The sequence below is a fragment of the Melanostigma gelatinosum genome (genome assembly GCF_949748355.1).
Source record: "Melanostigma gelatinosum genome assembly, chromosome: 4".
NCBI lineage: Eukaryota > Metazoa > Chordata > Actinopteri > Perciformes > Zoarcidae > Melanostigma > Melanostigma gelatinosum.
Window position 1 is genome coordinate 17736784 of NC_136637.1, and position 71635 is coordinate 17808418.

General features: G+C 41.2%; 5 protein-coding genes across 5 annotated transcripts in view; 2 read left to right on the forward strand and 3 right to left on the reverse strand.

The window, feature by feature from the left end:
• Positions 1-2951, forward strand: part of glrx2 (glutaredoxin 2) — a 3585-nt gene extending 634 nt beyond the window's left edge. Inside the window, exons 2-4 of the mRNA XM_079267712.1 lie at positions 524-584; positions 904-1080; positions 2146-2951. Of these exons, the coding sequence (XP_079123838.1) occupies positions 524-584; positions 904-1080; positions 2146-2310 (403 nt within the window). The 3' untranslated portion in view covers positions 2311-2951. The remainder of the gene's footprint in view (positions 1-523; positions 585-903; positions 1081-2145) is intronic.
• A 298-nt stretch (positions 2952-3249) lies between these two features.
• On the forward strand, positions 3250-8500 carry uchl5 (ubiquitin carboxyl-terminal hydrolase L5). The gene is made up of 11 exons (XM_079267002.1): positions 3250-3438; positions 3919-3982; positions 4064-4169; positions 4451-4576; positions 5250-5311; positions 5737-5867; positions 6084-6147; positions 6493-6595; positions 7368-7481; positions 7700-7798; positions 8150-8500. The coding sequence occupies exons 1-11, from the start codon at positions 3363-3365 to the stop codon at positions 8192-8194; spliced, it is 990 nt and encodes a 329-aa protein (XP_079123128.1). The 5' UTR covers positions 3250-3362; the 3' UTR covers positions 8195-8500.
• Positions 8501-17900: 9400 nt separating this feature from the next.
• On the reverse strand, positions 17901-20030 carry rgs2 (regulator of G protein signaling 2). The gene is made up of 5 exons (XM_079267076.1): positions 19934-20030; positions 19735-19824; positions 19190-19251; positions 18818-18984; positions 17901-18686 (listed from the first exon to the last, which is right to left on the reverse strand). Exons 1-5 carry the CDS (start codon positions 20026-20028, stop codon positions 18498-18500), a joined length of 603 nt encoding a protein of 200 aa, XP_079123202.1. The 5' UTR covers positions 20029-20030; the 3' UTR covers positions 17901-18497.
• Positions 20031-29648: 9618 nt separating this feature from the next.
• On the reverse strand, positions 29649-37193 carry LOC306776092 (uncharacterized protein; the record flags this gene model as incomplete). Its single annotated transcript, XM_079266677.1, has 11 exons — positions 37035-37193; positions 36858-36932; positions 36714-36769; positions 36402-36568; positions 35098-35282; positions 31336-31419; positions 31119-31190; positions 30685-30744; positions 30306-30370; positions 30015-30181; positions 29649-29837 (listed from the first exon to the last, which is right to left on the reverse strand). Exons 1-11 carry the CDS (start codon positions 37109-37111, stop codon positions 29649-29651), a joined length of 1197 nt encoding a protein of 398 aa, XP_079122803.1. The 5' UTR covers positions 37112-37193.
• Positions 37194-49052: 11859 nt separating this feature from the next.
• Positions 49053-55823, reverse strand: LOC306776855 (regulator of G-protein signaling 13-like). Its single transcript, XM_079267720.1, has 4 exons — positions 55744-55823; positions 53341-53402; positions 51181-51347; positions 49053-49567 (listed from the first exon to the last, which is right to left on the reverse strand). Exons 1-4 carry the CDS (start codon positions 55746-55748, stop codon positions 49400-49402), a joined length of 402 nt encoding a protein of 133 aa, XP_079123846.1. The 5' UTR covers positions 55749-55823; the 3' UTR covers positions 49053-49399.
• Between the last annotated feature and the right edge of the window lie 15812 nt (positions 55824-71635).

Genomic DNA, 71635 nt, shown 5'->3' on the forward strand with positions numbered 1-71635 from the left:
AGATTAAACTGAAACAAGTACTGGGGGGCGAACCAAGTGTAAACAAAAGTACAGTTAGGTGGTCACGTTTCATCACGTGTTAGGACGTTATTCTCTTTCACAGTGGCGTGTAGTCTTGTTATTGCTCGACTTGTAATGGGGTTTGGCAAGACTCATGTAAACATCCAATCTGAGTTAATTACGAGCATGTGCACTCCTAATCCTGGATTAGCACACAAACCTGACTATGCCAGGCGTCCTACGGAGTGAAACGGCTACATCCGAGACGTGGTTAAATCAGAAACTGTATCGACGACTATAACAATGGAAATGGGTCTTTTCAGACCAGCAGTTATCCTCCAAATCATTGCGATGCTAACTATTAGCCTTCAGTTTGCCCCTTCCTGTGAAATCTTCACGTTTCAGAGGTTACTGTGCAAACCCACCTCGGTAGTGTCAATCCTGTAGAGTATATCAGATTTTAGTCGATTCAGATGTACACCAAATGCCTTGATATACTGCAACTGTGTTTTGTCTTTTTCAGAATGGGGAACTTTACATCCTCCCCATCTCTGTCCAGCACATCCTGTGTACAGCATGTTAAGGTAAGTGGATGCTCACAGGTCTGTTACCTTGTGCTGTGAATCTCTCTGCAACCTATTTTTAATTGTCTGCTACATTTTGCATTAATATATGTAACCACCAGCATGCCATAGCATTGTAGTCAGCTGTGTTTCTTCTGTCAAATCTGTTATGAAGTGGCACTACAGTTTTCTCACTCATTACACATGAATAATGGGACTATTTAATAATTCAGCTTTGCTTCAGCAACTCCTTTGAGGCCCGGTACGTTCAGTCTATTTCTGTGTTCTACTGATATTTAATAAAATCTATTTTTTTTTGTTTTGTTGCGTGACCTTTCAGGAGATGGTGTCGCAGAACTGTGTTGTGATATTTTCCAAGACCACGTGTCCTTATTGCAAAATGGCCAAGAAGGTGTTCAATGAAATTGGTGCGACCTACAAAGTGATCGAACTGGATGAGCACAACGACGGGAGGAGAATGCAAGAGGCCTTAGCTCAGATGACCGGTGCCAGAACGGTAAGAGCCTCCTGTTGGGTTTTGGGTTTTGTGTATTTAATTTCAGCATCTACGTAAACACGAATCAAAACATGCAGCTTGTTTGTTCTGGCAGCTCTGCATTGAAGTTACTTTTAGATTACTTGATTCGTGTTTTTTTTGGACAGCAGCGAAGGCTCCGGAATTTTATCCTGACTCAAAATAGCTGAATCTGTAATGATAATTTGAACATTTTCTATAAGGCTTAAAATATATAGGTACAATTCTATGTTAAGTGAAATGTCACCGGTACATTACGTCTGTATAATATACACTGATGACACTAAACATGGTTTGAAAGTTGCAATATGTAGATTGTTTTAAGATCAAAATGAGTCTTAAATTTACGCGGGCAGTATGTATCACAATCATGCAAGACCCCGAAACACATTTCATATTTAGCTTTTATTTTATTTAAGTGCTGATTCGCTGTGTTCGTCCTCTTCTACCTCGACGGCTGTGGAAGTTGTTAATAAGTTGAAATAGGCACAGCTTAACTCTTGATTCTAGGTTTCTTTTGAATATGTTGCATAGTTCTAAAACACATGATTTGTCGTTAAGTAAAATAATTAAGTGATGAGTAAAACGGATCAAAATAACAACTCTTTGTATTGCACTTCTCACAAACGTAAGTTGCAAATTCCACAGCCAAAATGCAGCACAAACACAGGACTGCAAAACATAAAGAAAGGTATTTGAATCTGGGGATGTCCCGATCAAGTTTTTGTGGGCCTCGATCCAATTCAGAGTCCAAACTGATACTTCCGTTTACCTAAATGTTGATTAATGTCTGACACATTGAAATAACAGTTGTAGACCACTAAATCTAACACGCCTTATTGTTCACGAGCTACTTGATCCAAATACGTAGATTAAGGAGAGGTGGACAAAACGAGGGAGAGTTCGGTCCAGAAAAGGTTTTCGTCTGCTTTGTTTTAGTTGATACTGATCCGTTAACATATGCTTATGACAAGAAAGTATGTATAACTGCACTGAAACTCATCTCTTTTCTAACAACTGATGTTATGACCTGATTTGTGTGTTCAGGTGCCGAGAGTCTTCATTAATGGAAACTGCATCGGGGGTGGCTCTGACACCAAACAACTCCATCAGCAGGGAAAGCTGCTGCCCCTGATCCAACAGTGTGCTCCCTGCTGTGCTGCCGGCAGCTCCGACGGCTCGGGCAGCGGGCAGTTCGAGGCGGTTAAATGACTAACCGTTCTTGTAGCGTTATTCAATCCTGTATTTACTAAATGTTCGCTTGATCTCGTCCTACAAGTTGAACATTGCTTGAGCATGTTATTTATTTATCAAAGTGCTTTTGATACTTGATGTTAGGCTACATACATTTTCATGCAGGGATGTACAGTATTCTTATTAAAGTTGTCATCTTTTAAAGAAAACCTGTGGAACTACTTCTCATCTGCATGGTTGTTTTATTGAACAATATTACAATCATAAAAAGAAAAACATGATCTCGCTCAGCGTCAAGCATCAGCGTCAAGCATCATCAAACTGTGAACATCGTTGGGTTGTGAAGCCTGTGCCTGTGACTCAATACTCATTATTTGAGGTAATTTTTTTTGTTGTAAGATTTAAAAAACTGCGGATATCCGTTTTGAACATTACACAAAATTGTGAGAAATGTTCATTTGTTTTTAATTTGTCTTCGAAGGAATTTCAATGTCATTTTAGCAAAAGCTATACTGTCTTCATTAGGTGAATAGTAATAACTTAACAAGTCTTGATGCTGGTCAGTGTTATGAATGTACAGATTCATGGGGTGTGTACAACAACAACTCGAAAATGTTTTCTTAATACCAAGAATGTTTTTTATTAATAAATATGAATGAAACCACCGTCAGCCTCCCATGGTTTTGCGTTTTTAACTAAGAGTCCTGAATTTGTCATCCCCGTCGTCTTAGGCGGGCGGGTATTGTGTCTAGTTCATACGAGGGCAATGTTTAGTTTACAATAGGTCATTCGTTTTTATTTTTCTCTTTGCAAATGTTGGTACGTGTATTTTCTTTAAATGCTGCTCGTTGCCAATGTTTTGAAGTAAATATGTAAAATATATGTGTTACACGCTACACGGTATACGCTGTGCAATAAAACACGTGCACCCGCATTGCTCACATTTGCACGGCATCACGTTGAGGTCACTCCAGTGCTTCATTGAAATTAGCTTGACTAGCGGGCACTGCTAAGCTAGGATATTAGCATCTCGTATATGTGCACCGTAGGTTGAATATACATTGTAAATAATGACTGGCAGCGCAGGAGAGTGGTGTCTGATGGAGAGCGACCCCGGCGTGTTCACAGAACTGATTAAGGGTTTCGGTGAGTGACTGGTACCTCAACGTTAGCTAGCTCTGCTCATTCAGTGCACCGTTTGCTATCAGACATCGCTAGCTAGATAGCTTCTTTAAAGCTAACGGCAACTTCTAAATTAGCTACTGTTGATTTTCCTACGCTTAAATCAATAAAATGCCATGCAGATTGAACCGAAATACTCGAGAGGCGGTCTATTCCAAACAGCCACCCAAAACGCTGCATATTGTAAACAGTTGCATGTAATAATTGGGCAGCCATAGCTAACGTTAACTCAATTAGACAAGCTAACTAGCTAGCATTACTCAGCGTTCAAAACAACGGCGCGTGGAAACAAATCCCTCGTGAATGACATTTGTTGTGGTTTGCTCTGCAGACTACCCGCCAGTGGGAAAATCAGCTCACTTAATTGACGTTCGGGAAGACCTTACTTCAACATTTGCTGTAAAAGTGTGAATAAATATGTGGTGCTTTACTCGTCCTTGTCAGGTTACAAAGGCGCCCAGGTTGAAGAAATATGGAGCATGGAGCCAGAGAACTTCGACAACTTGAAGTATGTTAATACCTGCAGCCTCGTTACATTGCACGCTCCCTTCTCAAGACAGGCCTTTTAAATGCATCTGCTCTGTTACAGACCAGTTCATGGGTTGATTTTCCTCTTCAAGTGGCAGCCAGGCGAGGAGCCAGCAGGGTCGATCGTTCAGGACTCTAGGCTCGACCAGATCTTCTTTGCAAAACAGGTAGAGTTACCTCTGTCGTTAAATACATCATATTTTAATATTAGCAAGACAGTGTTATTTTGCAGCTCTAGTGTAAATAACATTCTGCCAACTAACTTTGGAATCATCATACGGTAACTGTAATGATTCATGCATTTGCTATCCGTTGCACCTTTTTACAGTTTGATTGTTCAAATTTCTATGGGGGTGTGATGTGGGCTCTTTTGAAAAATATTTGCATGAATAAGGGGGTATTCTATCTATCCAATTCACTGTTGTGTATGCTATCTGTGTGTTTTCAGGTCATTAACAACGCCTGTGCCACCCAGGCAATAGTCAGCGTTCTGCTCAACTGCTCCCATTCTGACATGCTGCTTGGAGACACACTGACGGAGTTCAGAGAGTTTTCACAGAGCTTCGACGCCGCTGTACGTTCATGGTATTTTTCTCTTGAATCCAAAAAACACATTAAATATATATTTTATCGAAAACTACGAACCTCCCTTTTTGAACTTAAGTGACGCCAGTAACTCAAATAATAAGCAGTAAATCATTCATGCAGTGAACAGAGCTTTCCCACTGGAGCAGTGATGTATTACACAACTCGCTGTTATTTCCCCTTCCACTTGCAACCTTGACAGTTTCATCCTCTTACCTTGATGACTCAGTTGTCTGTCCCACAAATGTTGAAAAGATCCCGGCTGAAAGTGATTTTTGATGCTCAACTTCTCCTTTGATGTGGAAAAGTTCCAAGGAGAGACACTTTTTCTGCCTCGACGAAGATGCTGTGTATCGTTTTTATTTGAGTCTAAACCAGTTTATAAATGGCAACAATTAATTAAGCAGGAAAACTAGCGGGAGTGGAATCACCGCTTCGAACAATCTGTATATTTCTAGGCAAGATGTAGAAGCAACAAAACAGTAATTTATTCAAATGAGTACATTTTTTAAATATTAGACAAACTCATTGAAAAATAATTGGATGCATGTCATGTTACGAGACACAGGAATGTATAACGTGTTCCTTCATGATGCTGCTGCATCTTTGAGGCTAGGGTCGTACAGTCAGCATTATAATCCTGCTCCTCCCGCTCTCCTCAGATGAAAGGTTTGGCTCTTAGCAACTCCGAAGTGATCCGACAAGTTCACAACAGCTTTGCCAGGTAAGCTCCCGCTCATATCATAGTCAGCTGGAGAGACAGTCTGTTTGATTGGCTTACTGCTATTTCTAGCTCCTCATTCTAACTCTGTAGAAAGCGATTGGCCAATTTGTTGCTCATGCATCTGGCTGGGTCAGATGTTGGTCACCCCGAAACTTTGTCAGTGCCGGTTCTCTTATGTAAGAAATGGAAAATACAAACATTTTTGGTTTTGTCACGGCGTAGCACTTTCTCCACCTGATAACATTTTTATTGGAACATTCTGTACATCACGTTGATTTGTTGATTGGGAGTTAGTTTTGTTGGAGCAGAGTGCGTTTCTAAATCCCTACGTGTCACAAAACAACAGCTTCTACAGATGTATGTGTGATTCATGACGATTATCTTCGATGTCGGTCTCACTATTGTGCGCTGTCTCGTATTTACAGGCAGCAAATGTTTGAATTTGATGCAAAGTCGTCAGCGAAGGACGAGGACGCGTTTCACTTTGTGAGCTATGTTCCTGTAAACGGTCGACTATACGAGCTGGACGGACTCCGAGAGGGACCAATTGACCTGGGTGAGCAGAATAATTGCTATTTCTCTATTATTGCTTTACGCTTTCAGCGCCAACACGGGCAGTTATGTCCCTCGGTGTGCGGCCCTCCAATGCACAGTTTCTATCTGGTTGGCCATGGCCCATTTCCCCTAAAACTGTCTCTTTTTAAGGATGATGTACTGGGCAGTTACTGTATATACGGACACCTATTATTCGTCCCTGTCTGTTTTTCACCAGGTACATGCAACCAGGATGACTGGATCAGCGCGGTTCGTCCTGTGATCGAGAAAAGAATACAGAAGTGAATGTCTTTAGTCTTCACATACATTTTAGATGAATGTTAGGTCAACCAGATGCTTCCTGTCACAGTTGATGTGGTTTTAATGACTCTTTTAAGCCAATGAGTAGTGAGACAATTAATAGAGATAATTCATGTAAAGCTCTGGTGCAGAAATTACGAGTTTTTTTCATCCATCTTATTTGATTTATTTGCATTTTTTTTAATAGTTTGTATTCTTATGAAGCAATGATCGTATTTTCTCTGTATATACAGACATGAGATATATGTATAATACTGTACTGCCTTGACTTTCTTGAGTTCATCCTTCTATACTTAGTAAAACTGTATTATTGTTTCCCTCTTCAGGTACAGTGAAGGAGAGATCCGATTCAACCTCATGGCCATTGTGTCGGACAGAAAGATGATATACGAGAGAAAGATCGCAGAGCTCCAGACCCAGCTTACTGAGGTGAGCAGAAGAGCTCAACCAGTGCACACATGACAGAGTAATATGTCTGTTCACGTCTCCATGTGAGGCTGCATGGGAAATGCATCACATGTCAGATTTCATAAATTGGAGGACAAAACCATGTTGTGCTCAAGAAGAAGATGAAAAGAGCTGTCTCCAGTATTCTTTGTCACGTCGTATTTGTCCACCACACACGTGTCTGATACGACTACTCCGTTTTTAATACAATCTAGTGCAATGATGCAATCTATAACAATCTCAGAACATTATGAAAAGAAGTATTCGGGACAAGGAAGTCAGGGAATCGGGTGGATTTCTAATCAGAACTTGCCTTTATGGAATATATAAACATTCTCCCTTTAGAGAAGGGTCAAAGTGTATTCCCCCCCCCCCCCCCCCCCAAGCTGAAACGTCTTGTTTCACTGACCTGCTTCTGGCTGAAACGTGTAGTCTAGTTACACCTGATGCCACACCCAGCGTCATTATTGAGTTTATTATTGCTGTCGGAAATGTGCTCCGTTGCACCTGTAACGGTGATGTCAAAGTATACCGATCACAGGTCAGCATGACTGCAGCAAGGTGAAGCATTCAACCACTGGAGGTCAGCAAACACAAGGTTTAACTTCATACATCAGGAAACCTCATGCAAACACGTTAAAGGAGTGGAGTATTTTTGCTGCTTCATATTCACTGTCTCCTTCAGTTATTACTAATGAAACTATGTATATATATATATATATATTTTTGTTTTTTTCCCCCCTTGTGTTCCCAGGATGAACCGATGGACACAGACCAGAGCAGCACGTTTCTTAGCTCCATCCAGTCTGAGATTGCCAAGTACCAGCTCCTTATTGAAGAGGAAAATCAGAAACTTAAAAGATATAAGGTGGGTTTCTCAAACACCACATTCCCGACTACTACTACATGCGACATTCACTGTGATATAAATGCAGAAGAAATGGCCCATAAGGCCACAGTGTGTCTTTCCTGTGGAAAAATACCTCTGGAATAACCAAGAGCACATTATGAATGTAGAGGCTGTGTTTACTGTAGTCGCCTCAGAATGTAAGAGGGCTTTCTAGTCACTTGTGTGTTTTCTCACAGATTGAAAACATTCGGCGAAAGCACAACTACCTTCCATTCATCATGGAGCTGCTGAAGACACTGGCAGAGTACCAACAGTTAATACCTTTGGTGGAGAAGGTATTTGCTTTTCTTCAACATGACTTGCCTCCTATGCATGCGTGTCAGACTCCAGACATCGTTGGGTATTCCTATTCGTTATTTTTAATGGGATATCTTGTAGTTCTAAGGGACTCTCGTCAATGTCGACGGTCTCGGGGAGGAAAAAATAATCAACAAAGAAGATGAAATTGCCAAAGCCTTTCAGCTTCAGTGTTTATTCTAACCACTAGAGGGCATAAGTGAATGTCTCACAAGCGTGCCATGCCCAGTTCATGAATAAGACAATTGTTTCTACAATTCTTTGTGTGTTTTAATCAACTACAGCAATTAAAATTAAATGCAAATCTTTGTTTGTTTTTTTGTCACTAGGCGAAGGAGAAGCAGAGTGCCAAAAAAGCCCAGGACGCCAAGTGAACAACAACAACAACAACACACTTCCAATAGAGAAGCCTCTAATCACACACATCCAGAGCGACAGTCCCCCTTTCATCACTGAGCCACATGCAGATACTGTTCATCATCGTGTCACTGACCGCGGACGGTCTGCAGCACTTCCTCACCGTGGTGAACCATTAACTGCACTGCACGTGAAGCAGAGAGACTGTACGGCCAAACACTCTCTCCGTGTGTGTCCATCGGCTCTAATGCATGTAGAAGGAATGATGTGCTCAAATTATGTTCAGTCTTATTTTCATAATAAAATGTCTAGATGTTTGTGAATTTGTGTTTTTAATATCCTGAATTCCAAAACAGCGTTTCAGTTCTTAACTCATTTGCAGATTTCTTTATTTATTTCCCTAAATGCTCCCCACAGATGAATTCATTCTGCAATCAGACTTCGTGGTACAGCTTTGTCGCCACCTACTGGTAAAAATAAGGCTTACATTTACAGTACATTACAAAAAGCCATCTGCCAAAATGAATATCAAACATTTTAAAAACAATGTAGCAATGGAATCTGCCACAGAGGGTTGGGCAGTAAAAACGACATTAGACAAATGCATTGTCTGTTTGGTGTCTTTGTAAGATTTGTTGACAATAAGAAAATCAGAGGAGAACACCAGCCTTATCCTCTGAATTCAGTGGTTCTAACTGTTTATGAATAAGTGGACATAGTTGAATTATTTCCAGTCAGGAACATTCTTTTTCTGCAGTTGTACACCTTATTGCAATAAGTAGAGGTCTCAGATGTATCAGTAAAGGTGGATGACTCATGAAAAATATGAATGGCATGTTCTAAATCTGTCAATCATGGCTTTGTCCCATTTGAAAAAGCCACTTTTTCTTGGTTTATCTTTCTCTGAAAGATTCGCATGAATAATTTGATCTTGAAATAATCAGAATTTGAGGATTTCGAATGCAAACTGGGACAGAACTCGGCAGCTGAAGAAATATAGGACAGCATTCACTGCTGAGGAATGCAACGAGACAGACCTATACATGTGAATACCTGTCACCTTTACCCCGAACAAAAGTAGCTGAACATAATAGCAGGTCATTCGGGAGGTGCACCGTTAGCTGGGGAAGGAGGCAATGGCTGATTGGAAAGATTTTACCGCTCAGCTTCACCTGGTTTCTCTTTACAGTCGTTTCAGAGCTGTTGGGTGGAAGACGCAGGTACAAGTTAAGCATGAACGTGAGAGTCAGGACTCCCCCGTTACCTCCCCAGAGTGGCTCTCCGGTATCCAAATGGGACACATTTGCCACAAAGAAAATCGCATGAAACAAAACGTTTATAGAGTCACAAGAAAGTATTCATAATTCAGGCTGTGAAGTTTCAGTCTTTTGGATTTGTTCAACTTGTCTCATACTGGTGTTTTTTTAAACAATACTAAGTATTTAAACATGCAAGACGTGACTCAAGTTTGTTCTTTTCTGTTGCCATTATTGAAATATAGTTCTGTTTTCAAAACATTTCCTTTCCCTTGATGTTCTTTTTTGTCCCTTTTCAAATATGGTTCAGATTATACAGAGCATTTTGCTAAAGTTGATCTTTTGTTGCGTCGTGGTTTTGGTTGTAGCTCGTTTTTCTCAGCCACTTACTTTCTCGTGTGTATTGTTTCAGACAAAGTTTCTATTCACTCTGACATGAAGGACACACCTGCACATACAATTAAAACGAGCAATTTGACCTTCATATAACTCGAATTAAATTAAAATAAATTGAACTTGTATGTTGTGTTTCTTTTTTTTGTTTACCTCTATTTTACAGTTTATAAGAGGAACAACCTCTGAAAATGTGTCCTCTTATTGTCAAACTATGATGCCAACACTCGGCGTTGGTTAGTCCTCTGCAGGTTATATCTTATGACCTCAGGGTCTCTTAAATACTTCCAGAGTGAAGCTGTAATAGACTGACCCCCTGCCCGACACAGACGATGGCATAGCCTCCATCTGACTTGAAGCTTGCCTGTTAATTGAGGCTGTAAACAGGTGGGTGAGAGAGGCTTTGTAGCTGACTTTATACTTGACAATCAAACTTGCTCACTTGAAGTTGAATGATTTTTACCTCCTCAGGATGGAAATGTACCTTTCACAAAGCACACAAGCACATGAACACACGTCTGTACGCAGACACACAAAAACATGCAATGTGAGGAATACCCACACAGCTGGTTGTAGTGTGTTACGTCTTCTTGCTTCCACAGCAGAAACTCGTTTTCAAAAAGTCAAGTACATTTTGACATGAAAGCACATGTGGATAGCTGTGATGAAAGAAGTACTCAGATCCTTTACTCAATTAAAAGTACCGATAATACAATGTAAAAATATTGAATTACAAGTAAAGTATTATGAGCTAAATTTACAGTTTTAAAAGTAAAGTACTTGTATTCAGAAAATCCCTGTTATAAGATAAATGACATTATTCATACTGATGCTTAAGGCTACTTTATATACAGTTAGGTTTAGGCCATCCATGAACTGCATACTGGAGATATCTGCAGATCCTGTAATGTCTGGCACCCTCTGCTGGAATAAAGTGGTATGCCTCGTTAGTCCAGTGAAGGAATGAGGTCACAAATTGTTCATCAGAGAGACTTCCCATTACCCCTGGACCACCACCATTTTTTTTACTGTATGCCTCCAGTTGTTGTGTTAGCCTGGTCTCAGATAGTTTGTGTTGAAGTGATGGCCTTGCACTGTTGTCTTTAGAGCTTACAGCTGGAGAGTTAACTGGCTTCACTCTGGGGGTCCGAGGGAGAACTGACGCCAAAATCAACAGACAAAAGAATGAGAGACAACAGTGGAGAGCTCGAGGTAAGAGGGGAAACGCAGAAAGAGAGCATGCATTCGTCCACCGGGAGCAGAGAACAGAGGCCCTGCTGTGTTGGCAGCCACAGGGTGCCGACAAAAACACCTGCAATTATCTAAATAGTTGCAGATTGATTTCATTTTGATTGACTGGTTAATGGACTTGTAGTTGCAGCTCTTGATATCTGACTGTGTGCTCCACTGGTATACGTTAGGGGTGGGAGGGGGGGGGATCGATACAGCATAGTATCGCGATATTTTCTGCGGCAATATTGTATCGATACACGGACGCCAAGTATCGATCTTTTATGATATAAACTATAAAAAGCAAATCAATTGCTTTTTCAGTCCACTAGATGGTGCAGAGTTGTTTTCTGGTGAGGTCAGCAGAGGTGCCGGGTCAGCGTGATTGGTAGGAAGTTGATCAAAACAAAGATGGAGACATCGGAGAAAGAAATCAGAAATGCACCGTCCGCGTTTAAATCAGACGTCTGGACTTATTTTGGATTTTTTAACAAGGAAGGGAAGAAGGACATGAATATGACACATTGATATGACTCATGAATATGACACCGTCACAGACACCGACACGGCCGTGCCCAAGCTCTACAGATGAAAGTTGAGGAGTCTTTGAGTCCAGCAGAAAGAGTTGCATTAGCTCGTTTTTGTGGATATGGCAACTGCATTAAAACAAACAGAATATGAGCAGAAGATTGCTGAATATGCTGGACCGCTTTTTTGAGCTTTGTTTGAAGTAAATGACGAGGAGGATTATCACAACAGACAATGACAACGTGAACTAAAACACAATATCACAAGTAGGAAATGCCAACCATGATGCTTATGTCATGCAGGGTGACACAAACTCAATGAAATGACGTCAATGACAGCGCGTGTCTCTCTCCTCCCTCAGCAGGAGCAGGTTGCGTCAAACAAGCTCCTCCTCCACCATTTGCTGCCGTGCGCTTCCCATCTCCATCGCTGGAGAGCGGACAGGTAACCGCAATTCATATTTTCTTCTGGAGCAATGCTCGGTCAGTTTTACGGAGTTTCTGGAAAATGAAATCGATAATTGTGATTCAATAGATTGGCTGTTTGTTGATGGGGCTTCTAGCTCGAGGCTATTTGGTTGCAGCGGAATGTGAGAGGTGGGCAGACCCATGTTTTCAGCATAGAACCTGATTTATGTGTCTCTGTAGGTATGGAGCGCAGGGGGCTTTGGTTTGTACTGCCAGCAGCCCGCATGGAGGCTTTAACAGACGCGATCATGCTGAACCGCCGAAATCAATGTGACTCTGTGAAAACAGCTTTTGAACTCAAATCGATCAGATGTCTATGAATGTGTTTAGGTGTACGTGCGTATAGTGCGAGTGTGTTTTTGAGAGTACTGAAGCCATTCATGCATCAAGGCTGCGTTGTTCAGGTCTTGTTGGGATGCTTGCAGAGACTCACGTGGATCAAGGACCACAAATGGGATAGACTTGTTTTGCTATGTAGGCTAATTGTTCTGTAATGTAGCCCACAGTTCTTGTCGTGATTTCCTGGTCAAACCAATTAAGGTGTTGTGTAGAGCTAAACCAATCGATCAGTCAACTGACAGAAAGTTAAACTGCAGATATTCTAAAAATCATCATTGTTTTTCAGTCAAACATGCCAAAGACTATGTTGCAGCTTCTCAAATGTGATGCGTTGCTGCTTTTCTTATATGATTGTAACGGAATATCTTTGGGTTTTGGACTGTTGGTTGGATACAACGAGGAATTAGAAAATGCATTTTCCCCTATTTACTGGTATTTTCTTTCTTTCTTTTAGACCAGCAATTAATCAATTAAAAGAACATCTAGAAAACAAACTGTAGATGAAGTCGTTAATTTTGATAAATGTGAAGTGTGAACATGCTGATTTGTTCCCTGTGCCCATTCAGGACTCATCTTGAGGGTCTTGGCTGCTGTTTTTAGCATACATATGAATAAGGCATCAATGTTTTAGAAGGTCAGGTCTGCTCGGAAGCTCGACAACTACTCTCATAAAACACTGCTGTCCCTCTCTCCTCAGGACGGAGGCCCTTTTAAATGAGTGGCTGTGGCAGCAGGAGTACTGGCTTCCCCCTGGCATCAGCTGGCAGGACATTGAGATGAAGGAAGACGAAGGCCGCTTTCCTCTACCCAGGGATCTCATCTAAACCTTGCCACTGGCCTTCACCTTTATAGTTCATTGTTGTCAGTGACTTGGGAGTCAGTGTGTACTTGACTTGCTGGAGCAGCAAGTTTTCTATATTTATAGTGGACATTTGGGGTGATCTTAAATTTTATTTTTCTTTGAGCCTGTCCCCAAGCAAATATTGAAACACATTGTGTGTCTTATTTCCTCTTGGCAGTGGTCATGGTGGCTGGTTTTCTGCCTGCTATAAGCTGCCTGTCTCAGCATAATGTGCTCCTGTACCCTGCATTCGTGCTCCCGGCAGGTGGAGGGAACAGACCAGACATGCAGTGAAACACAAGCATCATGAGTGGACAGTTTTAGCTGCTGACTGTGCGAAAGCCCTCCCTCCTCCCAGAGGGACTGGGCTCTGCCTTTTTAAAATGTAGGGCTGCCCCCTCTTAGTCTATCTGGCCAATAATCTGTCATCGACAAAAAAAATGATCTGCATATATTTTACAAGCAAAATTGGCAGAAAATGTATCCTTCCAGGTTCTTGAATGTAAGAATTTGCTGCTATTTATATCATTACATGAATCATTATCAAGGTCAGTTGAATGTATTGCTGTGCTGTATTATGTGAAGGGACTGCAACTTGAGAAGTTAACAGGGTTGCTGTAAAAGGCAACTTGCCTGTACACTTAACTCGTTTTACTGGTAACAGGAGAAGGGTTGAGCATGACAGACACATGTGATGGAGGAACAGGAGGCTTGTGTTTGCATGCTTTCCCTTATCAGCTAGTTGTCAAAGCCTCAGGAAGCTTATTCAAGGTCCCATATACCATCGTTGTCCAAACATCATTCAAAACACATCAGTGAGCCACAACTTGGCACTGGGTGACATGTTTATTCATCACAATGAACGTGGGCCCTGCGGAGTATTTTGAGTCAAGGGCTCATGCATCACCCTGCTGACCGAAACACTATAGTGTGAGTGTGTATCAATCCACATCTGAAAATAGTCCTCAACAAATTCACGATTTATTCCTGCCTCCTAGGAACTGTTTTCCAACAGCCCGGCTTTTAAAGACGTTTTCAGAAGGAACACATTGTGTCTGTGTCTCAATCTTTTGACCTGATGAGAGCACACCAACAAGCTGCCCAGTACTTATAAGAGCATCATAAAGAAACGACTGGTACAAATTTAGTGACACGTGTTTCTTTTGGAGAGCCTCCAGTCGAAGCATGTTGTTTTGAACATGCGAGTCTACTGCACAGAGGAACCCTACTCCGCTGACGTACGGGTGCTTGAACACAACGTCCGCCTGACGCATCTGCAGTCGGATGACCAAAGTAGAACGTGGTGCTTTTTCTATTTTTGGCGCCTCTGTTTACATACACACCTTAAGTGCTTCTTGGATCTGGTCCCAGTAGTCTGTTGCCAAGATCTGTCATAGCAACTAATGGAAACCAACAGGTTTTACTACCATCTCAGAGAGAGAGAGAGAACAGTATGTGTCTGAGATCAGGCCACATGGATGAGCAAACAATAAGCACTCAGGGTGACTGTTCCAGTTCTGCAGGGTGTTCATGAACACCGTCACTGCCTCGTTGCAAGTGCTGTCATCCAACATAGCAATCGTCATTGTCTTTATGTTGTCCTTTGTTATCGTATAAAGGCTGTTATCTTTTATAATTTGGCTGAGGTCACAAAAACATGGAATGTATGGTCTGGCATGCAGACATAGATGCAAAATGCTAAAAAAAGAATGACGTTTTAAAAATAGCCAGATTACTGCGTACTCGGAATGTGTGCTGCTGGGGCCATGGGAAGTGTGTTTGTACAGTTCATTGTCACGTACCGTGTCTCAAAGGGCTTTAGAGGCCCGTACAAGCAGCAGATCCGCACCACACAAGCAAAAAGTCCTTGACAGATAACATTAAGGCAAACAATGCATTATTACAATGTCAGGAAAGTAACCCAAGATGGAATTGCTAGAGTTGTCTTCATTTGACCAACAGTTCAAAACCCAAAAGTATTTACATTTACAATGATCTAAGAACGAGCTGAATGCCAGACGTACAATAAGTACATTACGAGAAATGAAAAAGAAGGGAAAACAGCCAATGAGGGTTCACCAAGCGTCTTCACCTGTGAGGCTCCACGGGTTGTCCTTCGGCACAGCGGTGCTTTGAGCTAAATGCCAACATCAAATGTTAAGCAGGTATAATAATTGCCATGGTCGACGCCATCATGGTTTGGCATGTTAACATATGCTGATTAGCACTGAAAACAAAGTACAGCTGAGGCTGATGGTATTTGTTGTGCAGGTACATTTTGATGTGATTGTGGCACTATATGAAAAGTTGAGAGGTCACCAAAGTTAATGCAGTTTATTCTGAGGAGAATGTGGATTTCTGTACTAGGTTGAATGGCAATCCATGCAATGGCTATTGAGACTTTTCACTTAAAACCACAAATGTCAACCCCATGGTGGTGCTATAGGAGAAAAGTCAGGGGATCACCAAGGTCAGTACCGGTAGTCTTAATTCTTTGGGGATCACGACTCATCAAATGCATAATTCCATGGCAGTCCATATAATGGTGATTTGAGTCTGGGTGAAAGAGCTGGACCATCTCTAGAGCCACGCCGGTAGCATATTGGGATTATTATCGTTCCAACACAAAAGAAAATAACTCTTTATTAAAACAGTTACACACGCATACTTCCACGCATCCCAGCCAGTCTGAGTTTAGGATCACAAATCCACTCCTTTTCACCTGAAGGCCAGCAGAGCATACGGTTCTGGAGAGCTGCTGGTCTAAAAGATGACCTATTGCACCTCGACAGCAGGCCACAGGACCGAGGAGAGGAGAGAACCGGAGCCGTCAGCCTGTCAGGAGCAACGTCTTGGTGTCTGGCCACTGTCAGCCTCTACTGTGGGTTCACGGCTGGAAACAGCTTCTTTATTAGAGAGCAGACACACGGCAGGCAGGGGAGGATTCTCTCTGCCGTCTGTGAAGGTGCTCTTTACACAAAGTTCCAGGAAGGGAACTAAGCTGTGATGACGTGGGCCCCCCCATCAGCTTCACGAAGAGGAATTAAAATGTTCCCAAAAGATGAGGAATGTTGTTTTTGTTGTGCAACCGAAGATCCAGCACATTGCGTCTAAAAATATGTCAGTGTGTGGATGTGTCTGACCTTCGTTAAACCAAACACCCAGAGAGCATGACGTGCACATTAAACTACTTCACGTTTTGGTATTCAAGATACCTGGTAGCTTTCTGAGTTTCAAAACATTGCTTCACTTTGCTTTAACAATAAACACGATATTTGAGGACTGTCTGAGCCACATATCAGTCCTTTACAAGGAATTACGCACTTTATTGGTATATATCAGTACTTTTATTGTTAATGGATCAAATAACTAAGTAGGCCTACAGTCTATCAGACATTGTTCAGACCACTTGACTTTTTTCACATTTTTATGTTGCAGCATTATGCTAAAATAGTTTAAATAATTTTCCCCTCATCAATCTATCACTTGATGACAAAGCCAAAACAGGATATTAGACATTTTTTCGCAAATGTATTAAAAACTTGACACTTGACAAATTTAGCTCAGGTGCCTCCTATTTGTCTTGATCACCTTTGAGACGTTCGTACACCTTGATTGGAGTCCTCGTGTGGTTCATTCCACTGAGTGGAAATAATTGGTGAAGGCACACACCTGTTGATGCATGTCAGAGAAAAGACTGAGGCATGATGTCTGCAGGACCTGCCTGCAGAGCTCAGAGACGAGATTGTGTCAAGGCTCAGATGGTGGGAAGGCAAAAAAAAAAAAGAATCACTTGACTTTGCAAATCCCCTCATTTCCCCCCCCCAATCTTATATGTCATTGTTTTGGTTTCACAGCCCTCAACTTTACTGTTTTGAGTCACTTTCACGGTTTTCATCAACGCCGTTTCCGGCGGCAGTTTTCAGCAAAACCATTCTGATAAACCCTCTGCCTATAGCACCGAATGACAGACCGACAAAGACAGTGACGTTGGTAAGCACAGTGGAGCATTTAGCGGCAATATTTGTTTCATTGTATCATTGGTGGAAATGAGGGAATTTTGTTTCAAAGGGGGGTTTTCCAACCAGGAACTCGTAGCAAAGGACGCCCAGACTCCACCTTTTCATCATGAGTTTTCCCCTCATTAGGTTTGCCAGGTGAGCCGGAAACATGACTCCAAAATAATGCTACTGTTCCTTATCTGCTGGAATGTGTAATTAAGAAACTGTTTGTAACATGTTACCTTTTAAAGTTGATTTGGCTAACTGTATGCCAACTCAGTGTATAAACTGGTTTCATGCTGCACTGCCAAGTGGGAAAAACATCCGTTGATGCAGGTTTTAAGTAAAAGACCATTTCAGTATTCACTGAGCAGTAACGTCGACATTTGACCAGTGAATTAGGAGTAAACTAGAACATGAGATGTGGGTAAAACTTTCTAAATATTTGAAGGTCCATGAGCTTAAATAACTTTAATTGTCACATTATTCCCAAATGTCAACAAATTAACTTTCAGAAGTTTGACATTGATTTCAGAAATGAACGCAACAAAGGCATTTCAGAATTGAAGAAAAAATATTTTATTTCTTGAGCAGTCCAGCTGCCTGCCATCTTAACTTCACATTCAACACATGCGATATTTACAAGACACAACATTGTCGCAGTAATCTCAGGCCAAATACTATCTTTGGTGGAAATTGTGAATCGTATTATACAAGTTAGAATTGCACTTTTTGTGTAAACAGATCCACGCAAAACCAGGATCACAAGGGCGGTTCAGTGGCTATGACAGCTGTGCAAAGTCTTCAAGTGGATTTGAGCGCAGAAATCCAGTCTAACAGCATTGTCGGTGAGACAGTGAAGTGTAAAGTGTTTTGACAGTCATCTCAGCTTTGAATGCAGTTGCACTTAAACAGAATTTTCTTGTACGCATCATTGCCCAAAATTCTAATAGCGTGGTATAAATAAAGTGCAGGTAATGGCCCAGTGAGGAAAATGTAACAATAATCCCATCAGGTGGAAATGCTCAGTGCGCTGCCTATAGAGCAGCATGTCAGATCCTGATGATCAGCTCTCAGCACGACGGACTAAAACATGGCTTCACTTTTGCATTATCCGCACTTAACGTTATTGTTTCTGCCGAGGATTTGCATTTGGGTCTATTATCCCAAGGCGGTGCCCGGAATGATCATCATCAGCGGCCTATTCACGCTGTCTCAGAGGTAAACAAATGACTCCAGCAGTGGGTGTCGAGTTTGACTAGGACTTAATGTGCTTTGCCCTCTCCCCTGGCAGCAGCACACAGTTCTTTGTAGAGGTCAGAGTAGATAAATCTGGGGTAGGAGTTGTTCTCCATCAGGCTGTAGGCTTTCCGCTGAGCTGCCAGGAAGCTGGTCACAGTGGGCTCATGGAGGGTCTGGACGATGGCATTTTTTGTGTGGAAATCCAGGTTTATCTGTGACCAAAGAAACAGCCATTATGAGCCTCTGACTTCCATTTGTAACAAAGAATATGTTGTGTATTTATAAAGCGTGAAGCACATGAATTCTGATTTGGAACAGGAAATGCTATAATGGCAGCAGTTACCTCTTTGGGAGCGTCACTTTTAATGAACTCCTCGTAAATACTGTTGGCCTTGGACGCCAGCTCTGTGTGCGACGTGATGTTCCTGAAATCCTCACAGGCTGTCCAAAACTCAATGTTCTCTTCGCAGAACTCAGACTTCAGAAAGATACAAAACACAGTTTTCCCGTCTGTGGGAGGGGGCAAGAGAAGAAGAAGTGTTAAGAAAAGGCGGGTAACATAAACCGAGAGACGTTGTTTGCTCATCAATGTAAAGTAAGTGAAAAGCCATTACAGCTTTTATTTGATTGAGGCCAATAAAGTGCTTTCATTTAGCCCAGTTACCGTGTGACCTTTGAGACCCTTTTATGTACTCGTGCGGTGAATGATGCTTACATTTATGACTGAGTAGTTTGTCAAGTGACTGCGCCCATTGTTGCACGTCATCAGCAGTCGGCCTGAGGGGAGAGGATACAGAACGTATTGAGAAAATTGCAGCGGAGAAGACTTTAAAATGATGAACAATACACTTTTGCAAACACTCCTGAAAAAGGTCATTTTTCCATTACATCAACTACATTCATTATACATTTATCTGTAAAGTTACTTTTGATTTACGATACAGTGTCCATGCTGCAATTGGCGTTTCATTTAGAATTCAATAATTGATTTTAGACATAAAACAGTCATCTGGTTTAGTTTTATTTAGTCCTAAAACAAGCACAGTGCAAAAAATACACTAAATAAATACATTCAATAGAGTGTGGATGATTGGTCGGCAAAATATAGTAAAATAAAATAAGGTAAATTAGATTATATACAAAACTTAATTTAAAAAGTAATGTACAATTTAATTATATATTTAAAACATAATAAACATGAAGCACAAACCAGATGTAAAGCAGAATTGTGACATAATCCTCAATATATAAATTTCTCACCTGTAAGATCTGTTTTTAATTAGATGTAACATCGACTGGGAAGTGTTGGTCTTCAAGAAAAATCCTATTCTGTGCCTCCAGTTTTTCCTCCTGGAAAAAAGGAAATCACTCATCAGTATTTTAGGCAAGTGTAACTCTGAGCAACATCTTTTTTCACAAGGTCATCATAACCCACATCAGTTATTAAACAGCAACTTACGTTATCCCCTTCCTCTCTGTGGACAGGTCAGTGGGCGTCATACAGTCAGTGAACGCCATGCTTTGGGATGACACACAAGCAAGATTCTCTCTCATGGTTCAATCTTCTCTCCTTCTCCCTCTTGACTTCTCAGGCAACTTTATAGTTTCTCTCTCTCCAGCCACGATCCGGATTGTGACGTGCGAGGGGCGGGCCTCTACACGATTGGATCTTGCAGTGTATACAGTGACTTGCCCCGGTATGACTCTCATGCCCTGAGGCATTGGCAGGCTTTTACTGCAATAGCATTCCCTCCCTAAGTGTCCTGCGGGCTTCCATTTGTAAGTGAAAGGTCAAGATGCGATGTACATTGCAGACGAGATGCCCTTATTCCTAAAATTAAAAAAGAAGAAAAAAAAAAAAGTGGCAGCGGTTAATGCAACTCCATTTACAGTGAGTTTCTTTCTTATTTTATATTTTAAGAGCATTTTGCAAAAGTGCATTAGCTGTGATATGTATCCCTTTTCTCAAAGCATTCAATGCCTTAATTATTTTTCAATTTGAAAACAAAGTATACTCTTAAATGAAACAGCACCCACTACACCCCCCACCGTTCAGCCTTGAACGTGCCTCTTCTGTTTCCAGGAGCTGTTCTCCGTCACATGTCGCCATCGCTGATGTACAGTTGATTCATTGTTACTTGGCAACACTACCTACAGTGTTCATATTCAATAAATTGGTCACAGCGGATGTGTGATGATGTCATGATGAAATATGTCAGGTTGGCATAAAGATGATGCAATATCCTCTTGCCTCTATGAGTGTCTGGGGAAAAAGAAAATATGGGCACTGTTGAATGAATTGTTTTATAATCCTCTCGTTATAAATTCAGTTGATAAAAATAAAACCGTTCGGACCATTGTTTTGTATTGGTATTTAAGTCGACTTGTGATCTTTAGGACAAAAGAGGTTTACATTCTTGGGTAAGACGGGGTTGGATTGGTTGAAAAGTTAATATGTCGGTTTACCATTTTCAACAGCACCTCAATAACTGTATTTCAGAGTGTAAACTAACGCCTGAAACCATGACATGTTGATCAGTCAGTCAAGGAATTGACCATTTATAGCAAAGAGTTTTAGCCAACAGCTTTGCTGTTTGAGGGGGCTTAAAGATCGCTGCTAGGAGAACTGATCCCCCGTCAACAAACACATGCGTGAACATGATATATTATTAAAGTGAACAATACCACAAGCGCCAACACCATAGGAGGAGGTTAGAGGGAGCGGTGTTGTCACAGGGGGTATCAGCAGACACAGAAGTGTCAGGATATCAAGGTACACCTGTATGAATGCGACTCAGATTGTAAAGGCCGAAACAGCTGATACTCATCAGCTGACGTAAGGGCAAGTTCAGTGCTCCGTCGGAAATCTTCCAGTCGCTGACAGGCTGTCGAAAGGTAGTTTTACGTAACCCAGACATCTAAGAAATGTAACCGTCAACCAGTTATAACTGTTTCAACCTGGACATGTACAAGTCTTTCGACTGTATTGTTAAAGCAGTTATGTTTCGGCCACTTGAGGGCTGGAGAACGTCAATAACAAGCTGAAAAAAATACATACATTTGAGTTCGCTTTTTCATCCAAGCGACAAATCTAAGTCCAATATTCACCCTCGTGTTGGGTCTCTTGAGCTGCTAGGCTTTAGTAACCAGCTACATGGCTCGTAGTTAGTTATAAAACTACAGCTACCATCGTGCACCAGAGGACGCCATCCACTACCTAATACAGGTGTAGAGAGGTTTAACAAAGTACGAGCTTCCTGCCCTGCTCAAAAAAGGAAAACCGCTGAGAGGACACATGTTGAAGACCAGTTTGTCTGACCCTTATAAGATCGTCAGCTGACATGGCAGATACACCTTCCAGCTTCACGATGGAACCTTTTGGGACTCAGGAAGACTGTTGCGTACCAACAAGTCCAATGAAGAGGAAACGGACGCTGAGGTGTTCACTGATCCAGGTCACGGACAAAGACCAGATGTTGCTTCACGCCATGACTTGACTTAGGGTCAGAAAGAGTTTGTAGTCAGGTCCTACAATTCCCCTCTTTCAGAGAACAGTTATTTAGAAAACTACAACTACCATTGTTCATTTAAGTTTAACATCCAGGACTCAGACAGAGAGGCGAGCTAAGGGTTAACATAGCTGACAGTTACGAGAGCTGTAACATGCAACGTCCTCCCTTCAATAAAACTTTATAAGCAGCATTACAAGTTGTAATCACTGTAGTTAAGACACTCAGTCCAGTCACTCACTGACTGCGCATTCCTTTAGAAGTAATGTTCGCTTGGTTTATCGAAGCTCTTTTTTGTTGTTGTTGCTAAAAACAGCCTACAAATGCTGCTGGAAATAGAATCGCTGCAGAACTCAATTAGCAGGCGTGAAACCAAAAAAACGACTTCAGTCACTTGACATTTGATCTATTTCTAATATAATCTCTATAATGAATGCTGTGTTACTAGAACACTAATAGCACTTAACTAAAACCAATCTTTTGGCTAAAAGTGTTTGCCAGGTCTTGAGGGGCAAACTAAATAACCGTCTGAAGAATATTCTCTCATAGTGTCACTGTTCAGGGCTGAGCTAAGACTCAAGAGCAGAGACCGACACTGGAGACGAGGTAAAGTTGGAAATCAGGTCTTTTACTCAAAGACCAAAAAAATAATAAACAAAAACTCAAAGCGACTCCAACTGGGAGCGAGCCAAAAACCAACAAAAAGGCAAAGTCATAAATCATTGAATCAACACGGGAGACACCAGGAGCACAAAGGGAAGAACAATGACGATCTGACAACCGAAGCAGGGAAAACAGGGGAGTATATAAATGTGGGGCGATAAGAAGATTGGAGGCAGCTGGGTGGACCGGGCAGGTGAATAGGATGAGTGCAATCAGGGGAAGCACACAAACACACACACACACACACACAGATAGACGATGAAACCAACAGGATGTTACACATCGGTCATGAACCAGTTCACGTTGATTAAAGTACAGCTGATCAGTTTAGTAACTTAAACATGCTCGATGTCATGTACAGACCTGTGTTTTGTACACATGTAGCAGGGTGGCAAATGAATCAAATGTGTAATTGTGGTTAAGCTGAGACCTGCACGTCGGTTTTTTGTGCCAATTAGATGAGTAATTCACATCGTTTTCCCTTTGCACCAGTGTTTTTCATTCCGTTACAGGTACAATTTGTCTGCATAGTGATTGGAATGAATAAGTCTTTGTTATGATGTGTTCTTTAGTGGCATTTCAGTAACAAAAGTGCAAAAATAAAGAAATTTCAACACATGATGAATGCATGCTCTGGTTAGCTGAGCAATCATCTGCACACTGTTTTCAAAGTAATTTCCCGTCAGTCTCTGCTTGAGGAACGTACCTTTTTAAGCACTGTGAAGTCCTTGTTCCAGTAACAATGCAGTTTGACATCGACATCATATCCCAGAACAACTAAAAGGGCATTTCCATTTAGGAACGGGACAATATAAAGCATAATCACAATTTGTTCTAGATTATCTGTGCCATAATGCATGTGCGTCACCTGCTGTGTCGTGTTGTGATTATCACTGGCCTCCCCTCCCCTCCCTCCCTCCCTCCCTCTCTCTCTGTTGCACCAGTACGGAGCTCTGCTGGCTGAAAACATGGTGTTCACCCCGTGTGTTTATTATGATGTGCAGACTGTGTGTAAGCAGCCGTCTGTTTACAAGTGGATGAAGAGCAGAGCCAAGTTTCCACTGAAGCACGAGGTCTGTCCAGAGGGCCTTAAGCAGAAGGTGATTCCCAGCACAAAGTGTTCAACTTTACAGAACCACATTATAACCCGCACAGGAGAAAAGCCTTTCAGCTGCTCACTAATTATAGAGGGAGACATCTCCAGGAAGACCACACACAAAAAAATAAACAAGGCCGATGTCAATCGATGTCATTCTGAAGTTGTTTGGAAGTTATACTGATATTTCCTCTCAGTATAAAATGTGAACAAAATTAATTTCTACTGTTACAATGTAATTGTATTGTAGATTGTACTGAAAGATCAATAGAGCGACTGCGTCCTCTTCGACTGGTGGAGTTTGTCACCTACTGACCAGCTGGGAGTCAGCCTTTGTGTCGGTAACGTGAACTTTGATACCTCGACGACCTGTTTCCTCCTGGCCTCCTTTCACTACCTGAAGTGGTGAAAGCTTGTGTTGTGACTTCACGGTGACCTTGCTTTCCCGTATCTTACAGTGTTGGGCAGGTTAAGACAAGAGCCGTGGACCGCTTTCGTCTGGCAAGGCTTCGTCCTGGGATGGCAACAGTTCTCCATAGTGACTGATATTATGTTTGGGGTGTTTTGGTGTTCCAGCAGGCAAGTGACGTGGGTCACAGTACATACAGTAAAAAAACGACACATCCTTATTTATTCATTTGTTTATTCATTCTGTCATTTATCTTCTTAGAATGATAAAAAAACAAAGAATACATAATGCTACTGACAGTGGTATAACTGAAATGTGATTGATTCAAAGGGTGATAATGAGTCAGTCAACAACATAGGACAGGAAACTAAATACAAGAGGATATAAAATTGCTCTGGGGCCGGCCAAATCCAGTAAAAGTGAGACCAATAAAATGCAATATCAATAAACACAGAAACATTCCCTCAGTTAAGACAACACAAGCTCGTAGTCAGTCCAGAAATGTAAAAGAAACCACACACAGACATGCAAGTCAGCTGAAGGGACAATGGACTTACTGTTGCGTGCAGCATCTATAACTGCAGCCAGTCATATTTTTTATCATTAATTGTAATGTGGTTAAGGAGATAGCGTGACATTTTGGGAAATCCATGAACCCACTTTCTTGCAGAGAGTTACACAAGAAGATTCATACCAAACGCACATCTGTCTCATATCGCCGCAGTGTGTAGGATTTGGCGGGCACGCTAGCAGTGAGGTTGCAGATTGCAGCCAACTGAAACTTCTTCTGTGTGCCAAGCGTGTAGGAGAGCTACGGTGGCCGAAGCGCAAAACATGAGCAGGCGAATGGCCTGATGTATCGGAATTGACATCTCAACAACACATATTTTCATCCGTTAAACACCACACTACTCAAAGAAGATATTTAAGGGTTGAGTCTATACATTCTGGCTACACATGGACATTTTAAATGGATCTGTTTTTGCCAACATCAGAAATGATGGACGAGTACTGCAGGCTGTCAGTCATTATGTGGGTTATAATTAAGCACATCTTACTCAGGCCATAAAGTAGCCGGTATTTCTTTCCACACGGCATTCATCATGTGCTGATGACAGCTGCTCGTCTAGCTGAAGGCACTCTCAGCGCTACCAAGTCGTTCTGTGGCCTCGTCTTTGGCTTTCCTCCTGGTGGCTCCAGCCAGTTGACATCTAAATTAGCAAAGCTTCTAACAGAAAACCATCAGCTGCTACATTTACTGTAAATTGGATTAGGGTACATTTTGACAATAAGTGGAAACATGATTGATCGATAGGTTTCATTTTTCTGTACTCTCTCAAACGGCCGACAGTATGGCCAAAAATGTGCATTTGCCAGCCAAGCTTAGGCGCTTTCCAGGGAATCATGAAAACTGATTGGGAACTATGTGCAAACTCAATAATGAAATGACCCATCAAATGTCTTGTGTAATGGCGTGTTTGAAAATAAATGATGTAAGGTTTCACAGGGTTAGCAGCTTCCATGCTGAATGGCTTTAATTTGATGGAAGAAATGAGTGTAACTCACATGGATCAAAACAAGCAAGGCTGAGGTGGTGTGCAAAGGGAGACGGTGAACAGATCAATATCACTGTAAAGGCAAGAAACACATGCTCGAGCCCTGTCAATGCTGATGCATTTTTAAATGTATTATTGTGCAGCTTATCAAATGTAAGCAACTGGCATTAAATCACTTTGTAGTGTCACTTACGTTTGAAAGATTCATTGAACTTGTGGCATACATGTTTTTATGGAGAACTGCAGCCATCTGCCTGTTCTAGTTTTGGCTTGAAATGCATGATAGGGCCAAGATTGCACAACAATGAATTCCAGCCCTGTAAAGGTGTGTATGTGTCTGTGTGTGTGCGTGTGTACGGACAGGGTAAGTCGGCACAGAGAGTACACACACAAACCACAGAGGAACCTCCCTTTTAACAGAAGCTGGCGGTAAATAATCGACAACGGCCAAGACACGAGGACTGATTGATCTGTTATGAAGATGCAGGCTACGCCCAACAGTAATGTAGACTGACAAATATATACCCAGCAATTATAAGGGTACACCTCATGACAACAAGGTTTTTTTTGCAACAGTTAAGCATTGACACAGCGTTTGCACTCATATGTAAGGCGTTGTCTCAGCCCATTCTCAAGGCACCCTTTAGCATCTATGTGAGACGCACCGAGCTTTCAAGTAATTATAATGTCAAAAACCACACAAGGTGGAAGAGAGGGTAGGTGGATGGGTTAAACAAACGCTTTGAACCCGGAGACCAGTGTTTGAGATGGGTGCTTGTGTCCCAAAGGATTGTTGAGATATTCAGAAGTTCGGGTTTTCAGCACTTATGTTAAGTTTGTTTTACTTATTTTGAGCCCCACCATGAAGTCTATCCGAGACCTAACTCAGTGATTTTGTTGCCTAAATGAAGTCAATGTTTTTGTTTGAATTCACAATGTTCACCACGTGTTTAATGCGACCGTACGCGGAGCAGCACAGTTTGACGTGCCGGGCTACCCAGTGCATTAGAAAGCGACGCTTATAGGGTAAAGACCACGCATCAGTATGTGACGAGTCGTGAGCATTACTATGTGACACCTTGGGGGGTGTTTGTTGTCTCTATTTCATCCAACGTTGCCGACAGTATACTCATAAAAGAAGCACATAATTAAGTTGACACGCTGTGTAATTAATCACAGATTGCAAATGCTCTACAGTCCTGCAGCAGTCTTGACTGCTGACAGAATGTGTTTGCGTCGACAGACACGTAGAGAAAAACAATCGTTGTTGCCATGGTAATAAGTGTACCTGCTTTCTTACCTGCTGTTGAAGAGTCTGACAAACATTTTCAATCAGTAATAATGAATGGGTTCTTTGCAAAAAGTTATAGACTGCTAGTGCAAGTTTACAAAATTTATACACAAGCAAGTTGGGAATGCCCTGATCCACCCACGGTGCACTGCTACCTACAATGTTTAGATTTTTTCGTGATAACATGTTAGCTCACCAATCCATTGCTCTGGTATTTTACCTCAGCAGTCCATTGGCTGACATGGGATGGTCACAACATGATCTCAGAAAAACATGTGGAATGGCAAAGACATCTTTACAGTGCATTACATGGCGGTGGCAAGTAATGTGTTAAAACGAATATGGTGAACTTCAAATTTTGTAAGAAAAGTCTCAGCAGAGATTTTCTTTAAAATATATTGTGGGTTGTGGTCAGAAGACATGGAAGAGCCTGTATCTTACCTTTATACCCTTTCCCACCAAAATGAGCACGTGTACACCGTATTTTTAAAACACAGGAAAACCCACTAAGAATAGGCCAAACACTCTTTTAATTTGTTTCATTGAACAGTTCAGAGAAAATGTCATTGTTCACAATGACTCATAAATAAACTGGAAGTCCAGGCCTTCCTGTTTCTAAAACAGCACATATCACTTACCACTAATTTTCGAGCCAGCACATGCTTTTCTGTGACAACACAAAGGATAACAGGAAACTGCAAGCATATCGGATATCACTGGGATCATGGCAATTTGATGTAATGCATAAAAAAATCCAAAGCACGCTTATGCTGGGTTTTCCTTTCAATATTCTGTGACGAGTATCATCATATACTATATATCTGCTCTCACTTTCTCACTTTGAATGCGCCGTCTCCAAAAGTAAAATGCTGAAGATATTTGAATATGAGAGAGCAGGAGCGCTATTTATAAATAACTGTCCTGTATATATACTTCATCACTCCTTAGGATGGAGTGTTGAGTCTTGTCAACAACTGCACTGTAGTTGCTTCTCCACAACAATGAAACCACCAGAACTTGGCACAGCCTGTATGTTTCCATGCGTATGCAGTGGAGTATTGCTTTAAACATATAACAGACAATCATTATGCAAACATGTCATATATTTTGTAATGCGATGTTTTAAGATCTATTTCACTAGAAGTGTGGTGCTATCTTCTTTAAACAGCCCATTTGACAAAATTTGCAAAAAGCTGTAATGTGACAAATACTAGTTCATGCAGGGACTCTAGTGTGTGTGTGTGTGTGTGTGTGTGTGTGTGTGTGTGTGTGTGTGTGTGTGTGTGTGTGAGAAACTAAAAAAGTTTCACTTTATTCCAAGAATACAATTTAAATAATTTAATGTCGTTCAAATGACTAACATTTTAACAATCACTTCAACACTGCAAAACACTTTGTACTCAAATGGTGATAATTAACAATAAATAATACACTTTTTAAACTTTTAAGTTAACTTAGCATTCCACCCTTAAGAATACGTTCAAACAACATGCTTTGGAAAGCAAGAATATGGCATATTCTCAGGCTTTTAACATCCTATCATGCAAGGTGAAACATTCTGTCTCTATAATAATTCCACTCAAATAGTTTATTAAATAAAATCACAACTCTTGACACTTGCAGTGATGTAAGAAGTTGGTTTGCAATAAGATAACGGCCAGTAGTTGTGTGTTGAGGAATTACATCAGACGTACAAAAAGGGAACCTATTCTTGCTGCCGAATTTGGACCAGATTCCACACGAGAAAATGTGCATGATTATGGTTTGTCATCATCAAATAAATATATTTATTCTGGATTCCTTTTTAAAAACACCAGCTACTTTTTTATTTTTTATTTGAAAATTTGAAATATATTTAATATTGACACAAATATCACCAACAGGCAGCTTTGAATCGAAATAAATCTAAAAAAGATTTTATAAAAGAAGAAAAATCTCCCTTTCAAGTGTCCCAGAATGCCTCTTGCAGAATTAAGTGGCCTTCTAAAAGATATCACTATTGAGTCCTCTATCTGCTACGGATTTGTTGCCTTCCCTAGTGCAGTCATTAGATAATTGGCCGACTCTTTTCACGACATCTTACTCTATGTCAGTGGCAGTTAAAAGCTACAACTAAATACTCACTTTCACCCTCTCAGACACACAAACCACACAAAAACACAACTAATCGAGCGTGGCCGTTGCATTTTTCATCCTCTATCTTACTCTGCACAGGAAGCACCTCTGCAAAAAAAGGCCAAAGGAGGTCCGCAGCATGGTTTGCTGACGCAGCACCAGTCACAGCAGGCGTCAGGCCCTTCGCTGATTCATTCATTGTCAAAAGTGGTCAATTCGCCTGCGTACACAGACTAATCATCCAGTGCAAACACACTTGAGGGTCATTGTCATTAAGGCTGGTCATGTTTATTCTTCTTCTCCTTGTTACACAGTCCTCAGGTGTGACGTGCTCAGTGTTTCGATCCTCCCGTGACAGGACTGAGGCACGAGGCCTCTGTAGGTGTCCGTGTGGCGTGCGGCAGACCCTCCTTCCTTCTTTTTTGTCGGTCCTTCCTTCTGGAGGAGCTCAAACATTCCAGTTATGGGTTTTATGTCCTTTCTCTCTCTCTCTCTCTCCCCCTCTCTCTCTCTCTCTCGCCCCCTGACTACGCTTTCATCCCTTCGTGGCGTCTGCTGCAAGGTTTTCCAGGAGAGTTCTATGAACGTCTGAGCGGAGGAACCGCGGGTACGAGTCTCTTTCCATCAGCCCATAAACTATCTTCTGAGCGTCGTCAAAGCAGTGCATGGTGGGAGTTTTGACGTTCCTTTTGATCTGCTCTCGGGTGTGATAATCAATGTTGATCTGGAATGAGGCAGATAGATAGGAACGAGGGGATTTAAGCCAAGAGCAAGACATTTTAAGCTCAACATGTGAGCAGGCACTTTTCTGATATCATCTGATACAACAGTATTTATTAAGGAAGTGCATGTAAGGGGGGGTCTGTGCATGAATGTGTGGATATTTCCAAGTTGGATTTACCTCTTTAGGAGATTCTGCTTTGATAAACTGCTCATAAATCTTCTTGGCTCTTGAGGATATTCTGAATGAAGACTTGATCTTCTTGTAGTCCTCACAAGTGAGCCAGAACTCAATATTCTCATCGCTGTATTCAGATTTCAGAAAGTTGCGAAAAGTGGCCAACCCATCTGAGGAAAGCACAGAAAACGCAGCCAGCGTGAAACAAATAATTCTCTTTCATTAACTCTCATTCTAATTGACATCATTTCCTGTTCTAGCGGTATTCTCAAACTCAGAGGAAAAGCAACCTACATTTACACTCGAGAAGCCTTTCCAGTGACTGTGACCATTGTTGCGTGTCTTCTAAACTTAGCCTGCTGGGAGAGAATGCAAGTTAGATTACTCAAACAAAATCAAATTTGGGTAAAATAAAGTCTGGGTGAACTGCGAGGGGCTGCAAGGACACAGAAGAAGCAGTCTAATCAAGGAAGCATAGCAGATTTCATTATCAAATTCATACAGCAATGTGAAACCATGGGATATGTTGGCGTGCTGTGCGTGCTGTGCCAAAGCAAACATGGAGTCTCTAGTTCATTTGAATCCTTTCATAATGCCATAGATGGAAATAATGGGAGCGGGCTGGCTATTTTAAAACTGAAATGTATGCAAAACACTCCATAAGTCCCCTTACCTCTCAGAGCTTGATGAGTGTGAGAACATGCACTGGAGTCGGCACATAAAGTTCTTTCCGCTGTGTAGAGATAAGAAATACATCAATACATCCCTGTTGGATTTACTGCTGTTAAATTAGTTTCCAGTGGATCCGTCAAAGCATGTTGGGCATGTTGACAATCATGCATGGAGCATGTGGTGGAGTAAAGTTAAGATGAGATTATTAACTGGAGCTATTTTCAGGAGATACCATGAAGCACCCATAATATTCCTAAATGTGCTCTTGTGTCTGAAAGGTTTGGCGTGAGAACCAAATAAAACCAGTATCACTATGCAAATACATTTTAAAGTAAATAGAGACAGAAACTATTTCTCATTGAGCCCCAAGCCCCAAGCCCCAAGCACATTCACTGGAAACCCCCAGCGCGGCGTTAAGATGAACGTTTCACTCACAGGTTCTTGTTTCTCTTCCTGTCATCTCTGTCCATGATGAAGTGTTGTGTGTTGGGTGGTTCGACGATTAGGCTGGGCATTGTCTTGTTAAGTCCACACTCTCAGGCTCTTGGTCCTGGTCATGCTGCGGCTGAGAGACACTTAGGAGGGTTCCCCCTGCGACGCGGGTTTTTATACCAAGGTTTCCTGTTGCTACGGACCGGGGCTTCTAGGATACATCAGCAGCTTAGCCCAGGCTGAAGAGGAAGCACCCTTTTTTTCCTCCTCCTCCTCTTCCTCCTCCTCCTCTCCTCCTACCGCACTGTTAGAAACGACACATACTCACACTGTACTGCATGTTTGCCTCCCCCCTCTTGTCTTACTGCCTATTATGTCTCTGCTTTCCTTTCCTGCAGATCCTTCCCTCCTTCTGACTGGATTAGCCAAACAGACAGAGCATGCTGTGTTCACATTATTTTTTGTCCGGCAGAACAGATGCAAATGACAGGAACATTGTACTGTGATAGGCAAATTGTGACCTTCGCACACGATGTGTTTTGGTAGCCCTCTGAAACGGAACTGAAAAGGGAAGCTGATTGAAAACAAATGGAAGGATTGCTTTTCTGTCTCCAACATGGAGTTCATGTCTGTTTTGACAAAACACCAACTTTAACATTTACTGAACCCTCCAACGGAAATTCAAAAACGTGCCCTTAAATTCATGCAACACGAGGGTACAGTCGTATGCGCGAAAGAGGAAATTGCATATTGATTGCAACAGATGGAGTTGACGACAGGAAGTCCCAAAACATTGTCAGAACGTCACATCATGGCCACACTCTTGTTTCAGCCACAAAGTTATTGTCAAATCCTTCCTACATGGTCAAAACTGTAGACAGAGATCCAAATGTGGAGGGCAAAACATGCGCATCTGTGTGTATTTTTTTTCGAATATATGTATAATATATAAATATTGTCATATATTTATGAGAAATAAATATCGTCAGAAGTATTGAAAGGCTTTTAAAACCCTCAAAAGGGAGGACATGTTGCCAACCCTCACATTGATATTTAGACTCATTTCGGTAAGGCTAATTCACCTCAAATTGAAGAAATTGTGGGAAAATGTGACATAAGGAAAGAGATGGCCAACAAAGTCAACTACTACAATAATGAACATGGATCCCAATGCCAATGTCAACACTGAATCATACACATTTGACAGACCACAGCCTTTTACATCTGAGTCTGTTAGTTCTTCAACAGGCAGGAGTGAAGAGAAATAACCAGCCTTGTAGTGGACTGGACAGTTTCTTGGCGATTGACTAGCATTAGCTGAAATTAGCGTTTGTAGCACTGACCCTTGCCCTTTTATGTTTTAACGGGTTGCAAAACGCGAGTGTTTTTGTCAAGAGATTGTGGTAGTTTTGTTGTCCTGACTAGAGGCCTGAGAATCTAAAGCTGTGCTGTTAGCTTTTTGTTTCGTTCTACTCAGGAGTACCACTGAATACGTTTCCACCAGAGGTTCAGTCTCTTGGTGCAGAAATCTGGTATAAAGCTGCTAGGGTAAGTTGAGTGTTATATACATGTCTCCTCACTCCACGCTAAGCTTTAGCTGGAAGTGGGAAGTGGGAGTCACACCATCTGCCTCTTTCACATTGGACAAATGTACACTTTCATGTGAGATGCATTATTCTGCTCATCCATAACAGCAATTTATCGTAATGTTTCCAAAATAAATGTCCTATTTTTTACCCAAAGAGTTACTTGACAAACAGCAGAGCGAATGTACTTTAGTGTTACCAGCCACCGTTCTGTTATGTTTGATTTCCCTGTGAATACAAGTTATAATAGGGAGCAGAGTCCGAAAGGAAAGAAATAGGATTCAGACGGTAATTAGAAATACCTCACAGGAGATCTGCGATATCATAAACCTGACTGAATGCGTCTGTTTTTTTAGCCAATTACCAGCTGCTCCTGCTCACCATCTGATGCCCCGGGCTGTTCTGTTACAATCTGCCCTTAGGCTGGGCTTCCTTGATGCTACTCTCCCTCTTTTGCCCAAACACGGTTCTTAGTACCGAAGCGTTACGAAGAATCAACAAACACTGCGAACAGAGAGCTTTCCCTTTTTATTTGATCCTGTATACAGTAACAGGTATAATGAGGAACAAAGCAGTTCACGTCATCAGCCTGTGGCATCCAGATCTGGTAGTGAAGTTAGTGTGTCTGTCTTGACACCGTGCCGTCGACAATACTCACTTCCTTTTCGCTACCATGGTAACTGTGCCGGGCTATGAGAAAGCAGTGACAGATTGTGTGTGAAGCGCCATGTGATGCGATATGAAGATGTGAGACCTTTGTCACTTATCAGGAACAACCCCCGACATCCCAGTGTCCTCAGAGTTACTGACGTTTGACATCCGAATAACTCATGAAGCTGTTTGTTGTGATACTTACAACTACCAGCAGCCCAAAAAATAAGATTTTCATATACTGCTTAAATACAACAGCAAATACTTAAAAACTGATCTGACACATCACAACACTGAATGTATCAGCACATTTTTACAACGCCTGCTCTTGCGATACAATGTCCGCTCATTGCAACGATAGAATCATTCAACTTTTTCATCACGTATTCATCAGGTTAGTAAAGATGTTTCACAGTTTTATCCATAAAATGTAACTAAAACTCCTCCTAATACTTCCTATTCTCCACACTTTTAAACTTTCTTATGCTCCAAATATATCTATATTTTTTTTTTCGCGAAAGTCTGGAGTCATGCAGCGAGGGTTTAATGGGCACAAAATGAGAATAGCAACAGTTCATATTTCCCATTTTCTTTTTGCTCCATGCCATTCATTACACCTGGATAGACAAACCAAGCTTCGCTCATAAGACATCAATCTTCAATCTGACATATGTTAATATCAATATCATCTTCTCCCAAAGTGCACTTCTTATTTCTCGAAGTAAAGCACTTGTGTATCTCTGCCATCATTGTCTGTGGGCGATGAGGTTATTCCCCGAACAAGGCAGCACATTCAGCCCGATCTGTTACGCATCAGGTTGTCTGATGACTCCAGTGCTGTCGTTTAAGCCCCCCCCCCCCCCCGGGTTATTATTAGCTGCCTCAGTACTCCTTTTTAAGGCACAATTTTTAAGAATAAGGCCATTTACAGAACAGAGCGAGATCAAGGGTTACCGCCGGGTTACTTTTTTCCAGTTTGGTAAACCCTTTTGCTGGTGTGTGGAGTCATCGCTGCACCTAATTAAAGGATATATCAGACATGTGACCAAAGACAGAATCTCCTTGCTGGGTGAGCTGTGGAAACTGCTCTCTTTTTTTCTTCTTTCTTTGACTCATGCCCATCCCCAGTCCAGTTAGATTGAAGTCAGATGAATTTATATCTTTGTCTGAAACTTCTGACGACATGGAAAATAGTCATAATAGTAAGAATAGTTATAGATGTTGTCGTGACAACTACTCATCTCGTGAAATGTATCCAAAGATGGTCAAGAAGTCATGACTTTGTAAAATGCACAATAATGAGACACCGGGTCATTTTAGTTTTACATGTCAGAAACCCTTTATTTATCATGTATCATGCTGTACTCTGCGCCGTAGCGCCTTAAGACTTTTCATCAACACTTACAATATTTCAAACAACTCCAAACTCTGCACCATCATCTAAAGTACTGACTCATACCAACAGCATTCGCTCCTCCCTACGTACATATACTCCCCCCCCCACTCACATATTACTTTTTCCTTTTCCTGCTTTATCATTTTCCATAACATTTCATCAAAACATCATCTTACCATCATATAAAAAGTTGAAATTGCACATGATTGAAAACATTTCATATAAAGAGATTTTCTGCCCTTAAAAGAGCTTCTTATACAGTGTGAAATAACTTTTCCATTCAGCCAAATGGCAAAAAAAAGACAAAACGTGGCGATTAGAAAAGCAGTTCTGATACTTTGTTCTGAGCTAAATGTACCAACGAGTCCTGGATTTGTACTTTAGACTCAGGTAGGCATCTGAGTTGAGAAATCTGGGCCAAGAGTCTCTTTCCATCAGCAGGTAAACGTGTTTCTGGGCCTCATCGAAGCAGGAGAGGCTCGGCTTCTCCAAAGACGTCTTGATCTTCTCTTTAATGTGGTGATCAACATTGATCTAGAGAAGAAACAAAGAGAAAACCGCTAAATTGTGTTGAATACAGTGGGATTTGCCCCGAATCGATCTCCCAAATAACTGTGCTGCACTTCAACAATGTGATTCAAACAACTAGAAAACAAGACCCTCCAAAGTAGTATTTTTTAACAGGGGCGGTACTATCCCCCAGGGGGCGATCAGAGAACAGCGAGAGCCACTGGAAGCAATATGTTTAAAAGGGGGGCCTTAAAGTTGTTCTCATCCAGAGACCAGAGTCCAGCCGAGTATGTGGCAGGTCTTGAAATAGATGACGGTTTGACGGGATACTACCGTAGCAGCAGAGCGCAGGTGTTTTGTCAAACTTGGCTTTGCTTCCTGACTGTATGTGTAACAATAATGACTACAACTGCTTTTTTCCTTTCCTTCTGACCTCATGAAAACCCAATATGTTGGAAAGTATTGAAGTGGTAACAATTCCCGCATGCTACAAACTGGACTTTTGACATTTGACAAAAGGTGACATTACAGAGAGGTCTGTCTCCGTGTCGGACCTCTGAAAACAGTTGCAGCCGGCTAAAGACACACTCTGCCTGTGTGGGCGTGTTTATCTTGTGTGGATAAATCATTACATTTTAGGGTTCAGACTTAAGCAGGATAAGTCTCCAGGAAATGAATTTGAGTCAATACGATGTCCCGAAAAGTCATGAAAACACGACTGTGTGTGATATTAACCCGTCTTGTGTCTTCTGTGTGTGTTTGTAAAGAAGTGTAGTAGTGCAGTACTTCACTGTGAACGAGCGTAGAATTATGTGCAACATATTAATTCTTTCATCAGGGCTTTCTCGTTTTTTTCCTACTGGATTCAGATTTCATCAAATGCTCTGAACAAAACCCCACCCCAGAGAATGCATCTTCACCTCAGTGACCAACAGTTGTGACATTTAGTAGATGCAATGATACTTTCCCCTGTTCTGTAATACACATGTGGGTTTTTGTAGTGTATATATAGGTTGCTATTTATCATATCTAAGTGTGCTAAAGGCGAGGAATAGTTTACAGTGTATTTTCTATTGTCTGCTGGCTATTCATCCAGCTCTGTCTCTTTCAACCATTAACCCATCTACCCTTGGTATCACTGACCTCTCTGGAGGCCAAAGTCTGGATGAACTCCTGGTAGATCCCCTCTGCCTTCCAGTGAAGGTCTTCCGGTGAAGCAGTTGACTTAAAGTCTTCACATGCGAGCCAGAACTCAATGTTTTCGTCGCTGAACTCGGACTGCAGGAAGCTGCGGAATGCTGCTAAATATTCTGTAAAGAGGAAGATGTTTAAATGATTCACTGTTTAAATATCATGAGAAAGTTGAGGAGGCTAAATTTAGTTTTCGAACAGAGATTAATGTTCATCATGTATTTTATTGTCTCAAAACAAGCACAACATTTTGTAACGCGTTACTTTTATCATGTAGCATTTTTTCCATAGTCGGTTGGAGTTTATGATCAGTCTGCCATCTGTAATGAAGATATATTTCAGAGTTAACTTTCATCGCAATGAACAGCCGGAAAACAAAGATATCTTTAATGGTGTCACGTACACTACCTGAGTTTTGAAGGATATGTCTCATCATTTATTCTTTGTCGTTTACGCCCACTTCGATTAAGAACAACATCACGTCTGCAAAACAAATGAAGTTAAACTTTTACACAATTTTACAGTGTAAAAAAAAAAGAAGCAAGGCTGTCCAGCTCGCTCAAACCATTACTCGCTCTTGCTTACCTTCTGGGCTGCTTCACATTTTGCATCAGCTCCTTAATTTCATGGAAACGAATCTTTGAAAAACGAAATTTTGGCATTTTCACATTCCTGGAAATGTCCTGTAAGGAGTTACAGTAATCTGTTGTGGTGTCTCTGAACAGCACTGTTCCCTACATGCCTTTACCCTTGCAGGGAAGGTGCGATACCTGTGACGCTGAGGGCCTGCTGGTGCACGTATCTAAATTCCTTTGGGTAAGCATACAGATGACTGCAGTTGCTTCAGTTACTGTTGTCCCTGACTCACAGCTGTAAAATTCCAGTTTGTGTCTAGATACACGGAGACACACTGAGCCCAGAGGTGGACAGGGGCCTGAAAACACGCCGTTAATAAAGGGTGGGTATGTCCATCCATAAACCGTGAGACAAAATACATTTCTGAACGGTTTTGCCAGACCATTTCTACTGAGGCAGCTATTCTTTGAATATCTCCATTTGTAGGAAATAATATAGAAATTTAAGCTGTTCCTTAAATTTTCAGGTATTTATTAATTCACTAAATAGATATTTCTCTTATAACACGGGTACACGTATATCAGCACCGTCACACTAATTGAAACTGACTGGTTTTATGTGTGTTTTGGTCAGGGTTGTTAAATGGACACTAATATTCCACTATTATCCCGAATATGACAATATTCCGAATTCGATACAGGTCATGTCAATAGCATAGACATTTGGATGTTCCAAAATAGGCCTTTTTTGAATGTAGCATCTTCTGATTAAGACCCTGCATATGCTGATATTATTCAGGTTTTAGGAGCATTATTTGGACACGTATACAGCGCATTCAGAACATGTGTCTCAATTGGGGTTTTATCGTAGCTTTCGACATATTTCAGAAAATGTGCACATAGAAATTGAGCCATGCTTTGACTAAGAACAGTACATTACAGGAAACAGGAAATTAGTTAGCACGTTTATATCTATGCTGATACCAAGCAAAGCCAGTGCTTGTGTGTGTGTGTGTGTGTGTGTGTGTGTGTGTGTGTGTGTGTTTGTTTGGGTGGGGGTGTTAATGTGGGTGTGTTAATGTGGGTGTGTGGTGCTTTTCAGGATTCCCTCAGGGGTCTGACCATTTTGTTTGTGGTTAAGAGAATGCTGAAGTGGGTTTATTTCAAACTTTCCACACACGATCTACAGGAGCTGCAGTAGATGCATGTGCAAGGTCAGGGAGTACTCAGCAGACAAAGCCTTTAATATGGCATGCTTGGTTGAACGGTAGTTGCATCAGCAACATGAGAAAGTTCAGAGAATGCAGAACTACATCAGCATTCACAGTGTCATGATCACTCCATTGAGCTTGTGAAACAAACAACAGCAGTGGGAGACTGCGTTTCATGGAGCTAGCATTATCTTACCTAGCTACAGCTTGCTGTTTGTTTCAGCCTGCTATCTACGTCTGAAATCAGTGACTTATTGTTTCAAAAGTTGATCTGAATTTTGAGTGGTAAGTCTGCCACAGTTATCATTGTAAACTGCATACAGCAACTTACCGAATAGTCAATTACCAACGCGAGACTGTGGTTTGGCTTATTTACAGTATAGCTGCTGTGATTCTGAAGATTGGGGCTACATTTCCCACAAATTTGGGACCATATGTCTCCCACTTCATGTAGATTTGTTTTCTCATTGGCTTCATTGAAGAACTAAAACATGTGTACCCTTGCCAGAAATCCTGAAACCAAACCCCTTTTAGGATTTTTGTTTTAGCAGAACATAGTTCCAGTGAAAAATGTTCACGGTGAGGTATGTGTAGTATCCTGAATAACTGTGAGACTGCTTCAAGAAAGACAAGTTGCTTTGAGTTTTTTCGTGGTTCTTCTTCTGTTGTTTCACTAAAGTGTATTTGTGGTGTGCCATTTTTCCTAACATTCATTTTGCAAGTGGCCTGTCACCTTCCTTATGCAATATTCTTGTTAACGTGCAGCATGTTGGTTACTGTAGGTCAACTTTGTTATGTTGTGTTTCAATGGAAATGAAATGCAAATGGAAACACAGAGTGGAAAGGAGAGCGGATAGAAGCAACAAGCAGCTTATCTCAGTGATCCACATCCGTTGTCAAACTGTAAATTTAGACTGTACAGGTTATTCCATCAATTTACTTTGGTGACCTTATTATCAGCTTTGTTTTGGGCTTGTGCACCCTATATAGCTAAGCCATGCCTACTCATCACCTTTTGACACACGTTGCATTATGTCTCTCAGCTGTGAGCAGTTCAACCAAACAGTGAAGCTCTCTTCTCAGATTGTTTCATTTTAAATAGTTTAGAGTCTTCCAGTAGTTATAATCTCTAGCATTTCACAAGAAAAAAAGCAAGGATTTGAAAAGTGAGTTCAGTGTAGCAGAGATGTTTCTCTTCTTTGCTGTCTTGTTAATCATTTTGTGACTTCTCAGATGTATCTTGTTACCACATTCGGGGGCCCGGACCCCAAGGTTGAAAACACTACTTCTGAGGTCTGGTGCTTCCTGGTGTTCGACAATTTATTTTTTGTCTAGATTTAAAAAAAACACCATTATGAGAAATGATGTTCCATTCAAATATAAACAAGGACACTCATGCATTGAATATATTCCTGATGGTTTCTATGCAGATGACAGTACATGATCCTAAACTAAAGGAATGAGAGTTAAAAGAAATCTCCATCAACCAGTACGGAACAAACTCAATCAAGCTGGACGTTGAAAGAGGTCGGCCATCAATCATAGTTGCAAAATATGCAGCCACCAGCCTTTTTTAGCCAGACAACCTGAACTGAACGGACAGACTCTTGAATAAAAGCTGAATGGCTGAATCATCGCCTCTCATCTCTGTGTGGGTTGATTTCCTCTTGTACGGTCGTTGACACAGAGGTGGAAAATAGTTGATTACTAACCCCGACAGCAGATTGAGACTGAGAGAACAATAAGTATCACTTCACAGCAAAGTGTGCTTTTCTCAATACACCCCTTCACATCTGACTCTCTGTGAACTTGGCACAACGTTGGGGATGAAAACACTTGAATGGTCACAGGGTCAATTGGACAGCAAGCCTACATAGCACTTAACACTGGCAACAGACAGAATTTGATTTGAACATGTTCTCCTGTATGTCAATCATATTTAGGATTTATTCGTTTTTGTAAACCTCTTGTGACATCCATAGTTTATAACTGTAGTAACATTACAGAGTTCTTAGCTACCAATGATGGCTGACAATGATATCATGAGATCTTAACAGAAGTATGACATACTGTATCTGTTTATACCTGGTTTACTAATGATCTAAATATTTACTAAATATCTGTGGATTTATGTTTCCTACTTTAATGTACCTTTAATTATATGTGTCTTAAGTGGCATGTTGTGAATTGAAAGTGCAATAAGGTCAACAGCTTAGCCTCCATACACTATTGTCTCTGTATCATATGAATTAGAGGAAAACTCACATAAGTTTTTCTAAAAATTGTGAAGCAGTCCATTTTTACTTTTCTGGTGGATAAATCTCTGGGCTTTAGTATCTTAACACTGTATAAAGATATGACTTACAGCCAACAAGTACACAAAGCTAGCTAGCTCTTTTTTGAAACATCTTTTCCTTCAATCTGTTTTGATAAAACTAGTTGACCGGGGAGCACTCGGTTCACTTCAGTGGTGTTCGCTTTGGCAGTAGACCTAATGTGAAAGCGAATAAATAAAAAGATATTCTGTTTTCAGCGTAATGTCTTAAATCTTAGCGAGGCTAAACACATCAAACCTACCTTTGTACTGCAAGATGGACTTGTTATCAACTCTTTGGTTCAATGTTAACTTTCTTTTGGCCAACATCAAACTGTCTTTAATTGCAAGTAAAGTTTGGTCGGTAGTTGAAGAAATGTAGATGTTCAAACTGTTATTCTGAACACTTTACGACTCCTTGTTGGCATCATCTCCTGATAAAGACTGTGGGATATTGTTGACAAATCCAGAACAACCAATTAAGTCAAACCTTTGTTTGGTCAACTGCTTCTTCCAAAGTCAAGAATGACCTGCCAGTGACTTACAGGAGGACACATCTTTTCATTCTCATTTCGCCATGAGACCAAACACTGACAGCAAACTATCCAACCACATATCTTTATATTCAGAATTTAGCTGCCGAGCTCTGGCAATATCTGTTTGGTATGATTCAGCAGTGTGTTCACAATACCAGCATTCCATGACCCACTTTCATCAGGCTGCTGTATATCACCAACTTCAGGATGCTTTCAGAGGATCTGTTTTGACATCAGCGTTACAAAATATTGGAAAATCATGAAGTCTGTCATCAGACAAGGCCTTTGCTGATTGACAGGAAGTGTGCTTTGTGAGATGTGAACGCTGACAGCAGCAATAATATCCTGCAAGGCAACTGAAGACCACAGAGAAGTATGACACTTTCAATTCTGTTTGATTTGTTACTGGTGTACCTCTTAGCTCCACTGTACAAACACATTATAGCTTAGCAAATAATAAACAAGCTGTGTGATCACATTCAGGCAGGCTTAACGGTTTATTGTGTGTGTTCTGGACTTGCTTGTCTGCGCAGTGAGGTTGTAAATGTGATGTAACCGACTCATCAGTTATCTACGATCAAACCAAGGGCAGACTGAACTGAAGTTGGCATCGCCGATTGTGTTTGTGAGTCGGGTAAATCGAGACAACGGTCTCTGCGATCTGAGTCATCGTGCACATGCAAGAGGCCTTTTTAAAAAGCCACATACTACACTGTAGGTGGTAGTCTCTCTGAAGAGATGGCGTAAGAACACTTAACTCTTAACTTCCAGAGTCTGTGTTTACTTATAGACATTGTTTCTGCAAACCATCATCAATGATGATAAATCCAAAATAAATCTGGTCCCCGGAATAATGAAGCACTTGAACTCCCATCATGCTCTCGGTCACGCATGGAAGTGCTGCTGTTGCAGCGAGAGGTGGAGGCGCAGCGCACACAGCAAAGGCTGTTGATCCTGCTGAGGTTTACTGGCGACAGCAATTAGTCCGTGTCAGTTTGACTCAGTTTGGTGTCTGAAATTAGATATTTCCATCACGCTGGGCATGTGTAAGAGAGTGACCAGCTGAAGGGGAGGGAGCGAGGACTCACACTCGTCTGTTCTACATTAAGGCATCGCATTTCTACTATACAGTGAATGGGAAGGAATTTTGTTGTCCTTTTATTTTCTTTGTAGTGTAGTAGCCAAACACATCCTACACCAAGAAAGTTAAAAGAAGAGCGGTACACTGTAATGCTGTCAACAAGTGTCTGGTTGAAAAATGAATCATGTGCAGTCCTTGTCTCGGTTTGTCTTCCTCAGATGAGAGGTCTGATGAGGGATGGCTGTGTTACAATATGAAGTATTTTGTTGTCACATATGGTTTATGGTCCACCGAACCCCTTAAAGTGTAAGGTAAATGCTCATAAATACACTCTGTAAGATCACATTCATTGTGAGTGTTTACTCCCAAGGTTGACAGTTCAGCATTGGAGAAGGGTTTCATGAGTATTGAGTTGATGGATTTCTCGTGTCTATTTCTCCAGTAGAGTTTCATAATCTTGTAGCTATTGTTGTGTCCTAAATCTACACTGAGACATTTTATTTTGGAGATTCCGTTGTTTGCGATTCTTACACGACAAGAGGAAGCAGCCAAAGCAAAACCACACAAAAATTGCATCTCAAGCATACAAACGGTGACGTGAAAGCAGAAATGTTTTTTAAAATCTAAGTATTGAACATTATGGATGGTATTAGCCGCTGTATGTAGATGTCTTCAAGTCTTCCAAATAGCACCGTCTTCTAAGATCCAATCTCTACTTTCGAACATCGTTTCTTTTCCCTGAAGTGATTCTCTTGGTCATCTATTTTTGAAGTTACAGAGAACCATCGCTGTCCACACAGACTGACAGGGCGAGGAGTCAGTGTTGCAAGTGTTTCGCCAGAAGACTCTGTGGAAGTGAAACAGCTTTTGGTATCCGAGAGACATGAGGTTGGGGGAAGTCCAACTGACAGGTTCCTATTATGCCGTACACTGTCAAGTCCCTGCTTCAACTGACATACTTCAATTCTTGCTATGTTTGTCAGCAAGAATCTAAACTGCACTGACCATATTTTCCTGGTTTTATTCTGGAGTATAATAAAGAATGACATTCATGAAAATGTGTAAACCAATCATAAAACACAAAGTGTACGGATGAACAGCCCTCGCAAATATGAAAATCCTGTATCCAGAGCTCAAGGAGTTCTAGCAGCATTTTTTTGAATGACTAATTACAAATCAGTATATAATTAACTGATAGATGCATAATACTTACTTATGTAGGTTCACGTGTCAAAGACACAAACACAATGTTAAACCTGTAAAATATGGTTCCCTATGCTTGTTTCATTTCAAACTTTAGCACCTACACCGCTCATTAAACCTCCTGCACAGTTATGCTGTTTTCCAAATATGGCTTTTACTGTACTTTTGCTTAGACCAGACATCTGTCTCCATCTAGTGGCCATGTGTACGCACGCTCATAAAGAGTATGTACTGTAAATAGTGAGTTAGAGCTCGGCAGGTTCAGAATGAGTCTAGGCTTAATTTCTGTTGTCAAAGTGGTCAAAAAAAAGAGGATACAACCTCCAGACCCCGGCTCACCAGAGGCCCCAAAGGCAACATTCATTTTCTCACTTGGTGTGTGGTAATTTGATTGAATGCACATCATCAAAATCAAGTTGACCTTATATTATGCGTATGAGCTGCATATTCAAAAAAGCATGTTTCCTCAGTGGGAGAGAACAATGAGATTGTGTCTCAGAAGTACTACCCAGGGCCTTCCACTTAGCACTTATTGTATTGTATTAGCACGTATTAGCACTTATTGTATTGTATTAGCACTTATTGTATTCATATTAGCTTGTTTCTGCACTGTACTTTTGCTCTGGTGTTCACTCTTAGATGCTTGTGTAATCAAGGAGATGCACTTATGACTTCTGGTGACTAGTAGTTCTCTTGAATACCTGAATACACTTATTGTAAGTCGCTTTGGATAAAAACTAAATGACTGTAATGTAATGTACTAAGTAGCATTCAGTGCCACTTTTTGATGTCAGGTTATATAATTGCATCTATTTATTTTCACTAATGATTGGTCTCTTAAACTCGAAATGTCAGTTCGTTATGAAAAACGCAAACTCCAAGAGCACAAGGTGACATCTTACAATTGCATGTTTTGAGAAGCAGGATACAGCAGATGTTTGGTAATCCTGATAAATGACTTCAACAATTAACCGATAATTGCTAAATTGAGTTTCTTGCAGACAAACAAATATACTGTTAACTTTCACGGTTTCTCACCAAACGTCATGTATCCTCAAGGTGTGACGGTCTCGGACAATGCATTTCCTTCCTCACAAACCTTTTGCAATGACATTTTCAGGTAAATATTTAGAATACTGCATTGTTTATGTTCCTTGTTTGAATTTTTCTTCCTCACATATGTTGTCTCTTGTGTGCATGTAAAATACAAACATACGATTGACCCAAAGCTCCATAGCACTCCTATTTGTCAAAGAACTACAAAGGGTACCTTTAATTGGCATTAGCTACGGTATTCAGTGTACTTCAGGATTGCAAGAGGTTTAATCTGACCTTGCTGTGTGAAAGATGAATTGTCATTTTATGTGATAAGTGCATTTAACATATTTTCAGTATGTTCAACGATGAAAACAATGTAAAATATTCATTACAGAATGATACACTACGGCTGCAGGCTCTTTCACTTTCACTCTCACACAAACACACTCGCAGCACACTGGCTGGGAGTGAGCTGGAGGAGAAATACTGTTGGCTCCTGAGATCATAAGATAGTAGAGGAAAAAAAACCCCACTCTTTCTTCAGCACTTGAAGTCTGCCACAGGAGGAGTTCATCTTTGGGAGTTTCTGCGTTGAGTCAGTGTAAAGTTTTCACCTCCCCAGTTGTGAAGAAAGAACAGGTTGTGCCAGTAAGCAGAGACTCTGTTGCCTTATCGCCCACCCACTGCGAACTCTGCCACTCGCATCTCCCTGAGCCTGAAGTCCTGGGGCATTATCTCAGCCTCTGCTGCTCACATTACGTTGACCTGCTGGGGCTTTGCTGCCTCGGCGCCCTCCCCTCACTCGCCCCTGTCCATCCATCCATCCCCTTGCCCTGCAGTGCTTCTTCCTTCAATTATTTACTTTTCCCCCTGTTATTTCCAACCTTTCTCTAAATGTTTGCGCTCTGACTTAATTTAGGTCCATCCTCTCTTTTTTCCCTTTCTGCCACTCTTAATACCCTCACCCCTCGTCTCGTTCCTTCTCATTGTCCCCTCTCCACAAATTCTTCTGTTCTCATTACAGCCTCTGTCCTTTCCTGTTCCTCTACTTATATTACTCTTACCTTCGTTGCCGTTATTTGTCTTCCAACAGCTCTTTTCATCCAGCCTCTGCACGATTTTTCTAATGTCATGTTTTTTTTGTTTTTTCCTTCTGCTCTTGCCGCTTGACTTTCCCAACCGAACCCTTCCTATCCTATCCTGAGTATTAAGCCCTTGCAGACTTCCAGCAGGGCCAGAAATACAATCAGATAGTGCTGGACCTCCAATCAGAATGGCAGAAGATAGTTCTCTGCAGAATCGCTTGCACAGTGACTAAACTCTGCAGACACACCACCTGTGTGTGTAAGGTCCAAGAACGGTTTTATTCATGCATGTAAGCAAGAACAGGCTGATCTTATCCAACAGATACATTGACAACATGTAGATTTAAACCTACGCAACCCCCCCCCCCCCCCACACACACACACACACATACACACAAATGTGCAGAAACATTTTAACATCTCCCCTGAAGGAGTAAAGCATGAATATGTTTTTCCACGAATGCGCTAGCACTGAACTGTAGTGGAAAGTCTTAATTCCCATATCACCCTAAGCTTTCAGTGAGGATTTATGTAAATTTCACATCATGCTACTGTTTTCACATATTTTGGCTTTGCCGCAGTCACAATATGTTCACATATTTTGACTACTACTACGTTTTTCCCTTTTATTCATGTGATTAATTTGCACATCAATATATTTGACTGTTTTTTCTGGAAAAAACTTAACAGAACGTGAATATTATGTAGCAAAAAAACAACATAATTTTTTTTCTGGATGAGGTCGGTTTTCTGAGCTTTGGCATCATGAAATAAGGCATCAACCAATCACGTTGTGTGGAACGAAGAAATTAAAAATGTTGACTGTGTACAACAGCACGGAGGCTCTGCAGTCCGAACCGAGACGGCAAACTTTATTACTCCTCTCAACCTTGACAAAGGCAGCTCATACCTGATCCACTCCTTCCGTTCTTACCTTTCACAATAAAAGCCCTAGACATTTACCAGAGGGAACTCAAATTCACTCAGAGCATTTTGCGAAAAGGAAAGTCAAAATAGCTTGTAGGCTATACAACACGTTGACAGACTGCCAGATGCTGCTCTGGCTCAAGGATCAAGGTAGTTGGTCCTTCACCTGCGCCATTTGGCAACTGCGGCTAAGTGGAGAGCAGGGCCACCCTTCAATCAGAGGATCGGCGGTTTGATCCCCGGCTCCGCCTCCGCTAGTCGCATGATGTATCCTTGAGCAAGACACTTAACCCCAAAATTGCTTCCGTAGCTGTGCCTACGGTGTGATATCATCTGAATTCTAAGTCACTTTGGATAAATGACTGTAACGTAATGTCTATTCAAACCTTTTATTGAAAAAGTGCTTCAACTGTCAAATTTGCGTGGCTCCTGGTATAATTAACTTTGATGCAAAATATTTGCAGGCGAGTATTTCTCTTATTCTTGTCACCTATTCGTCAATCTTCCGGTGTGTAAAGGCTATAAGATGTCTCACTGGCTGCTGATCGATACTTTCATGAAAGCAACTTCTGCTGGGGGAAAGGCTAAAGGGATAGTTTGACCTTTTGGGAAAAATGCGTCTTCACTTTCTTGCCAAGAGTTTGCTGTTATATCTCGATATGAAGCAACAACCAGCAGGTGGTTAGCTTGGCTTAGCATGAAGACAGGAAACATTTAGCTTTAGCTGAGCTGGCCGACCACCAGCTCGGCTAAAGCTTACCAATGCATTTCTTGGAATTTGTTATCTTACACTTTGGTTTCTGATTGAACAAATATATTCTTATTTAGTGAACATTTGATATGCTGGTAGGTGGCTAGCAGTCCCCTGCCTGCTTCCAGTCTATTAGCTAAGCTAACCTGTCTCATACTGAACCAAAAATGCTACAAATGCATAATTGAAATCCAAAACATGTACACATTGAACTAAAATGGCTTCAAGATACAAACGGAAATATTATTCTTCAAATACTGAAAAACAGGAAGTTAGTCAATCGCTAAGATTAGAGTGCATAGGAATGATGTTTATGGTTGATCTTAATCTCAACATTATGCCATAGATGCTGCTGGATGAGCTCAGTTTACTTCATACGCACCGGATGTTTGCACATTGTGAGCCAACCAGAATGGACCTTCCAATTTGATTGGGGTCACTGTTGGGCTGTTTACATTAGCAGACATTCACCTTGAGCCATTTTCACTATCCCCTTGCTAAACATCTTAGGAAACATATTATACTTGTCCATGGAACTAAACCTAACCCACTTACAAAGTGGGACGCCTTGCTGAGATTTCTTTAGGCTGGGTAACAGATCTTATTTTTAAACTGTTTGTGAAAACAACCCCTGGAGTTTTTTTGTAAATAAAATGTTCTTACTTTTCACAGCAGTCGTTGCAGTGATTAGAGGGTTTAGCAGCGAAATCAATAACATTAAAGAGCCCTGTTGAATAGATATTATTTTCTTTTAAGTGGCTCTTCCACCGTAAATCTCAACCAAATATTTCTGCATAAATATCATGATACTATAGGACACTTGCAGCTTACTATTCATGTTTACGTTTTCCATCATCTTTACAGCACAAATGTTAAAGCCACTGTGTTTGCCTTGGTTTTGTGGACCTTAAGGGAGCAAGAATATATGATTTGGTGGATTGTAAATGATAAAACAACTTATCAGTGTTCAGTAAGGTGTGGACTACAAAGCAAGGCAGTTCTAGAGGACGTTAAATATAGTTGAGATAAAATGTACTGAAAATATAATTGATTACTTTTGAGGAAGTAATCCTATATTTCTGTTTTCTATAGAGTAGGTTCTATGATACTTATTTATTCTGGATGATTCATGCTTAATATTTAATATGAGCCTGAATAATATTCATCTTGATGTTTGTGTCTGTTTTTGCCTTTTCTATGGAAGCTTGCTTTGTCCTGTTATGTTGGAGTAACGGACAGTGTTGTCCTCTGCTGATTGGTCCAGTTTAAGAGTAGATTGACCATCAATCATATCACCACCACCAAAGTGATGAGTGCATTTGAGTCCGTACATATTTACACATGGCCTGCTCTGCTTTGTGAAGGTGAACTGACAAAGATCTAAATATTGCTCTATTAAATATAAATAGCTGGGAGCTATCAGTGCAGTGTTCAGACATTTTGTCTGTTTGTTTTTTTGCCCTTGGTTTGCTTTTTGATCCAGCACCTGTAGGAGTTTCTTGGATGTGTGCGCGCTACACACCATTTGTCCTTAATCATCATAATCAGCCACAACAGCTGCAAGACATGTCCAACAAAACAGCAGAGTTTTAGTTCAAACACAACATTTACTGTCAAAAATAAAATCGTATTGAAGAGCCGGCAGTAGGAGACGCTTTAAAGTTGCCGTTGTTGTACTTTCATGTGATCCAACAAAAACATTACATCACAAACAAAATGCAGTGCTTGCAACAGATTTTTTCGAAACACAACAACATAATGACATTTTGTGGATTCTTCCAGCACACAATGTTATTTGTTATTAAAGAGATCAAATATAATCATACTGGATTTCAATTGATGTCATTGGGGTTGAGGTTCATATCAGGCAGTTGACAGTTTTTGTTCACTGGACATAGAGCTTTGAAATTGAACTCTTCATGAACTAAATATGCATTTATTTAGAATAATTCATACAAACCTTTGTCAACCTTTCAGAAATTGATATCAGTATTACCTTGATTTACAGGCTTCACAGCTTCCTGATGAATTATTTACATCATGTCGGGCTTTTAGATCATGTCAGTCCTCATACCGACAGATCCGTATCTCCATCCACTTCTGCGTCCTCTGACAGACGAGCCTTTTTTTGTTTAATCAGAGATTTTAAGGAGAGTCAGCTGAAGTGCAGAATCATTCATTCAGAGAGGCGTCGGACAGGCTCTTTTCCTCACGATGCTTTCATTTCTATTAAGCCTGTTCCAGGAGAACTTGGTACATTTCTGATTTCAGAAATCGCGGATAACAGTCGTTTTCCATCAGACTGTATATCAGCCTCTGCGCCCTCTCAAAGCAATTTGGCTCCGGCTGAGAGAGATTTTCCATGATTTCTTCCCTCGTCACACAGTCAATGTTTATCTGTGTTCAAAAAACAGCAACTTTTATTTCACTCATGAATTCAGTTCAGAAAGTTAACCGCCTGTTCAAACAGTAAAAGAAAAAATATGTAGCACTGATCAACAAAGAAAGTGAATGTGTCCGATGATCGGCACTTTTCACAGAAGACATTTGGAATTGCCATCGTAGGAAAAGCACAAGTGTAAATAATTAGATGAATGACCGCTGAATCTCATTTAGGTGCATTGATCTCAGGTTCCTGGTATCATACAATGAGACTAAAATAGAGAAGTCTCAGCAGCATATTATGAAGGTAAAACACACGCCCAGAATCTGGAGTGCACTTGCCGAAGGGCTCAATAACTGACATGCAATCACAGAACACTTTCACTGAGGCGTCTGCAGAATTGCAATTATTAAAAAAATATTCAATAAGGAACATTTACAAATGCTTTATTTTTTTCTAAAATGTTCTGCCATCTATTTGAGCGTTCCCAAAAAGTTCTGTTTGGCCGAGCACAACCAAACAGCACCTGAGTGGACACCATGCCTGTATTTGTGGCGCCGTTTGCTGCAATCTCCAACATCGCAGCTCCAGTTACATTGCATATGTGTCCTACCATATAGCTCCCATGGGGTCAGAGACATGGGATGAGGTCAACAATTTTGCTTAGGAAGGTTCCCAAGCCATAATAAGGGCTGGTCTAATTCTCTAAATGCAAAGGAAAAGTGCGTCAATGCTTCCTTTTCCTTTTCTCCTTTAGCATAGGATACACTGGGCCATCCTGGGCCAAGGAAAAGACATTATGCCATCCAACAATTTCATGCGGCAGCAACATTTAATGCAATGCTTTCTAATTGTACATTAGGGATGAATTAAATCATCCTTCTAATGCTGTGTTCAAGTAACAAAAGCTACCAAATGGCTAAGCATGACCAGCTGCATTGTTGCTCAAGCGCTCGTTGATGTATAGCTATGCCCTTAAGTAGCACTGGGAACTTTTTTTTCCCAGTGCAACGTAAATGGGTGAAACAAAGATATATGATTTGTTGACGCATCGCTTTGTCACTGGAGCACTGAAAAAAGTTGAGACCAGCTCACGTCAAGCCCGTCACACCACACAATGAGTGTCACTTTGTAGCTACTTGTCACAAACGTCCATTGAAAGTTATTTGTAGCCTGTTGCTGTGTTGCTCCGAGTGTGAACACAGCATTAAGGGTGATTTTATTCGGGACAGGAGCAATGGAACAATTTATGGAGGTCAAGGAAAAGTGTTTGGTAAAAGACATCAGACACGTCTTTCTTTCCTGACCATTTGACTGCAGCCCATATGTCAGTCTTCACTTAATAGCCTCGGTATCATGCTTGCTGGCTCACTGTCGCTCTCGCTTCAGTAAAACGGAGCCATTCTAACACCTGTGCTCTTCCTACTATGACAAGTAAAAATGTCTGCAGCGAGAAAGGCCTATAATTGCATTTCATGTTGCGAGAAAGGCCTATAATTGCATTTCATGTTGAAAGTGAATGAAACTGTGGAGGCATACCAGTGACAAAAAGCCGACTAGCAATTGAGGGTTCTTTGGAGTCACACAGGTCTGACTTCATTCATGTCTAACTTAACAAAAGCCTTACCTGTCTAGGCGCATTGACTTGGACGAACTCTGCGTAGATCTTCTTGGCAGCCACCGTCATTTCTGTAACTCTGGTGACTTTCTTGTAGTTCTCACAGGCCAGCCAAAATAAAAGGTTCTCCTCACTGTATTCTGTCCTCAAGAAGTCCTCAAACACCAGCTGGCCTGCTGCACAGAATAAGCAGAGAGACTTTGAAACCAGGACAGTTTCAGTTCAAACACTCAACCGAAGTTGAAATAAGAGGGCCGGTCCGCCATAATCCTTTTTTCTGTTTTTAATCTTCATTACAGGGTGTCTTGCTTGCAACAAAATATGCAGTTATAACAAATGCTACAGTGGAAACATAGGCTGGAACTGGTTTTAGTGAAACTAAATCCACTGTACATAATGCATTTAATATGCACATACTATCTTTAATCACCCGCAGCTCGCTACAATTCGGGCTATTCATTAAACTCTCTTCACTGCATAAACGTGCCTTGAATTGCTCGTCTCAGCCTAATGAATGGCAGCTGTTCATGTGGCGGTGTTTGTGAGATTTGGTCATTTGCATAACCAATGACCCTAAAATTGCCATACAAGGCTTCTAGTTCCGCTCCATTTGTGGGCAATTCGCAAAAACGTAATCAAAGATTAAGATGACTTCAAAGCTTCCAAACACCCATGCAGGTGTTGTCCGTTAATCTGGCTGATTAGACCTCTTCTCGAATCTGGAGACTAATTGAGTGTCCTGTCCTTTATTGCCCCTGTTGGGGCAGGACAAATGTCACCTTTATTATCCTTAATGGTCGACGGCTGATTTGTGAACTAATAAATTCTCATCATATATCCTCCTACCTTCAACCTGAGGAGTTAGTGGTATTAGATGATCCGAAACAATGAGAGTAGAGTGCAATACATGTTACATCAACACTGAATGGACATTCACATAAACGGTGCCGAATACCCCCTTTAAACTAACCCGCTCTTTTAAAGGAATCCGAGTATATTGTGGTAAAATCATAAAAGCAATGAGCCACAGCTAAAGGTTAAGCCATTCTGTTATCTTTTCCTCACATTCTCTCTTCCTCGACATAGTACTTGTTCGCTCAAAGAAGTCAGGGAACAAAGAGACGGTGCAGAAAGCTGCCAGGTGTTGTGGCGATGTCAGGAGGCGCTTTTAACTTCAAAACCAAACGCAGCATCCCGATGTGCACTGCCTCAGCATCATATAATTGCATACACCTATATTTCCTGTATTTTCTCCTCGCACCCCAGTTACCGTTGATACAGGATGTTCACGGAGCTGTGATTCTCAGGCAGGTGTAGAATACTTAGCACGTCTTCTGGGAGCACAAACGAACTGCTAACTGGGAGCACCGGTGTTATTCACACAAATTGGTTGGCATAAATCACAGCTGGTGCTCTGACAGTAATTGACAGGACCAAAATATGTCCAAGGGCTGCTTGTTCCTCGCTAAAAATCACTCTCGGCCCATATCTAAGCTTTCAATCATAACAGAGTCGACCCTTTAACATCAGACGAGACGTAAAGGTATACGAATGCCATCAAATTGCAGCGGCCACATGCAGAGCTATTTATTTGTTGCTGCTGTTTACCGATTTGTCATACATGCCACTGCATGTCTGACAAAGGTAAATGGAGCAACTGGGATGCAAGGTAAAATTTATCTTCCGGAGGACCGTTAATCTTCAGGCAGGAGACAACAGGCTGAAATATTACAGATCTGCTGAATTCATTTCTGTAATGTTATGAGAGAGAGAGAGAGAGAGAGAGAGAGAGAGAGAGAGAGCCCATCTGCCCCTTTAGTCATTTTCAAATAGAGCCCGGGAATGTGGTCAGGTGAAAGCCATCAGTGAGTGCTGGCTTTTTAAATGAATGAGAGCTGGCTGGAATCACCCGATCTACCCTGGCAGCTCAGATTTGGCCTCTTATCTCTGCCAGTGTCATTCTCCTTGAATATATCTCCGAATGGATTTGATGAACTTGAAGGGAGAATATATCCTCGGTCCTCCTCAACAAGCCCGAGGGCAATTCGTGATGATATGCGGGGCCGAGCGGCGGAGAATTGAGAGTGCGAAAAGGAGAGAACGGAGAACTGAAAGAGCGGCATTTTGACAAAAGAGTGAGAGGAATAAATGCAGCACGAGTAAGCTTACTTTTACACTCCAGAAGATGGTCGATTGACTCTCCCCATGCCACGACATCGTCAACGGGAGCCCTGCAGAGCAAACATGTCATAAAATGTACAGCTTGACAAACAGGTGACGCACACAGTGTTGAGTGTTGAGGACACAAGTGAGAACTTGAGTGAGTCATTTCAAAATCCAATTTTTTATCCACATATCACATCAGAGCCATTCATCTTTAATGTTATAATCTGTGAACGTTTTCGTGAAAAGTCATTTTTGAACTTTAATCCAACATAGCAAAGTTATTAAAAATATGGACGGCTAACCTCATTTTGTCACATTCCTAATTGTAGAGGATGAAATGAATGACAACTCACATATTGGCTCCTAATTGAGTCCCAGGTATCAGAAAGTTAGTGTCGACGAGAAGAGGGTTCCCTCCTGACCACAGTTACATGAAATATATCGTAAAAATAGCAATTCAAAGTTATTTTCTTTTACATTCTGTTTGGTGAGGGAAGTATTCAGATATTTTTCTACATTGACAATGAGTGTTGTCTGATGCTACAGAGGACCATTAAGCAGCTGAAGAGCCTTTTGTCCTCAGCAGTTGGTGGAGACCAAAGCAGAGCTAAAAGAGTGAATATTGGATTTACATCTGTCAGGCAGCTTGAGAAACACAACTTCAAATACACAGTGGTGTTGCTTGGTGTCAACATCATTTAGAAGTTGATAATGCATCAATGCTGTCTTCACAGCTTTTTCTGCTGCTCCAAAGTGGCAAAAGAGAACTAATGCAGCTAAACATCCAATTTACACCGCACAGTAAATGCAGTGAGTTAGTTGTTAAACGTAGCATAAATCAAAAGTGAAATACTGCATAATTGGTGAATGAGTAAATGATTTATTTCCATAATTGCACAAAACACTTTTTAAAGAAAGAAAGAAAATGTGTTTTAATGGTCCACCTTGATGGCTTAATAACATTCTATTTTTCTAATATGATGTCGGAATCACCAAAGCCAGACTTGGTTCACCGAACTTTACTGACAATCCCATTTCTGTAAGTTTAATAGGAGCTTGTCTGCAAAGAGTTAGATTTATGTCAGCATGGCAGCGAACAGCCAAAGTATCAGTTTCCCCTTGTCATTAGTCTGCTTGTTTGGAAATCCTAAATTAAATGAAAATGTAATGATCCCTGGGTAAACTGGGTCATTGCAGCAGAAGCGGAGAATTCGATAACAATAAGTCAGAGCAGCAAATGTAATACAAGGAATTACAGCGAGTGAACATGCCGAAGCAAGTGGAGCAAATAAATAAAGAATTGGCATCTCCACTGACAGCCTCACAGGCTCGAGCGGAGGTGCGAGAGCTGTTCACATCATCTGATGTGTGGACAGGATAACAACCATGCAGAAGATGTTCATGACATATACACAACCATGCATTGTAAGCAGAAAGATACAGCAGCTTCTGTACGTAGAGAGGTATGACATTTTTATCTCACATTTGTGGCAACTCACCAGAATTCGAAAGTTATTTTTGAAGTGTACTGCTTGTATGAATGTTATGCTATGTTAAGGAATGCAATGAGGGCTGGCTGTGGGTGCACAAACTCTGACCTGATCATTGAGCAATCGATGGGCCACATGTTTTAGATGTTGCTGAGAGCCATTGAAGCAGGGGTCTGCATGTTTAATGCTCCAGTTCTTTGGATTTGAACAGATTTAGCGCACTTGCCTCGAATACTGTCCTCCTAAATCACTGTATTCCTTAAAAAAAGAGCCTGTTAAAGAGAAATAAAAAAAAACGAATTGCTTGACAGTTTGTCCAAGGAAGTTGAATGGAAATGTTACAAAGGTCTGACAGCTTCAACAGTACAGCTTTGAGCTGTACTTTAAAAAAATGTGTTTTGAAAAAGTCCCTCAGAAGTAAGGGACAAGGCATCGGAGGGAAAGGCGAGCACATTCTAATGTCGCCACACATTTTTTTGGATTGCATCATCTAGAGTGCCGAGCACATTCAGCTCAAAGAATTCCCACTCATCTCTGAACTTTTTTCATGTTTTCTTAGGGAGGGAAGGAAGGAAGGCGAAGAGAGCTGGAGGCATACTGAGAAGTACAGAGAACCGCAGAGGGAGAAACTTGCAAAAGAAAAATGGCACAGATCACAGGAGCCCCATCAGAAACACTTGCTTATAAACTCAGAGACGAGAGAGAAGCATCCGCAAAACACATCCCAGTTTTATTTTAGCAACATGCCTTTTTCCTGCATGGGCAAGATCTGAGAGTCTGTCGTTACCGAAGAACAAGACAGACCGGAGGGCAAGTAAAACATTCATAATGCTCAACAGTGTCAAAATCCTCAGCGCCAGATAACCAGATTGTCCAAAATCTCGAAGCCTAAAGCCAGTTTTGAGCTCATACTTACAACATGTGTTTTCTGTTGCCAAAAAAAAAAGGCTTTTTATCGGATATGCGTGCAACAACACACTCTGATCCCTTCGCTGTTCAGGCTTCTTTTCCACTACTTGGCAAACCCTACAGTTGCAAGCCCATGCATGTTGACCTGAAGCACAGACAGGCTCACAGTTAACGCAAATGTCAGCTTTCGCTCTTTATAAACTCAAACTTCCTTCCCTGAAAATAGGTTTTACCTCGTCATTTTGGCTTTAAAAAACCCTATTCTGTGCTTTCCGTGGTTGGAAGACTTTGTCTTCTGAAGAAAATGACTGAACAAATCTTATGAAAGTTTTTTTTTAAAAAGACGTGACGGCACAGCTTTGACAAACCCTGTCTGGGCTCAACACTTGTTTGGCTTGGATTTGGATGTTGGCCATTGAAGATATTAATGTGTCACTGGATGTGTGCAGTTCTCAAAGAAGTGTGCATGCTTGACGAGGTGGCAAGGTCAGCATAAAAGTAGAAGTAACATTTTTACACCAATAGGAAGTACAATAAATGTACACACAGAGTCTACAAGAGCAAAGATAAAAAACATGTCATTCAACGGTTACTTAAATGTTCCGTTGACGTACACATGCAGCTTGTAAAACTAGGTAACTGGTTAGCAGTAAATCACAGACAAACTAAATCGTATACCGACAGATCATGCTCCAACAAAAACATTTGGGGACAATAGTTTTGATCTCAAATATAATGCATGTTGTTATGCCATTCGGGAGAAAGTTTGATATTTAAATTCAACACCCTAATGATTACAACATACCCATCAGTGCGACAGTTTCCGTCTCTTTCACTTTTTCACAAAGAGTGTTGTGTGGCTTGTAGGGCTGTAACTAATAGTTCACAGCTTCATTCATAACGTTGACACTAGAATCCTGTAAAGAATCCTGTATCACTCGGTCTAAACCCAGTATTTCTGCATAGTTGCAGGTAAAATATCAGGCCATGTTCATCAGTGTTTCCCCTATATTCATGAAGCAGCAGCTACGGCTGTCATGATATATTCTGCTCTTGTGTGCAAGGCTCATCGGCAGAATACACTGAACATGTAAGATCAGCATGGGTGTTGTTTGACCACTCGCAGCCACCGCCCAAGCAGATTTCTCCCAGCACAAAGCGCTTTACAACTAACAAGGTAAAGAATACAGAGATGCAGCATTTTAAGATACATTGTGGCAGGTGATTGATGATATGATTCCATTTTGTCTTGTATTGTAATTTTTGCACCAAATAGAATAATCAAAAACATTTCACTCTGTGCAAGGTGGTTGTGCATAACTGTTTTTATCGGATGACTTGAAGTCTGTTTTGTCATTGGATTTCACCTTCGTGGTCGAGACCAATGCTCTGCTTTTTTACCTGCACTGGTATTCTAAATAAGCTTAAAAAAAGACATGTGTCACGGTTACAGGGTCAAGAGTAAATGGTACATGGATCTGAGAAGGATAGCAAAGCAGGTGCTCCAGAAGCATAAGTGAGTAATATGTATTTGAGAGTGGAAAATAATCTTTTAAAATTCAAGGCACACTGCTTTGTGAAAACTCATTTATTCACATGATTATGAGGTTAAAAGGTAGACCAAAACCATATGAGCTGTATTTCTCAGGATTAGTTTGGCATATATTCTATTCGTGCTTCAGTGATTTGTTTGATTGCTGAAAGCCAATTTCACACGAGATATCTGTAAGAAATATCGGAAAATTTATAAATAGCATGTCATTTTAAGGAGACTTTGTTTTTCACAATCACACGTTTTAGTCTTTGGCATTGTTATTGCATGTTAAATGACTTGGAAAATGAATAGGGTAACTCTACGTCATCTCAACTGTGGTATATTGGACCTTCTTCACTGTTGCAACCTCACTTTGTGATTCAGTCAGATAACAATGCTCTGTAGGCCTATTTTTACTTATAATTCCTGCCTTTTAGATCTCTAAATTGATCACGCCCGAAGTGCTTGGCAGGTATTGCAGGATTGTTCTGTATTTCGTGGTTGCACTACTCACCTCTGGCGCTATATTTCCTCAACATGTTATTGGGATCTGTTTCCTCTACATGAATCCAGACATCTCCACAGGGAAGAGAGGGCTCTTTGACACTGTTCACAAAGAACCCCCCACGAGCATCAAACTCTCCAGAGACAACCAACAGCAGAAAGGAGCAGATGCTCAAGTGTCAGGCAGAGGTAGGGTGCAATGTCCTCATCTAACATAGAGAGAGCGAGGGAGAGGGAGAAGGGGAGAGGGATGAGGCTATGAAAATGAGTGATGGTAGCACAAATGGCAGAGCTGTGATCGGGAGGAAAACGGAGGGTGGGAGTGTGGGGAGACGGGGGACAACACTGACAGCTGAGCGGGCTTACCTGTCCGCCTATCTGTCGTTTTTCTGTCTTGATTTGCAAGTCCTCGACGGGACACTTACCGGGGCTGGCCTGGAAAACAAGAACAGGTGTCATAAAACACACCGCTGCGACTGGGATTTGCATCTGTAATGACCCCACTGGAAATGCTGAGTATGATGTTTTGCAACCAAAACCTGTCAGATACGCGCTCTGAGTGGTATTCATCACCAACTCAACTGCAGACTATTGGCCGTCCTTTCACTTAACCGCTTTGTCTTCTCAACACAATAACGCGTTGTTTATCTTAGCATTTCCCTTTGTGTTCATCTGTGGCAGAATAAGACTTGCATTATTCTATTTTAAGTCACCTGGTTAATACACTGGATAGGTAGGCCATTGTTCGAGAAGATTTCACGGTGGCTGAGTGTGAGGGATTTAGAAATTCAATCACTTCCACAGGGGACTCACACATCTGAGCTTCCCTGATACCATCAAATATGTTTCATATTTATGACCAGACGCAGGGTACTGAACACGTCCTTCAGCGTGTGGAGATCAGAGATGCAGCTCAAGAGCTACAGCTGCAATGAAAGCCCGGGGAACAGTGCGATGAAGAGGAATTGTTGCATGTATTATTGTCTGGTGAGGCACAGGTAGTGTAGGGTACGTTATCTCAAGGTGGCAGCACTGATTTCCGTCCCCAACTTGGATCAGTGTGGTGTTGGCGTCCGTGTGCATGAGCATCCCAACTGTTATGGGTGTGGTACTGTTCTTATGACTGACAAAGTGAGTCACACAGCAGTCACACAGTCATATATTCCTCCGATGAGTTTGTTGGGACCAAAACAGAACAAAGAAGTGAGTGAATACTGGACTTACATTCATCAGGTCAACCAGAAACATGACTCCAAAAGAAAGCTCATTTCTGCTCTATGTCTGCTGTGTGTGTGTGTGTGTGTGTGTGTGTACACACAGGCAATCATTTGCTAACGTGCTCATCTTCATATGATTTAATCAGTGTGGTATGTACAGCTTGTTCCGCTGTCAGACATGAATAAAAATGGCATATAAAGGCACCCAACTCGCGATATTAACCAACTATATTCAAAGCTTAATTCACGCAAAAGCACTTGACCATGGGCTAAGTGAATGAATAAGCGCAGCTATGTGAAATGTATTCACAACTATTTCACCGACATTAAAACGTATTGCAATTCAGATACTGCTGCGGGCGTTAAATGTGTTTTTGGTTTGTACATATTAAAATAGTTTGGATGACTTCCATTCCTAAAGCATTCAAATGAGAGCTTTTTATGTGTGGGTGGGCCAGTTTTACCCATCTTGTGGGGACATCAATCTATTTACATACCCATTGTGGGGACTCACCCTCCTTATGGGCACAAATTGCATATTCCCATAACATAAAGCATTCAATTTTAAGGTGAAGACTTGGTCTAACATTAAGGAAAGTGTTGCTGGTAGCGGATAGGGTTCAGGTAAGTCTTTTGGAAATGTATGTAAGTCAATGTAATGTCCCCAAAAGTCACAAAAGCATGACCCTGCATGACTCTGTTTATGAGACACACACTGCACAAGGGGAATATGACAAAGAAGTTGTGGATGGGGAGAACATCTGTTTAAAAAGTGTGCATCAAGGTCTGTCCTCAATAACCCACCTTGATAATTACACTTTACATAACGATGTTCATTTACATAAACCATTATTGTAAGATAACAATAATTTGGTTGGTGAAAGCAGTGGGAGGGCCATACACAGCTTAATGATAACCGTGGCTCAAAACAAGCCATTAAAAGATCCCCATAAAAGCAATTTGTCAAGAGCACTGTCGATGAACAAATAATAAAGTCAATGTGAATGCAGCTGGCTACGCTTTCCCATTATTAAGTGCTGTGTGTTTAATTAAACTTGTGTGAGCTAATTAAGAACAGAGAACGCTGGGACCTGCTATCCAAACAGCAAAACTAAGTCTTTTGAAATACTTTAAAAAAAATGGTATTTTACATGTATGTGCACAATCGCACAAAATAAATCAGTATAAAGCAAAACATTGTTTAAATTGTTGTTACAAGCCATCTTATGTGACCCCACATTCACTCAACCCCAGAGAAAGAAAAAAAGGTTGATAATAGGAGGGTCTACTTTATAACCAAAGAATTACCTCAGAGCCATTTACAAACATTTGAACTGGCAACAGAGACTTCCAGAGACCGTTTAGCTCCCTGCATGTTCATGGCCAGTTGTTATTTGAATAATGCCAATGCAGCTCATGCATACTTAGTAGATGATTGACTATTCTCTATGTATTAGTCTGCCGTTGATTGTCCCCTCGGTTAAATACACACTTTTACATGAAGCCGACCCATACAGAGCTCGCGCTAACTCAGTGTTTAGCAAAATCATAGCAAAAATATCACCAACCATGATTAATAAATGAGACATAACACGACGAATAATAGTTACTCCCTGTGATTGCAGTTGGAGAGTGACTCACACATTTGATCAGCCTGCCTCTCCCCTGTTTGGCTTATGGAGCTTACGGGGCTTGCCCTGTTCACAGCTGAATTGCAAATGGGATGGTATTTGGTATAAAACGGCAAGACAATGACAAAGACAGCAAGTAACACACACATAACAAATACAAACTAATTGAACTCTGTACTTTTGGGGGGAAATCTTGATGCTGCAGACTCTGAAAGTGCATCTCGGGGCCCTTCGCTGGAAAGCTGTAATGCCATTCTGTTGCAATAAAATAAACAAACAATACCGATGTGGAGCATTAACGAGTGGTCTATCTGAACTATAGCTGCTGCTGCTGTGAGGAGCAGGACTGGAAACTTGGATTGTAAGTGACATAAATAAAGCTCTGTGTTGAAGCTTTTACATCTCTTTTTTATGTTTCCTCTGGTGTTCTGTAGACTGTACAATACAGCTCCACTGTGGGGAGCTGTGTCTCTGTGTCTGCTCTCTCTCCCTTTCTTTCTCTCTTTCTTTCTGCCGGTCTATCTTTCTCTTTGTCTTTCTCTCTCTGGCACATCATATGCAGTGGCTGTGGGCCGTTGTTGCGCATGTTAAAAGCTCAGCTGAGAAGTCTGAATCCCTTGGACTGATGCTCTGTGGCCTCAGTGTTTCACAGCTCTGTTGCTTGGACCGACCATCTGGGTAAGGGGTGGAGGAGGTGGCGTGTGAGTGATGGAGCGTAGGCGTCGGGCAGACAGGCATGTGTACGGAGGTCTATTTGTGTCTGTTCCTGTGCGTGCATGCATGCGTGTTAATTCATTAATTTACATTCAACATCGTGCAGAGAGATACAACAGCTATCAAAGCGAGTCTGGTACATTTTACAGGTGTGTATGGTGGTAGTTGGTGTGTGTGTGTGGGGGGGGGGGGATCTCTCTGTTGATCTTTATGTATAGGCTATGATCCTCTACAATGTGGGAAGTGCTTGAATTGGAATGAATAGGGTGCCGTAACTCTAAATTAGCAACGGCGCGGCATTGCAGCTTTTATGGGTAAGGAGTGGTTTTGTCTAGTTTCAGAAGATGAATGACGGAATACAAGAACGAGGTGGACGGCAATTATAGCATCTCATTTTCAGACACGCCTTTCTCCAAATAAAAAAAAAAGGTACGTATTTATTCCTTGACATCTTTGTAGTTGTGTGTGATTTAATGAGAGTGTAGCTAAGTGGAGAGCAGGGCCGTCCTTCAGATCGGCGGTTCGATCTCCGGCTCCGTTAGTCGCATGTCGATGTATCCTTGAGCAAGATACTAAACCCCAGAATTGCTCCCCTGGCTGTGCCTACGGTGTAGAAATGTGATATAATCTGAATTGTAAGTCGCTTTGGATAAAAGCGTCTGCTAAATGACTGTAATGTAATGTCCTTCTTCTCCTGATTTCAAATGAACTCGACTCAACCTATAGAAACAATAAAACACCTCAAGTAGGCCTTTAGTTGGTCACATTTATACACACAGGGTCTGTGAAACTAAAATCTTTAAAAAACAGATTCTAAATAACAACAAACTAAGAATACATGTCAGGGCAGATTCAAACGCTGATAGTAGGGAATTCAGTACAATGGGATATCGGAGACAAAAAAAAGAGGCTTCGATTTTGTCCAACAGATGTCTCGCAAAATTCACAAAACTGGTTTGTTTGGGCAGGACAAAGAAGCATCTGAGCCTGATAATTGAAAGGGTGCTCAAGTGATTCGGCATTGCACCTCCATTAAGTTTGGGGGATCACAAGAGACAGTTTTAAACGAATAAGTGCAAATATATATGTTGACTTTCAGCCTCTTATAGCATTTATTTGCCTTTATTTGTGTTAAAATGTGCATTCGCCCAAGCAGAGTGAAATCTATAAGCAACTTATTGCTTGTTTTCATATTAAAGGAAACCTGTGGGGGGGGGGGGGTTATCCCCTAGTAGCACTATGGAGCATTTTGTTTCTCTGATAGAGTGCCTTTAATGCATGCACATGTATGTTAACGGTGTCGTTTTTTTTCCACTGATCTACAGGTGGCGGCAATGCTTGTAAGATTAAAATCATTACGTCCTTGCAAAACTGTTTTCACAGGCTTAATGGTACACCCCCCTGACTGGATGCCGACATATATGTAAACAGTAGCTAACATAGTAAGATAGATAGTCACACACGTACATACGGTGCAATAAAATAAAAAATAATCACCACCATGTATAGTTGTCAAAGGCAGCAACATGTGCACACGCATATACTCAATACATTCACTCACTGAAAGTTCACTCACAGAATACAATATTCCTCTCCTCATTATGTCTTCTCAGCAGCTAATGATCTTCACTTTTATGTACCCAACAAAGAGAAAATGCTATTCTGCAGACAAAGTCTTACAGTCTACAGTACAAGACAACAGCATCGACTTTGTTGTGCGTTTTCCATTTTCTCCCGACAAAGAAAGAACAGAGCGGAAAAAAATGGGCCGGCAGCAATTAAAAAGGCAAATTTCAAGGTTTGTTAAAGCTGCAGAAGTGTGTTTGTGTGGGGGGGGGGGGGGGGGGGGCGGAGCAGGGGAGGAGGAAGAGGTTGTTCTTCAGTCAAACAACAAAGACTACCTCTTCTGCATCTCTCCAGCCTGAAGATGCAGATCAAGACGAGGTAATTATGCTCTGATTGAGTATTCATAAACAATTATGCATTGTTTTGTCTTTAATGATGCAAATTACAACTAATTACCTCACGCTAATGGATACTGAGAGTCTTTATGAGCTGTGGAATAGTGCAATTAGGCAACTGTTTATCTAACAGTGCCGTGTGTAAATATTAGTTGAAGGTGTCTTATGTATAGTTAATGTGAGCATGTCCATTTGTCTTACTCATCATCTGCATGGGTTTGATGGATGTCATAGGCCCGACTCTGCATTAAGGAAACTAATTGAATTATCATGCACATGAATAATACAGCAGCATAAATCGAGGAAACTCCAATGGAGGTTTTGTACATTAAAAAAGTAATGGTTTTGAACTTTACAAAAGGCCCCCTGGACTCATTAAAGACACAAATGAAGTTTTCTATAGAGTTTATATAATACGTTGCAAAAATCATTTATTCCCTTTCTTCCTGCTGAGTACAAATCAGTTGCATGACTTGAGTTGGTCCATATCCTCTTTTTGTCTGATCTGTCAAAAAGCCTCTCATGTCACAATTTGCTGCTGGCACTGTCATCGTTAAAACCTTTGTACCACTCTATGATCCTATAACTTTTCCCTGATAAGACTTTTGTGCGTGAATGGAAAATGTGTTCAGTAACGATCGGGCAGGGCTTTCATTCTGAACGTTACAGCCAAACACAAACTAGAATACATAAAACTCAATCAGATCGGTGAGAAATTAGATGAGGACATTTTATTCATGACTGATGAAACCAGAGTGGGCCACTACTGCTGCAGCTTTGCATACAGATTGTGCTGCTTCAGCCATACAGGCCTAAACTTCATCTTCTGATGGTGGCATACATCTGGGCACAACATGTTGATTTAAGGTAATCTCATCTCTCGTTCCCTGCTTTATTTCACAATGGAGTCGAAAGCATGCAGGCAATTACATGGCTGCATGTGAAATGTGAGTAATTCGTCCACAGTTAAAGCCAAACCATCTCAATAGAACATACTGTAGAACTGACTTATTAAGAACCCGTGGGCTTTAACACATTTACAATTGTTTTATGATATCAGTTTTGCTCATGATTTATTTATTCTGCCTTGAAGCTCAGAGAGTTTCTTACACTGCCGTTCAAACACCCTAAAATAATTGAGTAGGTGTAAGGAATTGTTGAGTTTTCACCAATTAACCATTATTGAACATGACCCAGGCTCCCTGAGTGAACTCCATGTTTACCCTTATAGCAGACAGTGAAATGAATACAACATTAATGGAGAAAAAAAGATTTAAAAAAAAACCCCATTTCCATCTGTGTTCATGACAATACAGTAAAGTCCTCTCTCGTAATGGAGGTGATGCAGAAGAATTAAGAGCTCAGAACTATTAACTGGATTGAAATTCCCGACTGGCTCATTAAGAATAGATAAATGTACGTCCACATGTTGTGAAACGTTTTGTACGGTTTAATTGGAAGTTCAATGCCTTGAGCTGCTGATTTACAATGACAATTATGAAAAATATTGTTATTTGAGTTGTCTCATTATGCTCAATAGCATCCAGTTAGAATGTATGTGTCATATATATATATATATTATATATATATATATATATATATATATATATATATATATATATGACATCATTGTCTTTCCATTATCAGAAGCATATTGTAAACAGGAGGAAAGCAGGAAAACTACAGCATTAGGTGCATTGGTGGGTACAGACAATCTTGGAGAAACACTTTAAACTGAACTAATTCTAAATATATATACTACATATAATAAATACTTAGACATTCATTTGTTTCCTGTGAAGATTGATAAAGACGATACAACAGAATCCTCCTCGTGTCCCGGTTTGGCTCCAGCTCTCATTGAAAAACGTATGCGTACACTAAGTAAGAGCTTGTAGCTGCTGTAAAGCTAAACTGATATTTGACGACAGTAGATCTTCAACATGAGTAAAAGAATTTAACACATTGTTAAAAATGTACCATACAATAACTTAACTCCTTTTAAGGCTAGGTGGATGCAGGTGGTGTGTATACCAGGGCTTGATAGGTAGTTTTCAGGAGGATTGAGTAGGATTTTGCCAAGTTTCACAGATGTTATAGTTCCTGAATTCCAGCTGAAAACTGATGCAGGCACGGACATCTAGAGGAAGTCAATCATCCCACATCTAGAGGAAGAAAATCATCCAACACCTGCACATTGGCCAGCAGGGTGCCAGGCTGGTAATAATCGCACGGCCAGCCATTTGACTGAAATTGGCATGAGAAATTATTCTAAAGGCATCAACACCACAAACATGGCAGCGAGGTTAAGTTCAGTAACTCTTTTGCGTTTTTTTAGACCTCAAATTGTTCCCTCATTGTGCACAGTGAAAACTCCTACCAATGCAACCATCTTTGTGTTTCAACAATTCTGTTCCAGCGTAAAATTGGTAATTTGTTTTTATTGATATGAAGTTGTTTCACACTGAATATCCACCCTTACGCTCCAGTATGTCCTGCCTCAGTGTCCTGTTCCAACAGGAAGAAATATCCTCTCTGCAGCTTCATTGTGGCTTTAGTGGCTGCGTTTGTATTCCCTAAAGTGCATTCACATTGGAAACCAGTGACTGTGTGCCAGTAACCCTGTCCGACTGCTTGCACCCAAATCCTGACAAATGGTTTTCCTTTGGGGGGGGGGGGGCAATGCACATGTAACAACCAGACATGAAAAGCAAAGTTAACTTAAATTAACTGATATAAGCTTTCCTGACATGCCTGCTCGGGTAACAACAACAGCTATGATCACTTTGCCTTGCATCGACAAAGTCAAATCAGAATTTTTACACATTGAATGGTTTCTGCTGCTTCTCACTCATACAGTAATTGAGGGCTGCCATGAATAAGTCAGGAGCACGACTCTGTTTCTTTTATGCAGCTATTTATTTTTTTTCTCCTCCTCACAATGCCCAAAGTAAGCACTGCAGCAGCAGCATCTGTTCTCAGAGGATGAAAACGTAGGGGTGAGCGGCCCCTTCCACATCTCTCAGTGCTCCACACGGGCTCATTGCAGCCCAATTGCATCACAGATACTTGTTTTGTCTTCTTTTGACTTGTTTATTTGCCAGGGTGTTAAAGCCTTACGCAAAAACAAGAGGAATTTTGCAAAGGGGCCAGGTTGCTCCCAATGCTTTCTTACATTTGAAGACAGCAGTTTTTTTTCTTTTAATTTTGTCACTTGTGCTGTTGAAGAGCCTCTTTCACAAGAGCATCGCATCCTTGTGCTGCCATTTTCAGCCGACAAAGTGTGCACACCAGCAGGAGAAGTAAGTGTGTATGTTCATGTGTGTTTGCGCATCATTTTCTACATTAAATACACCTACTACCCAGTTGTGTTTGGTTAAACACAGCATGCTGTGAGTCATCCAGGTTCCACCTTGCTGTTATGGTAAACACTGGTATCATTCCTAGGTGGACAAATTAGCTGCTTTCTGCCGACAGTGAATTGATGACTGGGTGGATGCTGTATAGAACAACTTGTTTAAGTTCCCCACTAAACCAAACACCACTCTGTGAATTACAGCTCAGTTGCTCGCATGTTGTCCTTATTATCTTCCCAGAATGCCATTCTGCAGGTTGGCCCTTATTTGCACTGCATTGTTTGGTGCCTTTTTCTAAAACAAAAAGCTAGTTGAAGAATGTGACACATGGCGCCTAATGGTATGCTTCAATGACATGCCAGCAGGAGAGTAAGAGCTTCCTTCCTGCCAAGCTTTGCAATCAAGTTTGAGTCTCACCCCAGACAACAGACCAGAATAAGTCCTCAGATAGGGATTAGAGGGCGAACCCCAATGGGGGAAAAGACAAATAAACAAAACACTTTCTGTTGGATTTGGTTCAGCCTGTGTTGGACACAGGCTACAAGCACATGCAAATACCCATGCATGCACAATTACATTCACACTTACAGGCAGGCAAACACTGTTACATGCACTCTCCTCAACATGTGTGATGGGGGGGGGGGGGGATGGAGTCAGTGAAGCTGAAATGTTTCAGCTGCAATGCATTTCCATTGTATTGTTTGTGAAGATGGTAAATTGGCCAACCTTTTAGGTGTTCAACGAGATCTGCAGGCTGCATAATAACACAGAACAGGCTCAACATTTCTCTCTACATAGACGTTGTGGAAAACAGTGCATACTTGATTGACAGAGCTTGTTAGAGGTTCTTATTTTTCCAATCAGCAAAGTAATTATAAAGGCAGCCTCTTGGGTTCACCCCCCCATGTAATCTGGTTACAGTGGCTAGATCACCCCCTGATAGGAGAGCGATTGCCGAACTCCCTCGGATATGCCGGCTATAGGCTGACTGGCACTCGCGCCCTGCTGTCCTCATTAATGAAAACATTGCAAATGTTCCAAAACATGTTCTTACAGTCATTTATGTACACATGCATTCATTTTCTATGCAACAAATCCCCGAACAGGCTACAGGAGGCGGAGAAATAATGTAAACACCTTATGGAAAACGATAAACCCCGAGGTAACCTAATCATATTAACAAACACTGCGACACAGGAAGGCGTATGTCAGGTTGAATACCAAGTACTGTGGGAGCATTATATAATAAAATACTTCAGCATGTCAGCACTTAGATTTGTGTTTTGCAGGAAGAATGAAATATTTGCACGTAACCTAAAGTGACCCAATTTTTATTTATTTTTAAATATATAGTCCAAACCTTTTAATGTAACTTGTTGCTGAGTTAGCCCTGATCCAGAGTGATGATACTCAGACTTGGTGTTGGTTTGTTTGAAACCCTGCAATTCCATTTTATGATGTGTAATCAAATCTGTTTAAGTTCATGTTCACTGCTACAACCGCCAACAGTTACCTACAGCTTTGTGTTCACCAAATATGTAGCAAGTTCGATTGTTAAAGATTATCAAGATAATGCCACATTCAAAAAAAAAGGCAATTTAAAAGTGCCAGCGAGTAAAATTTACACCTGAGAATGCAATCATTTTCTGGCCATTATTTTTTCCTGTTTGGATAAACATTCTATGTTGCAATGCCGTATGTCTGCTACTGTGCGTGACAGCTGGCTCATAAGTCCTAGTAGGCTGACTTTCACTCGAGACAAGAGAGGTACTTCTGAATGTGATATCAGGTATCACACTTTTTCGACGCATTAAGTGAAGTCTGATGGTAGGGCGGTTTCAGGATTGAGCGATGTGTCCTGGGTTGATTGCGACTGTTGTTGTGAGTAGCATAACGTGGCTTCAACTGTATCATTCTATGATGCAACCCTGTGTTGTAGAATAATAAATACATGAGCCTTGTACCTTGCATTCTAATTCCTAATGCACTCTCATAGCAAGTCATTTTTACCCGTTGGAGGATTCAGGTACAAAGCGTAGCGTTTGTGCTTCATGCACGACAATATTTTCATTCATATACTCAAAACACTATCCTACTAACGTTTCTCCAGATATTTAACTAAAATTCGCTCTTGAAACCCAACTCTAACCATACAGTGTTGCTGAACAGCCTCCAGCTGGTGATTTTAAAGTTCATCCAAGTCATTTAACGGAAATACGCTCATTTGTTTTCTTGCTCTCGGCAAGAAGGGATTATCAATACCACTCTCATATTTAGAAGCTAAATAACATCGCAGTCAGGCAGAAACCTTGTATGTCCAAAACCTTTACTCTTCAGGAAATGAAATGTAAAGGAGCAATGAGGGTTTGAAGCCAGCTTGAGGATCAGATACTAATGAGATTTAGTCATAAGCTCTTTTTAAATTATTTTCAGTGTTTGATATGTTTGTTAAACCCATTGCCAGAGGAAAACGGTGCATTGATTCATGAAAAAAATAAAAATGACAAAATATGGAGAAACTAGGCTGACGACTCTGTGAAGCTACTGCCATAAGGCGTTCGCTATGTTCAGCATAAAGAATTGAAGCGGGCGATACAGCTAGCCAGGCTCCATCCAAAATCCACCTACCGCCGTGTCTAGAACTCACTAATTAACACGTTTTATCTTGGTTGTTTAATTCGTACCAAAACAGCATTAAAGCAACCTGCCAGTTATGTGCCAGACTATTTCTATTTCCAGGTTCATATTTAACAAACAGAAAAGAGGGCGCTGTTGATTGTTTGGAATTTACACTTCACACATCATTATGTAGTTTCCTATTTATTCAATTTGCTAAAACAATTGTATGTTGTTCAAGTTTATAATGACAGATACGTTTAGGTTCCCTTTGATTGCCGCTTTATGGTCAACTAATTCACAGTCTGACATTTAACAGACAGCATTTTCTATACTCAGCAGAAAATGTACTCAAAAAACGTTTCCACCAGAATGCATGGATGATCCATATATGCATGAAATGTGGGTTGTGATGTACTGTGACACGCCGAAGATAGCTTTCTAAGTGGCAGTGAGATTGGTGTGGGGGGGGGGGGTAAAAGCTGAGCAGTGGGAAGCCACATTGCCACGTTTATAATGCTAATGCTGACCAAAGCAAATTGATGGCACAGCCAGCAAGGGCTTGAGCTTTGCAACCTTTTAAGATGCGGAAAGAGTTCTGCACAGTGAAGGTGCAAGGTTTCTGACAGCCGAGATGTCTGATGTATTTTTAATTGGATGTGAGAGAGGTATGGCAGCGCAGTTCCTGACTCACAATGTGACCAAATGGATGAATACTGCTTTTTGTTCTGGGGCTGATCAGTATGTGGGAGAGACATGCGTTTAAAGCATTTTAAAAGGCCATTGTATCACCTCACTGTTCGTCTTCTCATCATTGATGAAGTACCGATGATGCTTTGACAGCCTAAGCCCCGTTAAGCTGCAGTGATTGGACCTATCACGCTCTGCAAAATACACGAGGTGACACCCATAACACGAATCTTTGTCGCCACCTTTAACGACATCCCCCACCTTGCCACAGGTCTATTGTTTTGGCTACATCTCCGCTCTAAAAGGGGATAAAAAAACAACATTGTTTCCTCCTGTCTTTCAAATTGGACCATATCCCACCAAACGCACTGACAGAATGTGCCCGCTGCGTCGCTGTTGACCCGGAAAGCAGCCGAGGCAGACAAATGAGGCCACGGTTATCCATTCCCCATGCTGAGTTCAGAAGGAAAAAAACAACAGCGGGGCTGTGTGATATTAATGCACACGTCACTGCGACGGGAGAGACCACGACGATAAACATTGAAATTCTCTCAGATACATCAAAGCCGGTGCGTAATGAACCTCCGTATCTTAAGGGCATGGATACATCGACGGCAAGCCTCAAATGTGATAGTTCCCATTTCAGAGTGAGCATTCAAATCATATTTCATCCACGACACCTCGCACATTCCGCCTCAGTCCGACTGACTCCCAATGGGGCCGATGCTTGCATGGCAGCAGCCCTCATCAAGAGCCGGGGACAACACAGGTTGGCCTCCTCGTCATCACAGAAACACCCCCCCCCCCCCCCTCCACCTTAAACCTCAGCGTTGACGCCATATTAAGGGCAATCATTGGATCCCTACAGGATGTATGGAAATGAAAGAGGTTCATAGGTTGTTCTAGCAATTCCCACGGACCTACAGTTGCTTTTTTCGAAGTGGCTTCCTACCGAAATGGATTCTAAACATGTTGGCCTTTAACCAGGCTCACCAGCCTATGGTAAATGATGTCCCGAGGAAGTGTTTTAAAGAACAGGTTTTTTTGCAGAGTTTACACCACACTGCATAAGAAGCAGCGGGGTGAATAAGTTCCCCGCCACCTGGGTTCTGGGCCATTCTGGTTAATAGGGTGTGATATAGCCACCGTATGACTGCAATAGTGGGTGCAGGTGGGAGGAGAGCCAGGTTACTGATTACCCCTCGCAACGTTTTCGCCGGTTTCATTATTCCAGCCGAGGAGTGCTCTCAGGAATACAATGTAAACATCTCCACAAACCTACAAATGATATCTAAATGGACATGCTAATTTCGAAAATATGTTTGGATAGCTTTTGTTGTGTTAACATGAATGTATAATGACACAGCTATTTCCTGTACAGTCAGATTAGTTGTAATGATGTTTTATTCCCCTACATCAAATGAAATATAATTGTGTATCCAGGCAATCCTCTTGCTGATTGTCACCTTCAAACAGAGCAAACTGTTAACGTTACACATAACAATAGTATTTACTTTAAACATCTATCACAATAACTTACTGTATTTAAAGGTGATTAGTTTGTAGCAATTTATTGTATAAAATGAAAGATGAAAAAATACATTTGGTTATTTGGTGAGTTATAGAAGAATACCACTTGGCTCCACTTATTGTTAACCACAAGAGTTAACGTTTCA

What these genes read in the sequence shown, in the direction of transcription:
- rgs2 (XM_079267076.1), bottom strand. Translation starts at nt 20,028, where the DNA reads ATGAGAGAGAATCTTGCTTGTGTGTCATCCCAAAGCATGGCGTTCACT. An exon ending in ACAGAGAGGAAGGGGATAAC is followed by an intron (nt 19,825 to 19,933) that starts GTAAGTTGCTGT and finishes CCTTTTTTCCAG; the next exon opens with GAGGAAAAACTGGAGGCACA. An exon ending in ATTAAAAACAGATCTTACAG is followed by an intron (nt 19,252 to 19,734) that starts GTGAGAAATTTA and finishes CTCTCCCCTCAG; the next exon opens with GCCGACTGCTGATGACGTGC.
- uchl5 (XM_079267002.1), top strand. Translation starts at nt 3,363, where the DNA reads ATGACTGGCAGCGCAGGAGAGTGGTGTCTGATGGAGAGCGACCCCGGC. An exon ending in CACAGAGCTTCGACGCCGCT is followed by an intron (nt 4,577 to 5,249) that starts GTACGTTCATGG and finishes CGCTCTCCTCAG; the next exon opens with ATGAAAGGTTTGGCTCTTAG. An exon ending in AGAGGGACCAATTGACCTGG is followed by an intron (nt 5,868 to 6,083) that starts GTGAGCAGAATA and finishes GTTTTTCACCAG; the next exon opens with GTACATGCAACCAGGATGAC.
- LOC306776855 (XM_079267720.1), bottom strand. An exon ending in CCATCTTCTGGAGTGTAAAA is followed by an intron (nt 51,348 to 53,340) that starts GTAAGCTTACTC and finishes TATTCTGTGCAG; the next exon opens with CAGGCCAGCTGGTGTTTGAG. An exon ending in AAGTCAATGCGCCTAGACAG is followed by an intron (nt 49,568 to 51,180) that starts GTAAGGCTTTTG and finishes TTTTGAACACAG; the next exon opens with ATAAACATTGACTGTGTGAC.